At 50.4% G+C, this 64,946-nt stretch overlaps 3 protein-coding genes and 1 pseudogene across 9 annotated transcripts; 2 read left to right on the forward strand and 2 right to left on the reverse strand.

The window, feature by feature from the left end:
* Nucleotides 1-425: 425 nt before the first annotated feature.
* Nucleotides 426-5,936, forward strand: RESP18 (regulated endocrine specific protein 18). The gene is made up of 5 exons (XM_050752460.1): nucleotides 426-678; nucleotides 2,366-2,470; nucleotides 3,478-3,605; nucleotides 4,005-4,094; nucleotides 5,767-5,936. The coding sequence occupies exons 1-5, from the start codon at nucleotides 573-575 to the stop codon at nucleotides 5,815-5,817; spliced, it is 480 nt and encodes a 159-aa protein (XP_050608417.1). The 5' UTR covers nucleotides 426-572; the 3' UTR covers nucleotides 5,818-5,936.
* A 13,220-nt stretch (nucleotides 5,937-19,156) lies between these two features.
* Nucleotides 19,157-39,331, forward strand: PTPRN (protein tyrosine phosphatase receptor type N). Of its 5 annotated transcripts, none has more exons than XM_050752378.1 (23): nucleotides 19,157-19,176; nucleotides 20,919-20,969; nucleotides 21,187-21,300; nucleotides 24,888-24,984; nucleotides 25,885-26,146; nucleotides 26,231-26,585; nucleotides 27,009-27,143; nucleotides 27,758-27,792; nucleotides 28,465-28,739; nucleotides 28,939-29,025; nucleotides 29,315-29,394; nucleotides 29,588-29,652; nucleotides 30,589-30,807; nucleotides 31,259-31,459; nucleotides 31,560-31,707; nucleotides 31,861-31,934; nucleotides 32,172-32,249; nucleotides 32,344-32,463; nucleotides 33,825-33,991; nucleotides 37,439-37,492; nucleotides 38,064-38,128; nucleotides 38,341-38,414; nucleotides 38,657-39,331. In XM_050752378.1, the coding sequence occupies exons 3-23, from the start codon at nucleotides 21,291-21,293 to the stop codon at nucleotides 38,726-38,728; spliced, it is 2,673 nt and encodes an 890-aa protein (XP_050608335.1). In that variant the 5' UTR covers nucleotides 19,157-19,176; nucleotides 20,919-20,969; nucleotides 21,187-21,290; the 3' UTR covers nucleotides 38,729-39,331. The 5 variants fall into 5 exon arrangements, with proteins under 5 accessions (XP_050608335.1, XP_050608332.1, XP_050608333.1 ...); XM_050752375.1 differs by having other exon boundaries at nucleotides 19,176-19,530; XM_050752376.1 differs by having other exon boundaries at nucleotides 19,176-19,530; nucleotides 27,012-27,143.
* Nucleotides 39,332-42,080: 2,749 nt separating this feature from the next.
* DNAJB2 (DnaJ heat shock protein family (Hsp40) member B2) lies at nucleotides 42,081-49,684 on the reverse strand. 2 transcript variants are annotated; one of them, XM_050752446.1, is made up of 10 exons: nucleotides 49,497-49,684; nucleotides 49,119-49,219; nucleotides 48,306-48,415; nucleotides 47,234-47,287; nucleotides 46,944-47,066; nucleotides 46,062-46,154; nucleotides 45,756-45,858; nucleotides 45,502-45,572; nucleotides 44,145-44,348; nucleotides 42,081-42,989 (listed from the first exon to the last, which is right to left on the reverse strand). In XM_050752446.1, exons 2-10 carry the CDS (start codon nucleotides 49,181-49,183, stop codon nucleotides 42,979-42,981), a joined length of 834 nt encoding a protein of 277 aa, XP_050608403.1. In that variant the 5' UTR covers nucleotides 49,184-49,219; nucleotides 49,497-49,684; the 3' UTR covers nucleotides 42,081-42,978. The 2 variants fall into 2 exon arrangements, with proteins under 2 accessions (XP_050608403.1, XP_050608402.1); XM_050752445.1 differs by having other exon boundaries at nucleotides 42,081-44,348.
* Nucleotides 49,685-57,497: 7,813 nt separating this feature from the next.
* On the reverse strand, nucleotides 57,498-60,052 carry LOC126933014 (tubulin alpha-1D chain-like; annotated as a pseudogene). The gene is made up of 3 exons (XR_007718391.1): nucleotides 59,917-60,052; nucleotides 59,301-59,470; nucleotides 57,498-58,471 (listed from the first exon to the last, which is right to left on the reverse strand). The product of XR_007718391.1 is annotated as a tubulin alpha-1D chain-like (transcript).
* Between the last annotated feature and the right edge of the window lie 4,894 nt (nucleotides 60,053-64,946).

Consider the following 64,946-nt stretch of genomic DNA (forward strand, 5'->3'; position numbering starts at 1 on the left):
CAAAAAAAAACAAAACGTATCGTGTACAGTGGTTTGGACCAGGGCGATGGCAGTGGATGTGGAGTAAAGCGAATGGATATGCCATATATATATATATATTGCAGGTCGAACCTATATGATTTCTAAAGGTTTTTAAATGGGTCAGAGTAAAGACAGTATCAAAGATAATAAAATAAACTAAATTCCTTGAGTGCCTACTGTTTCATCGCTGTTCATATTTAATTCTCACAACAAACCTGAGTAGGTACAATTAGCACCCGTATCTTACACGCCATCCGTTTCTCCAGCCTTAGGACTGGGAGTACAGGCGGTGGTTCTTGGGACCCAGCTAATGTCCAAAAGGAGCCGGGTCAGGAATTCCAAGAGGTGAGGGTGGGGAGGCGGTAGGGGAAGGAGCTAGGGAGGCGACCGCAGGGGCAGGGCCCGCTCGCTATTGGCTGAACTGCCGAGGAGGGTTAAACAGATTCCGCGTCGGGGACTGGTGGGAAGCTTCAGCCCCGCTCAGCCCCTCGGCCACGGCCGTTACCTTCACTGAGACTCGGCCGGGGAGTGAGCACGCCGTGCCTGGGAGGATGCAGCACCCACTGTGGCCTGGGGGCTCCGAGGGGCTCCGGCTGCTTGTCTGCTTCCTGCTGCTGAACAGCTGCCCAGGGGGCTGCAGCAACATTAGTGCCCACGGTCAGGAGGAATCCTGGGGGGTGCGGGCAGGGCCCGGAAAGCGATCCTGAGAAGTGGGGGTCTGAACGGGACCTCCAGGCTAGGAAATTTGGAAGTAAAAGAATGTGCTTAAGGACGTGAGAAGAGAAAAAGGTAGAGAGCATCTCGCGGAAAGAGGCGTAGGCGTGGGATAGGCTGGGCGTATGGGGTCTGGACCCACGAGAAGGGCGTTCAGGGGAAAATTGGGGATTTGGAAAAGAGGTCGGAAAGACAAATGGACAGAGAGAGGTAAAACTGGCCTATGTGGCCACAGGAGAAGCAAGAAAGGCCAGAAAAGAGATGACCAGGGCTGCGGGTATCGGGGTCTTGGCTCCAGGGAGAAGGCTGGGCGGGGAGACGAGCTAGGGCTTCCTCGTGCTGTGATCCGATTTCCAATAAGGGGACCGCTAGGCTGAGGGAAAGCAGGATGGAGGGGGAATGGGACCGTCCTTCTCCCCGTCCCCTGCACCAACCCGGGTAGACACCGCGCTGACTCACGCGCCCGACTGCGCAAACTCGAGAATTCCTGCGCAAACTCGAGAATTCCTGCGCAGAGTGCACGGGGAAGAGAGCGCAAACTCCTAGTCTGTCGCCCCTTCTCACTGCCTGATTTTTTGGGCTTAGAGGGCAATGCAGCGGATTCAGGAACAACTGTGAGGGGAGGCCTGGTGGCAATGAGAGGATGAGGGCCGTGGGGAAGGACCGCCAAGCCTTGCGGAGATGCCTCACCCACATTCCGCCCAGCGCCGCCGCCACGCCGACTTCCCCACCTTTCAGCCCCACGGACAGCGCCAGGCGCGCTCGGGGCCCAGGCCGAGCCCGTGCGGGTCACCACTCCGTCCCACCAGTCTGGTAACGCTGCCTCAGAGAACCAGCTCCCCTTCCCGAAACTCTTTTCCTTCTCCTCAGGGTGTTGGGGGTTCCACTCCTTCCTTAAGGAGGCTTTCTCATCCCCAAATGTCTCTACTTAAAACTTTCTTGTCACGCTCACCCCCCAGGAAATTATTAGACATCCACTTGATTGGGTAGGAAAATTCCCTTTTTTAAAGACCTGTCCAGAATGACTCATGGTAACTACACTATAGCAAAAAACAGACTGTCCTCCAGCCCCATCTCACTTATCTGGAAGAAGGAAGGTGTGCATAGCATTAGGGGTTCTCTTCCCCAACCCCTGTCCTTCCCCCATGCACAACTGGGCAAACTGTGGGTTTCAGGAAAAGGATGCAGACCCTCAAACCCTAAACAAATCAATACTTTTTCTTTCTAATGATTCCAGGCCTTCTCCCTAACACTTCCAGGCTTCAATGACTTCCCTAAGATGAAGCTCACCTGTTTCCCCAAACCCCACCTACCCACCTGATTACCTTTCCCGTGTGCTTAGCTTTCTGAGCCCCTGCTCACCTGAACTTCTACCTTTGCCTGTAAGTTTGGTTCTAATCTGTAAGTTGGTACCAAGAGTGAACAAGGCCCAGGGGCTGAAGAATATGGCAAGTGGTGATGGAGGAAGGGAAAAATTAAAGAAGGAAGACTTGAAGCAGGCAAAGGTGCTGGTAGGGGGAACAGAGGTCAGGGGTCCAGGAGCAACAGTACAAGGAACCTGCTTTTCTTCAACTGAGATGTGGAAGGCTTCTGGCCAGATTCCTTGCTGACACCACTATTTTGCCCTTAGATGGTCAGGACCAAGTAGGAGTAGGGCAGCTTTGGCCCCTCCAAGGATTTGCCACCCCAGTCTTCCAGCATTTACAGGTTGTGTTCCAGCAGATTTTGCCCCAAGGTAAGTAAAAGCTGGAGAACAGAGGTTGGGACCTGGTTAGATATGGGGAGGGGGAAGAGGGGCTATCTGACCTGAGGACAGGCTTTCTGTTCCCCAAATATCTCTACTTAAAACTTTCTTGTCACATTTACCCCCATGGGGATGAGACAGGAGTAGGGGTGGGATCTGGATGGGTGGACTATTTGCACTAGAACACCCTGGAAGAGCCCAGTAGAGGCTTCTAGGGAAAAAAACACCTGAAAAAGGCCAGCATCCAACTCCTTGAGACTAGTCGCCCCTCAACCCCGGTACTATATGAGCTTTCCCAAAGCCAGGACTCCTCAAGTTCTCAGCCAGGAAAACACTCACCCACTTCAGCCTCTGAGTAGGAAATTGTATGACCAACAGATGGAAGGAATGAAAGGGAGTGGAGAGTCCATTGGCAACATGTGGCTGACCCTGTTTTAGAGCAGAGTTTCATGAATGTTGGGGAGGAGAGAGTCAGATAGGAAATCTTCCTTGAGTTCATATTACCACTGCTAATGCCTAATATGTGCATAGTGCCTTAGAGCAGTAGTTCTCAAAGTGCACCCCCAGACTGGCAGCATCAACCTCACCAGGAAACTTGTTAGAAATGTGAATTTTTGAACTTCAGCACAGACCTACTGCATCAGAAGCCCTAGGAATGGGAAACAGCAGTCCGTATTTTAACAGACCTTGCAGGAGAGTCTGATGCACACGCTAAAGTTTGATAATCACTGCCTTGGCATTTTCTAAGCACTCTTTACATTCCTAACCTCATTTAATCCTCACAATAGCATCAAATGAACCAGCAAAGAGACTGTCATCATAATCCTAATTTGAATATTATATGCTAGGCACTATGCTAAGCAACTTTAATACATCATCTTGTTTAATTCTTTCTGTAAAATGTAATCTAATGTGTACTTGAGGGAAAGGTTGATCTGATCCCTGGAGTGGATCTGAGTGTCCCAGGTGTCAACTCACCCCATCTTTTCATCCTGCAGGTCTGTTCTGGAAGGATGATATCACCCAGGATGCCATGATCCAAAAGATGGAGCACACCAGCAGACTGCATCCCCAAGATCCATGCCTGAAGGATGGCAAGGCAGTTTTCCCCACTAAAACCGCTGGGGTGAGGTGCGTGAGACCTGTGGTCATTCCAACCATTCTGGTAGACAGACGGAACAGGGAAGGAATGTGTGCTAAAGCTGCGGGTAGAAGTTTCCAGGAGCACTGTGAGGAGAATAATTCAGAGGTCCTGTTTGGAATCAGCAGAGAACAATTTCATGATCCATTAGTGATATCTGCAAAGGGAGGGGAGGTAGGTGTGGCAAGCCTAGGTCCAGTGTGTCATTCCCTGTCTCTTCTAGAAGCAAGCAAGAGGAGAAACTTTGACTCCTATTCCCCACAGTGAGTCTCATGTATCTTCTCAAGAATTGTGAATCCCTGACTTTGTATCCAATTGCTTTTCCTGTGGGGCCCTCTCACCCTTTTCTGCCTCCTTCTCAACTCCTGGTTTCCCTCCTCACAGAGCCCCCTGGCCAAGGTGAACAGGGATCAGTGCTTTACCTCCAAAGTGGTTTCTAAGGTCCTGAAACAAGAGGTGGCCAACCCTGTCAAGGTAAGGGGCTCACTTTTTCTTGGGAGGTTGGACCTGTTTAAATGAGGGAGGCAGATAGGAAGAAGAGAATGGGCATTGGGATGAGGGCAGACAGCTGAAGGAAAGATTTTTCCATTCCTAATCAAAGGTACCCCTAATTTCCTGTATCTCTCAGACTTCCTATAGGCGTTCATATGGGGGGCTGGACATGATGCAGGCGCTGGGAGCCTCTAAGGAAGAAATTATCTATAAGATCATGCATAGGCATTGAGTTTAAAATAGGCATTGAGAGTTTAAAATAGGCATTGAAACTGCAGAGTTTTCAAAATTAAAGGTCTTCCTTTTTGCCATATACGCCTTTGTATACAGCAAGTGATAGCAACACTCCCTTGATGAATGGGAGGTGCAGCTCAGAGACCCTCACATTCAGCCTCCCCATTGCTCTACTCTATGGCCTGGGCAAGTCACCCGGGCAAGGCTCTGAGACATCTCCTTGGGATCTTTGAACTCTTCAGAATCCAGAATGGAAACCGCCCATCTAGTACTACCATCCATCTTTATAGATGAGAAATTGAGGCCCAGGCCATGGGATGTACTCAAGGCCACACCATGGGTTTGTGGCAGAGCTAAGACTGGACCCAGGTCTCCTGATTTCCAGCTCTTTCCCCTGCACAGTCCCTGCCCTTCCTCTCAAGAACTGCAGTGGGATTGGGTCATTCCAAACATCAGACTCCTCCACATTGAAAAAAGAGGGTTTTTTTTTGTTTGTTTGTTTTTGTTTTTGTTTTGTTTTGTTTTGTTTTTTTTGGACTAAGACCTAAATTATAAGAAGGTGGCAACCAGAGGAAGATGTAAAGGAAGGGCATCTTAGGCAGATAGGCAGAGAGCATTGCCACTACAAATGTCCTGAGATACCCATACCATGGCATGTTAAAGAATGGACAGAAAAGTCAGTGGCAGAAGATGAGGGTGGAGAATTAGACCCAGGACTGACCACACAGGGGCTCACAGATCATAGCAAAAGGTTTGGATTTTATTCTAAGTGCAGTGGTAATTTAACTGGGAAATTTTAAGGAAAGGAATGTCACAATGTGATATGATTTTAAAAGGCCTCCCTGGTGATGTTGAGGAATGAACTGTAAGGAGAGCAAGAGTGAAAACTGAGAGATCTGTAAGGAGAGGCTCATCCTGGTCCAGGGAGACCGAGGTGGCTTGGATTTGGGTGGTGGCAGTGAAGCAGGGCACCCCCGGCTGGTTGCACCCTCCATCTAAAGGCAACCTGCACCACAGGGGGTTCCAGCTCCTCATACTCTCCAAGGAAACGGATTCCTACTTCCATATGTGGCAGCTGGGCTTCCTAAGCCTGGATTGGTTGCTAGGGCAACATAATCAGAGCTCAGTGACAGAAATGACAGAGACCTACCTGTGGGGGACTGGTTGCCCTGGTGCTCCCTGGAATAACGCAAACAAGGAGCTGCCATTCTTCTCCAGACCTGAGCTCAAGGGCAAACCATGGAGAGATGGGGCTACATGTGAGATCCAAGGGTACAGGCTCTCAGTCAGTGAGCTGTCACCATGCCGAAGGGTTACTCAAATCAGGCTGTTACTACAGTATTTGTGGAAGGAGGGCAGATGAGGGAGGAGCCATCATCTCACATCCTGACTCTAGATCCCTTGTTTCTTCTCATTTTAGGACTTCTCTGGACCATTTCCTACTGTGGGCTGCAACCTTGTGGCTGATTGAGACCTCATGTGGAGCCTCCCTGCCCCAGCACCCTTCCCATTGACCTTCAGAGGGGCAGTTCTTGGATGACCCAGATCTGAATCATTAAAGTAGACTCTCAAGCAAACACTGTCTGTGGGCGTGTCTTGAGGCAAGATGGGTGGGGGTTGAACTTGGCCAGAGCCTCCAAAGGGAGGGAGGTGGGATGAAAACATGGGGTGGGGATGAGGGGAGCACAACTCTTGACTGATGGAAGGCTGACTTCTGTCTTGTTTTCCTTCCACTGATAATTCCTGGAGTGGGGAAAGTGTGAGTGAGACCACAGCTGGAATGGCAGCCCCCCCACCCCCAGCCACATCCCAGCCACACTGTGTGGTCTAGTTGCCCATCCTTTCACATTATGGGGAGGTGGACTCCATATTCATTTATTTTACCCCTCATGCCAGGCAGGCCTGGCCCCTGCTGTTTTTTGAGGGTCCCCACCTCCAGCATTATAGCCCCTGCCAGGCTTTCCCACCCATCCTGTCTACAAGGACCAACAGATCAGTGCTGAGGTCAGAGTGTACACACATTGGATATTCTGATCGTTCTTGCCAGTTTGCTCCTGGTAGCTTAAAATCTTAAAAGGCAGTTGGTAATCTCACCACCCATGCTCAGCCAACAACCAAACACTAGAATGTCCTATTTGCAGAGCTTTATACATCTTGAAGCACTTCCACACACGTTGGAGGCTCACAGGTGTAACCAAATGGGCAGGTATCAAGGCTGGGTTTCTTGGCCAGGCACAGTGGCTTACACCTGTAATCCATCCCAGCACTTTGGGAGGCCAAGGCGGGTGGATCATTTGAGGTCAGGAGTTCGAGACCAGCCTGGCCAACATAGTGAGACCCCCATCTCTACTAAAAATACAAAAATTAGGCTGGGCACGGTGGCTCACGCCTGTAATCCCACACTTTGGGAGGTGAGACAGGGGGATCACCTGAGTTCAGGAGTTTGAGACCAGTCTGGCCAACATAGTGAAATATCATCTCTACTAAAAATATAAAAATGAGCTGGGCGTAGTGGTGCACACCTGTTATCCCAACTACTTGGGAGGCTGAGGCAGGAGAATCACTTGAACCCAGGAGGTGGAGGTTGCAGTGAGCTGAGATCATGCCCCTGCACTCCAGCCTGGGCAACAGAGCAAGATTCCATCATAAACAAACAAACAAACAAACAAACAAAAATTAGCCAGGCATGGTGGCACACTACTCAGGAGGCTGAGGTAGGAGAATTGCTTGAACCTGGGAAGCAGAGTTGCAGTGAGCAAGATCGCACTACTGCACTCCAGCCTGGGCAACAGGGTGAGACTCCATCTCAAACAAACAAACAACAACAACAACAAAAAGAAAACACTGGGTTTCTCTAACGAATTGGAACTTGGCCACACCACATCTTCCCCATTCAAACAACCCAGAGAAACTACATGACTAGTTCTTAATGATCCAGATTCTCAGTCATGCTACTGTGGTTGCCCTTTCCCTTCTTGTTGTGTTCAAGGACGTAGCTAAAGCCAACGTTAGACCAGTCATACTCATTCGTACCTAGTTCTCATCAAATCAGTTAACCCTTGCCACTCATCCATCTTTCCTTCTTACACCTTTCTTTCTCATTCATTTTCAAACATGTATGTAATCATGTGCTTCACTGTGCCTGGCCTTTATGCTGAGTCACATATTTGGTTCCTGCCCTCAAAGACCTTTAAGAGTAGTCAGGGCAGGGTGTGGTGGCTCATTCCTGTAGTCCCAGCACTTTGGGAGACTGAGGCAGGCAGATCACTTGAGCCCAATAGTTTGAGACCAGACTGGGCAACATGGCAAAACTCCATCTTCACAAAAATTCAAAAATTAGCTGGGCATGGTGGTGTGCAGCTATAGTTCCAGCTACCTGGGAGGCTAAGGTGGGAGGATCACTTGAGCCCAGGAGGTCGAGGCTGCAGTGAGCCATCATTGTGCTACTGCACTCCAGTCTGGGTGACAGAGTGAGGCTCTGTCAAGAAAGAGTCAAGAAATAATCAAGAAATTAAGAGGCTCTGTCAAGAGGCTCTGTCAAGAAATAGTCAAGAAAGTAAGCCACATATAACATAGCATCATTCAGGTATCTACAGGGAGTGAATGCAGTGGACACCCCACCCCATATCTCCTGGCCTGCATCTCCATTTGCCTGCAGCTGCAGGGGAACAGTTCTTGAACCTGTCAACCTTCCCACTTCACGTTGTAGGATTCTACTTCTCATCCTGTAGGCTTTCTGGAATGCCAAGGGACTGCCCACCTGTGCCCCAGGCAGCCCTGAAGCACCTGGGATGTAATGCCCCTAGAGGCAACTCTCAAACAGTTAAGGACCAAATTTAGTGCAAAAATATCCCAGATTCCACCAGCCCTTAGTGGACTATTCTGAGGAATGTTCAATATGATTCTTCAGAGGGTCCCTAGTGAGATTCAGCCTAGTTGCCCACAGTGGTAACCTGTTCAGCAATGCACTTAATATTGTTGGCTTTTCTTCCTTCTATGGCTTACTTTCCCTGTCCCTCATCTGTGATTTCTGGAATCATCTCCCACACGAACTACCTGCACCCAAATTCTTATTTATTTATTTATTTATTTATTCATTCATTCATTCATTCATTCATTTATTTTTGAGGCCCAGATCTCACTCTGTCACCCAGGCTGGAGTACAGTAGTGCAATCATACCTCACAGCAGCCTGTCTCTCAGGATTCTTCCACCTCACTTGAGCCCGAGAGACTAAGGCTGCTATGAAAAATTGGAAGAATCCAATTCTTCCACCTCACTTGAGCCTGACTAGCTGGTACTACAGATGCTCACCACCACGCCTGGCTAATTTTTTTGGTTTTTAGTAGAGACAAGGTCTCACTATCAAACTCCTGAGCTCAAGCAATCCTCCTGCCTTGGCCTCCCAAAGTGCTGGGATTACCAGCGTGAGTCAACATGCCCAGCCCAAGTTCTTGTCTCACTCTGCTCTTAGGTCCACACAGACCAAGCCTACTATGTGCCAGACACTCTTCTAGGCCCTGGGGATACAGTTGTGAAAAAGTCAGAGTATCCACTGCCATGGATTTGGTTATAAATCATTGACTAACTGCCTGGGTATAGGGAAGAATCTAAGCAATTTATCTGGCCCACAGAGCATTCAAGTTCTTGTCTCACCAACCTCTTCAACGCTGCGGTGTTTCCCCCATTCTGCCATCCTATGGGCGCCAGCAATTCAGCCCTATTTGCATTTCCCCAAACATGCGCAGCTGGTTTATGCTTCTGGGCCCTTGTATCAGCAGTTCCCTCTGCATATAAGTACCCCATCCCCAGCACACATTGTCAATCTTATCTGAAAAATCTAAATTATCCTCTGTGGTCCATTCTCTGACCCTCCTAACATCACCCCCATGCCCAGAGCAAAGTTGCAGAGGTTGGAAAGGAAAAACCTATAGGGGACATTAAATAATCTGATAATTCTGGGACATGGCGAATGGGTAGGAAAGATGGGAGTTTTTAGAAAGGAAAGCAGGTTCAGTTCCTATTGCAGAGGACTAGGTTATCTAATTTGGGTAGTATCTGATAGGTAATGAGGAGACACTAAATGTCTTTGAGCAAGAGAACACGATGAAAGTTGTGCTTAAGCATAGTGTCACATTTCTGTTTAAGGATGGATTAGAGAACAGGAGAAAGTGGAAACATTTTAGAAAGACTGTTGCAATGGTGGGGGTGTGCCACACAGGACCTGAATGGGAGTGAAAGAGGACATGTATGAGAGATATTTTGAAGGATGAGTTAATAAGCCTTGGTAACTGTTATGGGTTGAATTCTGTCCACCCCCAAAAAACAATCATATGTTGAAGTCCTAAATCCCAGCACCTCCAAATGTGACGTTATTTGGAAATAGGGTTGTTGCAGATGTAGTTAGTTAAGATCAGGTCATTAGGACAGACTCTAATTCAATGTGATGAGTGTCCTTATAAAAAGGGGAAATACACAGTGGCCAGTGCTCATAGTCCCAGCTACTCAGAAGGCTGAGTCAAGATAATCGCTTAAGCACAGGAGTTTGAGACCATCCTAGGCAATATAGGGAGACCCAATCTCAAAAAAGGCAGGGGCAGGATTTGAAGACAGCCATAGCTACAGCAAAGACGATGTGAAAAGTTAAAGAGAATGGAAACCATCCACAAGGCAAGGAGAGAGGTCTGGAACAGATTTTCCCTCACAGCTCTCAGAGAGAATCAACACTGCCAACAGCTTGGTTTCAGATTTCTAGCTTCCAGAGCTGTAAGACCATAAATGTCTGTTGTTAAAGCCACCCAGTCTATGGTACTTTGTTACAGGAGCCTTAGCAAACTAGTGCAGATGACAGGGCTTTGCTGAGAGAGGAGCCTTACCTGAATTTAGAGATGTTGTGACTGAGGGAATAAAAGTGCCATTCACAGAATAGGAATATCTGGAGAATTGGTTGGAGAAGGAAAATGGATTTACTCTGAAGAGTTAAAGCTGGGAGCTCATTTAAGGACATCATCACAGCTGTGTCCTCCTGTCTCTTTCCTACTTCATTACCTTTTCTTTGGATGTCTGATCATTTTTGTCAACACATGCTGTAGTATCTTCTATATTTATTTTTTCCTGAATTTCTGCTTCTGGTAATGATGCACCAGGTCATTACCTCAGGCCCTTTGGATGTCTGATAATTTTCATCAACACATGTTGTAATATCTCCTATATTTATTTTTTCCTCAATTTCTGCTTCTGGTAATAATGCACTAGGTCATTACCTCAAGCTCATACTCCTCAGGCCTCCGCTGAAGACAACTTGTCTTAGACTGATTCCTCCCAAAGTCAAACTGTGAAATAAGGTCTTGTATAGGGGTTGTTTAGTTTGGGAAGATATCACAAGATCAACATAAAGTATAACAATAAAAAAAGAAAATAAAAAAAGAGTGGGAGAATGAAAACAGTGAAACAGAATGAGTTGTAAGCCACTGGGAATCAGTTCTTCTGGGGACTCTTTAAGCATCATGTACAAGAAATACCCTACAATTGTCTTTCAGAAAGAAAACTATTTATCTTCTAGTTTCCAACTGCCATTGGATCAAGAGTTGGCCTATGGGACGTTAATCTCCTCATACTTCCAGGTTTTTCATGGATGAGAATGACTGAACAGATTCCCAGGAGTGCCTAATACTGTCGTAGCAGAGCATACTCAAACCAAAAACAAGAGATATTTAGTGCAGGTGAGGCAAGTGGTGTCAGATGATGCCTGCATGCTGCTGCTGGCTGCAGCAATGGCTGGAGTTAAAAGATAACTCAGGCCAGGAAAGGTGACTTACACCTGTAATCCCAGCAATTTGGGAGACTGAGGCAGGTGGATCGCTTGAGCTCAGGAGTTTGAGACCAGCCTGGGAAACATAGCAAAATCACATTTCAAAAAAATATATAAAAATTAGCTGGGCATGGTGGTGCATGCCTGGAGTCCTAGCTACTTGGTAGGTTGAAGTAAGAATTACCTGAGCCTGGGAGTCCAAGGCTGCAGTGAGCTGAAATCACAGCACTGCACTCCAGCCTGGGCAACAGGGTGAAATTCTGCCTTAAAAAAAAAAAAAAAAAAAAAAGTGGGTGAAAAATTACCAAAATCTTTTTTAAACCATCAAGGAGCAAGCAAGAGAGTGAGGAGAAACTGACACAGACCAAGATCCAAGAAAGGAACAGAATCCAGAGATAGTAGACCCAATGTTGCAATGGAGAAATTACAGGCTTTTCTGCAATGGAGAATTGCAGAAATTGCTGGAGAAATTTTCCATTCTTAAGAAGTAGATTGGCCGGGCACGGTGGCTCACGCCTGTAATCCCAGCACTTTGGGAGGCCGAGGCGGGTGGATCACGAGGTCAGGAGATCGAGACCATCCTGACTAACATGGTGAAACCCCGTCTCTATTAAAAATGCAAAAAAAATTAACCGGGCGTTGTGGCGGGCACCTGTGGTCCCAGCTACTTGGGAGGCTGAGGCAGGAGAATGGCATGAACCCGGGAGGCGGAGCTTGCAGTGAGCTGAGATCCGGCCACTGCACTCCAGTCTGGGGGACAGAGCAAGACTCCGTCTTAAAAGAAAAAAAGGAAGTAGATGACCAGCCTGGGCAATGCAGTGTGACCTCATATTTACAAAAAATAAAATTATTGGGGCTGGGCGGCACGCACTGGTAGTCTTAGCTACTTGGGAGGCTGAGGCAGGAGCATTGATTGAGCCTGGGAGGTCGAGTCTGCAGTAAGCCAAGGTTGCACCGCTGCACTTCAGCCTGGGTGACAGAGAGAGACCCTCTCTCTCGGAAAAAAAAAAAAAAAAAAAAAAAAAGAAGAAGTAGAGAAAACACTGATTTAGACAGCCTGTGGAGCTAGAGGAGTAGATGTCAGAATCCAGGGCTTGTGAAAGGAAGAATTCTAGTAAACTTCTCCCTGTTTTGGCCTGGGAACAAGAAACAAACTCCAAGCATAAAGATAAAAAAGTAAAATTAGCTGGGCATGGTGGTGCATGCCTGTAATCCCAGCTACTCTGGGAGGCTGAGGCAGAAGAATCACTTGAACCCAGGAGGCGGAGGTTGCAGTGAGCCAAGACTCCGTCTCCAAAAAAAAGAAAAAAAGATACAAAAGTAGTAACCCTTGCTTAGTCTGCAGTATGGCTCTGAAATTGGAGTAAGGTTATATTAGATTGCTAGTGCTTTCAGGCACCTGCAGACATAAATGAAAATCCATCAAAACCTTAAATTATTTCTACAAATAATTTTCCAAATACTACGCTCTGCACAATAGATAACAAAAACAGACTCACAGTGATTTCAATGAAAAACATTGGTTCCAGCATAAAACATCTGTGCTCGCTATATTCAAACACATGAAGACCAAACTATAATTTTTGACAGGAAACCAGAAACCACAGAGAGTAATATAAATATATATATATAAATATATATATTTTATGTATATAAAAATATTTTTATTTTATATTATTATTAAACTCCAGCCTGGGCAACAAAACTGAAACTCCATCTCAAAAACAAAAACAAAAACAAAACAAATACAAAAACAAAAATTAGCTGGGTGTGGTGGCTGACACCTATAGTCCCAGCTACTGAAGAGGCTAAGGCGCGAGAATCGCTTGAACCCGGGAGGTGAAGGTTGCAGTGAGCCAAGATTGAGCCACTGACCTCCAGCCTGGGTGACAGAGTGAGACTTGGTCTAAAAAAAAAAAATATATATATATATATATATATATCTTTAAAAGAACTAAATATGCCAAAATACATGTGGCAAAAACTGATCAAACTTAAAGGAGAAATAGAAAAATTCACTTTTATAGTTGGAGATGTCAACACCACTCTATCAGTAATTAATTGATGAAGCAAGCAGAAAATCTGTAAGGCTATAAATGATCTAAACAGAACTGGTCGACATTTAGAATACACCATCCCAGGGGAAGGAGTTCTACTTGTCTTGACACCATACAGGTGGCTTGAGAAGATGTCCTTTGAAGACCCAGTATAGTTTCTGTGCCCTGCAGCAGCCCAAGTGCTTTAAAGCCGTTTCAAGCTGTATAGTTTGCACACCCATCCCAGTGGAGGGGAAAGGGGATAAGGGTTTCAAGGCAACCTTTTCTGCACTTTGCTGAGAAAAGCAAAGGGCCTTCTATGAAGGACAAAACTTGCAGAACTGGGTGTGTGGGAGAGCAAAAAAAATATTGTAGATTGAAGATCTACATTGAGCATCTTCACAGCCCACAGCCTTCTTTCCAATAGTGTTAACTCTGCATTTTTACAGCATAGCATGTGTGCAGTCTTTGGCTACTACTGGTGTATTATTTGGGGGAGGGAGGGATGGGGAGGGGAGAAAGGGAGATGTATAGCATCATTTTGGTTAACATTTGGGGCCTGATAGGGGAAATGGTGAAGCAATGGAAAAGAACAGACAACTAATGATTTGCTTCTATGTCCAGAATATTTTACCTTAAAAAACAATGTCATTGACACCATAAATAAGGACTGTGAGAGACTGTTTAAAAGCTGTGAATGTCTGAAACCTATTAGCCAAGGTGTTCCCTGCCTAAACTTATTGCTGTTCCTACAAAGGACTAAGTCAGTTCATAAGTTACCAAAGTTCCCATTTTGGAGATGGAAATTGATGAGGAGGGAAAGTCTTTTATTGGAGAGTATACAATACAAGCAGATTATTCTGTCTCAGTGATGCTAATTCCTGAAATTAGAAGACCCTTTCTTTTCCAGTAATGAAGTTATAAGTATCAGCTTGTTCATCCAAGCCACTGGCTGAGGTGTTAGGGAAGAGAAAGAGGGTGGTAGAGGAGATAAGACAGTAGGGAAAGACAAGGGCCCATGCTCTTAGTGGGAAAAACTCTTGGAGCCATTTTTAGTGGGGAGAACTCTTGGAGCCGTTCCCTTTTTTGAGCGTTGAACTCTGAAACCATTGTCAGCAGGGTTCAGTCACTGACAGTGCAAGTTTCACTGAATTGATCCAAGAGTTTAGTGATTTCAAAAGCATTGGTCTCAGGAGAAGATTAAACTTTCATATTGGGCAGTGGTTCACTTTAAAACACAAACACACACACACACAAATTTAAGAAATCCTAAGAAGTAACTGATAGCCAAAATGCTCTGTCTTGAGTCATGAGATCCATCAGTTCTTGATAATTGTCTAGACTTGCATCTAGAGCTACTGTAAAGTCCTTTTAGGTATGTGTTAGATTTCTGTGTAAACTTTGTTTAAATGTAAACTTCATACTACACTGTCAGTTTTTGTCTTAATAAAACTATAAATTTATATTAAAAAAATACACCATCCCAAAACTGCAAAATAACATTCTTTTTCTTCTAGAGACAGGGTCTCACTATGTCACCCAGGCTAGGGTCCAATTGTGTGATCATAGCTCACTATAGCCTTGAACTCCTGGGCTTGAAAGATCCTCCTGCCCCAGCCTCCTGAGTAACTAGGACTATCGGGTATGCCACCATGCCTGGCTACTTTTTAAATTTTTTTTGTAAAGATGGGATCTAGCTATGTTGCCCAGGCTGGTCTTGAATTCCTGGCCTCAAGTGTTCCTCCTGCCTCAGTCTTCCAAATTGCTGATATTATAAGCATGAACCTCTGCTTCCAGCCAAAATATAGTCTTCTCAAGCTCACATAGAATTTTCACCAAGACAGACCACCGTAAAAACACACCTTTACAAATTTAAAAGAATAGAAATTATACAAAATATGTTCTCCAACCACAATGGAATTAAAGTAGAAGTCAATAACAAAAAGATAGCTCAAATATCTGAAATCGTCAAATATCTGAAAAACAACACCCTTCTAAATAACCCATGGGTCAAAGAAGTTTCAAGAGATACTTTGTTTCATTTTATTTTTACTTTTATCTTTTTGAGACAGTCTTGCTCAGTCACCCAGGCTGGAGTGCAGTGGCACAATCTTGGCTCACTGCAACCTTTGTCTTGCCTCCTGGGTTCAAACAATTCTCATGCCTCAGCCACCTGAGTAGCTGGGATTACAGGCATGTGCCACCACGCCCGATTAATTTTTGTGTTTTTAGTAGAGATGGGTTTTTGCCATGTTGGCCAGGCTGGTCTCAAACTCCTGACCTCAAGCAATCTGCCCGCCTCAGCCTCCCAAAGTGCTGGGATTACAGATGTGAGCCACTGTGCCCCACCCCAAGAGAAATTTTAAAATTAAACAAAAATGAAAATACAAATTATCACAATTTGTGGGATGCAGTAAAAACATTGCTTAATGGGAAACGTATAGTGATGAATGCGTATATTAGAAAATCAGAATGATCTAAAATCATTCTGGCACTGGCCTAGTGCAGTGGCTTATACCTGTAATACCAACACTTTGGGAGGCTTAAGTGGGAGAGGATCACTTAAGCCTCCCAGATTGTACCAATTGGCTAAATTAATTGTACCAATTGGCTGGCCTAGCCAATTGGTACAATTAATTTAGAAAACAGTTTTATATTAGCCATTAAAGTTGAACATACACTTGTTAGGGCTCATCAATTTAACTCCCAGGTATACAGTGGTTCTTAAATTTCAGCATGCATTAGAATCACCTGGAGGGATTGTTAAAGTCAGAGAGTCACATTCACAGTTGCTTCTTCAGTAGTTCTGGAACTCAAGAATTTGCATTTCTAAGAAATTTTCAGATAATACTGATACTGCTGGTCCAGAGACCACAGTTCAAGAACTACTAGCTTAGAGAAATGCACACATATGTACACAAGAGACGTGTGTACAGGAATATTCATAATAACAGCCAGGCGCGGTGGCTCACGCCTGTAATCCCAGCACTTTGGGAGGCCAGGGCGGGAGGATCACAAGGTCAGGAGTTAGAGACCAACTTGACCAATATGATGAAACCCTGTCTCTACTGAAAATACAAAAATTAGCAAGGCGTGGTTGTGCGCACCTGTAATCCCAGCTACTCAGGAGGCTGAGGCAGGAGAATCACTTAAACCTGGGAGGCAGAGGTTGCAGTGAGCCGAGATTGTGCCACTGTACTCCAGCCTGGGTGACAGAGCGAGACTTTGTCTTAAAATATATATATAAATTATACATAATAATACCAAACCTGAAACAACCCAAATGTCCATCAGCAGAAAAATGGATACAAGTTTTTTTGTTTTTTTTTTGAGATGGAATCTCACTCTGTCACCCAGGCTGGAGTGCAATGGCGCAGTCTCGGCTCACTGCAACTCCACCTCTCAGGTTCAAACAATTCTTCTGCCTCAGCCTCCCGAGTAGCTGGGATTACAGGCATGAGCCACCACACCTGGCTGAGACTACAGGTACGTGTATCCACGCCCAGCTAATTTTTGTATTTTTTGTAGAGACAAGGTTTTGTCATGTTGCCCAGGCTGTTCTCAATCTCCTGGGCTCAAGTGATCCTTCTGCCTCGGCCTCCCAAAGTCCTGGGATCACAGGCATGAGCCATTGTGCCTGGCCTCTACAAAAAAAAAATTAATTAGCCAGACATGGTGGCTCATGGTGGTGGCTACTCAGGAGTCTGGGGCAGAAGGATTGTTTGAGCCCAGGAGTTGAAGGCTGCAGTGAGCTATGATCTTGCCACTGCACTCCAGACTGGGTGATAGAGTGAGATCCTGACTCTGAATAAGTAAATAAATGTTTAAAAATGTATTAGTCACTGTTAGAGGTCACAACACTACACCGACTTATTATTTTGCAAAAGGGTAAAGAGAAAAAACTAAGAATGTATGTTACCTTTCCAGTTGGAGTTGCATTTTAGTGTAAACTAAACCCAGTTGATGAGAGAAAGCCCTTCTTTACAAAATAAAATAAGTGATAAATGTGAATGGCATGATAGGATTATAAAACTCTCCATTTTGCAACCTCTAATGAAATCATTTAATAAAGGATGGATCACCAATGAATAGTGAAGCCATTAGGTGAAAAGTTGATGAGGAATTATATAGTCTCACAGTGCCAAAGTATCATCCAAGGATTACATGCTGGTCACATTAGAAAAACACAGCTTTACATGCAGAGATCTGGCTGTCTCTACCTTAAATCAGTGATCAATTTAAACATCACTAATAGAACAAGCAGACATCACGTACTTCCTGAAATGATGCAATGAGAGGCATCTTGCTTTAAAAATTCTTTAATTTGATACAATCAAGACTTCATATATAACTTCTAGTTTACAGGAAATACAGGTGATATACAGGTTATGCACTGGAGAAATACAGGGAAATACAACATGAAGAAACAATTAGACAAACCCAGAAGAAGACTTCTAAAGAAAAATTGACCTGGTCTATAAACATGACGATGTCAAAAGTGGGGGAGGGGAAACAGGAGATAGTGTCTATGCTAATTTACAGAGAATTAAGAAACATAACAAAGGCAGTGGTTGTCTTTAATTGACTGTTATTTTGAACAAAACACCTGAAAAGAAAAAACATTTGGGGGAAAAAAATCTGAGACATTTGGATATGAACTGAGCATTAAATGATATTAAGGAATTATTGTAAATTTTTTAGGTATTGTAACGGCACTTAGGTTATGCAGGAAAATGTCCTTATTTCTTGGAGATGCATAATGAAATATTTAGAAGAGAAATGTCATGATGTCTATCATTCATGTTTAAATACTAAAAAGAAGCAAATATGGTAAAACATCAATAACTATTAAGTGTGGATGATGAGTGTGTAGCTATTCATTATGCATTTCTGTCCTTTTTTAATTTTATTTTATTTTACTGGAAAGCAAGAGAGGAAGGAGATCAAACTTGAACTTAAGAAGCTCACTCTCCTACTTATTGGATGACTAGAGTGGAAGCAAAAGAGCAGTTAGCTGATTGTTGCAGTGGTCGTGGTGAAAGGGTACAGTGTTTTAGTTCATGTAGTGAGGATGGACAGAAGTGGACTGATGGGAGATGTATTTTGCAGGCAAAAACCATGAAATGATTGATTGAGTTGGCACAGGGGGAGAGAAAGGAGAGTCAAAGCTGATGATGAGGCTAGGCCCGGTGGCTCACACCTGTAATCCCAGCATTTTGGGAGGCGGAGGCCGTTGGATCACCTGAGGTCAAGAGTTCAAGACCATCCTGGCCAACAAGGTGAAACCCCATCTCTACTAAAAATGCAAAAATTAGCCAGGCAAAGTGCCCTGTGCCTGTAATCCCAGCTACTAGGGAGGCTGAGGCAGGAGTACGGCTTGAACCCAGAAGGTGGAGGTTGCAGTGAGCCAAGATCACACCAGTGCACTCCAGCCTGGCCAAAGAGCAAGACTCCATCTCAATAAAAAATAAATAAAAGCTAATGATGAAAGCTAATATGTATGGAGCATGGAGTATGTACCAGTCCAGTCATCTTTCTAAGTGATCCACATTAGTGTAACTAACGAAATCTTCACAATCTTCGTGTGAGGCAGATACTAACTATCAGTACCTCCACTTTGCAGATCAGGAAACTTGGACGCAGACAATTTAAACAAGGTGCCCAAGGTCATACTCTTAGTAGATGCCCTGCTAGAACTGGAATCTAGGCACGCCTAACCACTTCTTCTTAAGGAAGAGACCAATACCATCAATGACAATGAGTAAGAGTACTTATTCTACCCGCTTTTCTGCTTCTCGTCTTCGGGTTTATCATTCTGGACCCACCTATCTTTCCTGGCCCCCCACTCAACTTGACCCTCTTCGCCCACCCTGGGGCGGGGAGACAGAGGTGGTCCTAGAAGAGGGCCACAGGTCAAAAAGGGGTGGGGCCAAGTGGGAATTCTAGCGAAGCGCCTACTATTTGACGGAGGAGGGATGGGCTGGGTAGGTCCCCCGCTCCGACAGGGCTCTTACGCCATATGTGACGCAAATTAGCTTACGAGTCGGGGGTGGAGGTGTCGTCAGCACCCGCCTGCTGTTGGCCGCGTTGCAGCGAGAGGGGCATGTAGACCCCGCCTCGTAGGGAGGTGGGGAGCGGCAGGCCCCGCCTCGGCCCCTCCGGCAGGCTCCCGCCAGCGTCGCTGCGGCTCCGGCCCGGTAGCGAGCGCCCGGAGCTCGGAAGGATGCGGCGCCCGCGGCGGCCTGGGAGTCTCGGGGGATCCGGGGGTCTCCGGCTGCTCCTCTGCCTCCTGCTGCTGAGCAGCCGCCCGGGGGGCTGCAGCGCCGTTAGTGCCCACGGTCAGGAGGAAACTTGGGCTGGCGGGTGGTGGGGGGCGGGGAGCAGCTTGGGGCCTGGAGCGAAACTCGATGGGGGTGGGGGTGAAATGTCATGAAGCTCGGGTAGAATATGGGTTGGGGGAGGCATGCGAGATGAGGAAGGTGAGAGGGCGTCTGGGAGGAAAGGGGCGTAGGCCTGGAGGTGGGGCTGGGAATACGGGGGCGGGACCTAAGAGAATTGGGCTCAGGGGAAAATTGCAGGTTGGGGAGAAGGACGCGGGGTGCATGTGGGCAGAGGGACTTAGAGACCGGCTGCGAGACCACAGGAGAAGCCAGTTGCTCCGAGGCACCTGGGAGGCGGTGACAGGCGCTGAGGAATGGGAAGAGGAGGGGGCGGGGACGTGGCGGGGAGGATGAGGGAACGGTGATCTCTGGGCAGTGGAAACCTGGGCCGCAGGCATAGAGTCCCAGCTGCGCCAAGAGAGAGACCAGGGTTTCTCCGTAAGCCTAGAAAGGCTGATTGCAGCGATTTGATCTCCTGTAACGGGGGACAGCACGGGGAGGGGGCAGAAGAGGATGAAGAGGGGAGGGTCCTCTCCTGTCCCCCTCCCCACAGCCAGGCCTGGTGCTGACTCACATCTGTGCGGACAGAGACAGTCAGCGCTGACTCACGGGCGGGGGGTGGGGGTAGGAGGACGGCGCGTGGGGGAAGGGGCGCAGCCTCGCCGCCTGGCGCCCTCTTTCCCCACCCGGGCTTGGAGGCCCGAGAGGCAGAGTACTTCCTGTGACGCTGTGGGTTGGCAGAATAGAACAGAGGGCTCAGGTCTAGTGGACAGTCCTCGCTCTGTGACCCCTTCCTCTCTGGTAACCGCCTCCAGGCGAGCCCTTGGCGGCGCCAGACTTAGAGCTTCAGCACCGCGGACAGCGCCAGCGGCTCGGGACAGCGCGGGAAGAGCTGCCTAAGAGGCACCCTCCCCAGCCCCACCCATACCCTCTTTCCCCCGACTGGGGGAAGTGTGCTAGGGTTTCCACCTCTTCTGAGTTCCAGGCCATTATAGGATGCTTTTGGATATTTGGGAAGGAAATTCCCCTTTCAGAATTTGGCCAAAACCTCTCCTACAGTAATTCTATGAGTCTCTCTCCCTGCACCTGGAAGGTTTCTTCCCCATCACTCAGTTAAGCAAACAGGCTTTTAAGGATACAGACTCACAAATTCTTAAAATCCAAAACTAGATCCCATGATTCCTTTTAAGAATTTCAGGCCTGATTCCTACTCTCCTCCCAGCTTAAGGCCTTCTTTAGAATGAAAGAATAAATTGCATCTGCTTCTCCCTTTCCCAGCCTGTCCACCTATCTGCCCATTCTCTGTGTGTGGGTGTCTGAGCCTCTGCTCACCTGTTCCTCTACAGGCTGTCTATTTGACCGCAGGCTCTGCTCTCACCTGGAAGTCTGTATTCAGGGTGAGTGAGGCCCAAGCATAGAACTCACAAGATGGGGGTGGGGTGGGGAGAGGGGTAATAAAAAACTAGAAGGGGAGAGAAGGCCCAGAAAGGAAGAGGGCTACTGGACTTGAGAAGAAGGAAGACTTGCCTGGAAGAGGAGAGGTAGGGGAGGAGGTGAAGAGAGTACTGTTCATTTGCAACCTGGACTTTGCTGACACCACTTTTGTGCCCTCAGATGGCTTGTTTGGGCAGTGCCAGGTGGGAGTGGGGCAGGCCCGGCCCCTTTTGCAAGTCACCTCCCCAGTTCTCCAACGCTTACAAGGTGTGCTCCGACAACTCATGTCTCAAGGTAAGGTCTGGGTGCACTGGAGGAGAGAGATTGGAACTTGGTTAGTTATGGGTGGGGAAGAATATTGTTCTACAAGGAATATTCTTATCACCCCCACTGCTGGAGCCTCATCTTCCCAGATCTTGCTGGAGTGAGAGGTGGAACCCTAGAGATGGGCTATTCACATTTGGACTCTCTGGAGAAGCCCAAAGGAGGCTTCTAGAAGAAGTCACTGGAAAAGGCCAGCTTCCATCTCCTTAGGACCAGTTCCTCTCCCTGGCAGAGCCAAGAACTCTGGAATCCTCAGCCAGGATAATATTCCACTCACCCATTCTTCATTCAACAAGTATTTATTGAGTACTGACTGTGTAGCAGGCATAGTTTTAGGTATTTGGGATGTGTCAGGGAATAAAACAAAGATCTCTGCTAACTGGAGTTTATGTTTGGGGGATAAGGGGAGGGAACACACTATAAAAGTTAGAAAATACATAGTGTCTTAGAAGATGATAAATAGCATGGAATATTACAGCAGGATAAAGGGATCAAAATGGTGAGGTAGAAAGCTACAGTATTAAATCAGGAAATCAGGTGGTCAAGGTGGACATTATTGAGACTATGAAATCTGAACAGACTTTTTAAGGAGGTAGGGGAGTTTGTCAGAAGGTTATCTAGTGGAAGAGTATTTCAGGCAGACCAAATAGCTAGGACAAAAGCACAATTCTGAAGAACACCATGCAGGCCAGGGGACTGTAGAGGAGTGATGGAGAGGAAGAGTAGAAGGTCCAGTCAGGTAGGTAATGGGAGAAGGAATGTGGATCACTTTAGGGCCTCATAGGGGAATGTATGGACATTGGCTTTACTCTGAGTAAAGAAGGAAACCATTACAAGATTTGGAGCATAGGGGCGCATGATCTGATTTACACTTTACAAGCATCACTTTTGCCGCTGTAGTGAGACTAGAATAGATGGAGTCAAGAGTTGGTGAGGGGGACCACTAAAAACAGCCACAATAAGTTGTTCTGTCTATGGAGTGCCATTCTTTTGTTTCTTCACTTCTCTAATAAACTGCTTTCACTTTACTAAAACAAACAAACAAAAACTACAATAACTCAGATAAGAGATGAATATGGATTAGGTCAGGGTGATTGCAGGGAAGGAATGAAGGATGACAGAATTCTACATTTATTTTTAAGGTAGTCAGCATTATTTCGTGAAATATTGGATATGGTTATAAAGAGAGGAGTCAAAGATTTTTTTGGGTTTTTTTTGTTTTTTGGGTTGTTGTTGTTGTTGTTGTTTGAGATAGAGTCTTGCTATGTCACCCAGGCTGGAGTGCAGTGATGCGATCTTGGCTCACTGCAACCTCCACTTCCCAGGTTCAAGTGATTCTCCTGCCTCAGCCTCCCAAGTAGCTGACATTACAGGTGCGCACCATGATGCCTGGCTAATTTTTGTATTTTTAGTAGAGACAGGGCTTCACCATGTTGTCCAGGCTGGTCTTGAGCTCCTAACCTGAAATGATCCATCCGCGTGGGCCTCCCAAAGTACTGGGATTACAGGCATGAGCCACCATGCCCAGCCAGGAGTCAAAGGTTTTATTTACTGAATAAGTGAATAAGTGGAGATGTCACTAATTATAATGTGGAAACTTGCAAATGGATCAACTTTGTGGGGGTGTTCAGCTTTGAATATGTTGAGTTTAAGATGTCTACTCAAGTGAAGTGGGAAGTTGAGTACATGAGACTGGATTCTGAGAGACAGAAGTCTCAACTGTAGATATAAATTTGGAATTCTTTGGCATATAAATGGTAATTAAACCCATGGGGTGGATGAGATAACCAAAAGATTGAGTGTCTATGAAGAAGACCAAGGATCAAGTCCTAGATAATTCTTACATTAAAAAGACCAGGCCAGGTGTGGTGGCTCACACCTGTAATCCCAACACTTTAGGAGGATGGGGCAGGCAGATCACGAAGTCAGGAGTTCAAGACCAGCCTGACCAACATGGTGAAACCCTGTCTCTACTAAAAATACAAAAATTAGCCAGGCGTGGTGGCAAGTGCCTGTAATCCCAGCTACTCAGGAGGCTGGGGCAGGAGAATCACTTGAACCTGGGAGGCAGAGGTTGTGGTGAGCTGAGATTGCACCACTGCACTCCAGCCTAGGTGACAGAGTGAGACTCTCCATCTCAAAAAAAAAAAGAAAAAAAAAAAAAATGAGGACCAGGAGAAAAAGAGGAACCATCAACTTCCTCTCAGGGAGACTGAGAAGGGGAAGCCAGTGGAGTAGAATTAAAAACAACAGTGTTCATTGTTCCAGAAGCCAAGAGAAAGTGTACCAAGGAGGAGGAGTGACCAACAGTGTCAAATGATGATTACGGGATAAGTAAAATAAGATATGAGAATTGACCACCAGATTTGGACATGCAGACGTCACTGGCGATCCTGATGAGAGCAGCTTTGGTAGAATAGTTGGGAATAAAATCCTGAATAAAGTGGATTAAGAGGGAATGGAAAGAGAGGAATTGGATACAGTCAGTACAGACAACTTTTTCTAGAAGTCTTGCTGCAAAGAAATGGAGTGATCCCTGGAGAAGAACGTGGGATCAAGCAGTATTTTTCTTAAGATGGAAGAAACTGCATACTGTTTGCATGGGAATAATGTGAATAATTCAGTAGAGAACAAAGGAAATTATGTAGGAAAGAGGAGAGAATGGCAAGGAGAATATTCCTGAGTAGGTGAAAGGGGACGAAATCTAGAGCTCAGAGGAACTGGCTTTAAATAGGAACATAGACAGCTCATCTAATGTGAATAAGCAAGGAGGCAGGTGTGGATGTTGGTAGATACCAGAATACGAGTTAAGAGCAGCACAGATTTTAAATCCAGAACCAGAGAAGAAAAAATGAGAGTGAAAAGTGGAAAATTATTCCTTCAGAATAACTCCTGACAGCAGAGATTTTTGGGGAAAGAGTCAAACAGGAGAGCTGTCTATGAATAAGATGATGATGATAACGATGATGGTGATGATAATGACAACACTGAAGATGATTATACGTGTTTAAAAAATGTGGATTGTGCTTTAGAGTTTTCTAAGCACTTTGATTTCCCTGATCACCCTTGATCTCACAACAGCTTCCTGAAATATGTATCATTTCCACTTTACAGAGAAAGTTGAGGTTCAGGGTCAACACAAAGAATAACAACAATAGTAATAATAATTATGGTAATAGCATTTGTTAAAAGTTCACTACATGACAGGCACTATTCTAACTGTTTGATATTTATATGTGTTATTTTAATGATAATAACAATCCTAGGAGGTGTAAATCCCCGTTTTATAGATGAGGGAATTGAGGCTTGGAGAGGTTCAGCAACTTGCCCAAGGTTACATCAGTAGCAAAGGCAGGATTCAAACCCAGGCGGTCTGGCTCCAATAGCTGTACCTGAGGGTGGGAAGAGGACAGCTCAGATCACCCACTGAGTTTGTCCCTCTACTCTGACAAACCCCCTGAGCTGCAGGGCAGAGGGTACAGTTCTGATCCCCAGTGGTCCCCATTACTGGATCCCTAGACTCCTGAACCAACTTACGCTATACTTTTTCCTGACAGGATTGTCCTGGCATGATGACCTCACCCAGTATGTGATCTCTCAGGAGATGGAGCGCATTCCCAGGCTTCGCCCCCCAGAGCCCCGTCCAAGGGACAGGTAGGCAGCCTTTCTCGACAGCTCTAGCAATGGTGAGGCTGGTGAGTCTGTGGTTGTCCTAATGGATGCGGGGGAGGGGAAGGAAGTGGGCACCAAGGCCAGCATGCTGGGACACAGGTAAAGAGGTGCAGGAACGGTCACTCTCTGACATGCTCACATGGTCAACAGGAGCTGAGCTCATCTCTAGGGATCCAGAAAAACAGGGGCATTTTTTAAATGTTTTGAAAAACTTTTACATTGGATACTTTAAAAGAAGCATCAACGTAGTCATCATGGGAGAAATTAGAATTTTGTTGGACTGAAGTTGTTCAATATTCCATTTCATTATTACGTGAATTTCTATATGACAGGAGCTGTCATCATCTTTTTGTGGTTAGGGCCTCTAAAGACATCATCCAGACTCTGCAAAGCAGAGAAAGTAAATGAGGTTTACGGAGCTCAGATGGTGAATACCAGGATGAAGACGGCATAGTGATGGGGGGTGGAGGAGCAGTCCCGAATATTTGGACATACACTTGGAGAGCCAGGTGTGGGGACATGGCACACGGGGCAACGGGGACAGCTGCAGCCACAGTTCATCTAGAGAAATTCCTGGCTGCCTTCCCCTGCTCCTGTTTGCCCCTTCTCCATCCCCAGCCTCATGATTACCCAGCCTTTGCAGCTGTTTCAGAGACCCAGCCATGCTCACCAGGAAGGCAGATACCTCTGCCCTCAGCTTGGCCCTCTGGTCCCTCCCCATGCCCACCCAGCCCATCTCTCTTCCCCTGAGGTCACCCAGTTTCTAAAGAGGTCAGGCCTGCTCTTAACTGCTGAGCCTGCCTGGACCCGACTAGTTCTGCCTTGCAGGCTCTCTATGCCCTTCCCCCGGCTCCAACACATACACTTTGCTTTCCTCTACAGGTCTGGCTTGGCACCCAGGAGACCTGGTCCTGCTGGGGAGCTGCTTTTACAGGACATCCCCACTGGCTCTGCCCCTGCTTCCCAGCATCGACTTCCACAACCACCAGTGGGCAGAGGTGGAGCTGGGGCCAGCTCCTCTCTGTCCCCTCTGCAGGCTGAGCTGCTCCCCCCTCTCTTGGAACACCTGCTGCTGCCCCCACAGCCTCCCCACCCTGCCCTGAGTTACGAACCTGCCTTGCTGCAGCCCTACCTGTTCCACCAGGTAAGCCCTTGACTCTGGTCCCACCCTGACCACAGTCTCTCAGCCCGGACTTCTGCTCTTACCCAGATTTCTGGTTTTTCACAGTTTGGCTCCCGTGATGGCTCCCGTGTCTCAGAGGGCTCCCCAGGGATGGTCAGTGTCGGGCCCCTGCCCAAGGCTGAAGCCCCTGCCCTCTTCAGCAGAACTGCCTCCAAGGGCATATTTGGGGACCACCCTGGCCACTCCTATGGGGACCTTCCAGGGCCTTCACCTTCCCAGCTTTTTCAGGACTCTGGGCTCCTCTATCTGGCCCAGGAGTTACCAGCACCCAGCAGGGCCAGGGTGCCAAGGCTGCCAGAACAAGGGGGCAGCAGCCAGGCAGAGGACTCCCCAGAAGGCTATGAGGAGGAAGGACTAGGGGGTCATGGAGAGAAGCCTGCTTCCCCCGCAGTGCAACCAGGTAACAAGGTCCTCAGCATCCACCTCCCTGTGAGGGCTGCTTTGGGGGAACCATGGTTGGGCCCTTCCTTGACAATCCATGCATTTGTTAACTTGTCCTTAAATTCATTCATACACTTAAGGAACGTCTACTGACAAGCTGTTCTATGCCAGGCACTAGGAAAGTGGTGGGGACACTGTGGAGAGTGGAATTGACGTGACTCTTTGCAGTGGAGAGTCAAAATGTCCTGAAGTTTGATCTGGGTCCCAGAAAGACCTTTCCCGCAAAGTGTGGACAAGGGCTGGGAAAGGGAGGGTACCCCTTGGTGTCCTGGTGTTTGGGAAGAGTCTCTTAATATGCTAGTCCCCTCCCATCCTCACTCACTCATCAGCATCCCACAAGTTCATCGCGCAATCAGCCCTGAGCTCTGTGTCTGACTTCCAGCAGATGCGGCTCTGCAGAGGCTGGCTGCTGTGCTGGCGGGCTATGGGGTAGAGCTGCGTCAGCTGACCCCTGAGCAGCTCTCCACACTCCTGACCCTGCTGCAGCTATTGCCCAAGGGTGCAGGAAGAAATCTGGGTAAGTGTCCAGGCAGAGGGAGGGACCACCATCTCCCAGCTCCATGGAGGCCGCTTGCCCTGCCTCAAGACCACTTGGAGTAGCCTGGAGGGGAAAAGTCAGGCTTTAGGTGAGAGAGTTCCTTTGAGACACAGGGTCATTGCCAGCAAGGCAGGGAGCAAGGGGGTAGGGTGGTGAGCTTAGGAGTTAGATCAGGAAAGACTAGAGGGTGGAAGTAATGGAAAAAGCAGCCAACAGAGAGTGTGAGCAGGAAAAAGGAGGCATCGGGAAGGATGAGTTGGTGACAACGAAGGCTTAAAAACGGGCATAGCCAGTGCTAAGGAGAAGCCAGTAATTGATGTGTAGAGAAATAATTGAACAAAGAGTAGCTTTGAGAGAGATGGCCAATGGCAGAGGCAGAGGGAGGAGTTAATAAAACAATAAATTGGGAGGAGGAAGCAAAGAGGAATGAGGCCAGGCTTAGGATGAGACAGTAACAGGGTCATGGTCACTGACTGAGATGAAGACCACAGCAAATGTGCCAAGTTCAGGGTCTCTGGCCCTTTCTCCCACTTGTGTTGTGTAGACCTTGGCCACGGCCATTTTTCCAGACTCTTGTTTTTCCTGTCTTGCAGGAGGGGCTGTAAATGTTGGAGCTGATATCAAGAAAGTAAGTCCCCAGCACCTCCTTGACTGATAATCACTCCATGGCAGCACGCCCCCTCACCAAACCTAAATCTCAAATTCAGGACCCAGAATCTGTATCCTCCCACCCCTCATTTTGGGGGGAAACCAAGGCCCAGAGACCACAAGTTATTGCCTAAGGTCTCCCAACAAGTTGATGGCAGAACTGGGGCTAGAAAACCAAATTCTTAATTCATTCCTCTTTTCACTGCCATCGTTTCAGATCATACTAGGGGAGGAGGGAAGTTTCGAGCAGGGAGCCCTTCCTGAGCTTCTGTAGCTGGAGGAGCTCTGCTTCTTTCTGTTTCATGTGTTGGATTTCTAAGACTTTGTGGCTAAACAAAAGTCTAGAAACCACTGCCTGACTGTTGGTCTTTTGCCCTCACCCGAGCTTCTCTTGCTGCAGGGGTTTTCTGTCTCCAGGCCCACTCTGTGGATTAGCACAGACCATTTTCAATCATTCAATCCTTTATCCATTCATGCATCCACTTACTCGTCTCAGATGCTCTGGTGTCCTCTCTGTACCCAGCACCGCAGTGGTCCCTGGGGGTAGAAAGCGAAAAGCAGGTCCTGAGCTCCACTGTGGAGAGCTCCGAGTCCAGGGTACCCCTTCCCCTAGCACTGTCCAGAGGCCACACCTCCACCCTCTTCTAAACAGACAATGGAGGGGCCAGTGGAGGGCAGAGACACAGCAGAGCCTCCAGCCCGTACACCCCCCATGCCTGGACACCCCACTGCCAGCCCCACCTCCAGTGAAGTTCAGCAGGTACCAAGCCCTGTCTCCTCTGAGCCTCCGGAAGCTGCCAGACCCGCTGCCACATCTGTCCTGCTAGAGAAGAAAAGCCCACTGGGCCAAAGCCAGCCCACAGTGGCAGGACAGCCCTCAGCCCGACCAGCAGCGGAGGAATATGGCTACATCGTCACTGACCAGAAGTAAGGGCTGCGTCCTGGGAAGCCTTCCCGTCTGCTGGGAGTTGGGCTGGCCTGCCTGGCCAGAAGCAGAGAGCAAAACGTGCAGATGTGCAGGGACGGGGAACTGGCGGGCTGCTCTGCACCCCTGGAGTGGCCTGCTTTAAGAAAATGACTGAGAGGGTTGCCCCACTTTCCTTCTTCTGCCTTCTCCCATCTCCAGGCCCCTGAGCCTGGCTGCAGGAGTGAAGCTGCTGGAGATCCTGGCTGAGCATGTGCACATGTCCTCAGGCAGCTTCATCAACATCAGGTGGGGTTGGCACCTTGCTGGGGCAGTGGCCGAGATCTAGAAAGCAGCTTGAGCAAGGAGGTGGCTGGAGGGGCTTGGGGAAGAAGGGCAGACAAGCTCTGAGCTCAGGGATGCTCCCAGTTGTGTTGAAGGTCCAGCTACACCCAGCCTGTTGCTGGCCCCATCCAGCATCTTCCTTGCCTCAGACGCCCCTGTACGGCATGCCGGATCTGCTCCAGCCCCATGCTCTAATGGGGAGAGGGCTTCGGTCTGGGGTGGAGAAGGCAGTAACATAGCTCCTATCTGGCAGTGTGGTGGGACCAGCCCTCACCTTCCGCATCCGGCACAATGAGCAGAACCTGTCTTTGGCTGATGTGACCCAACAAGCAGGTAAATATCTCTGCGACCTCAATCCCAGGCTTGGCCCCAGCCCCATTCCTAAGTGGATATATCCAGGCCTGTGACTGATGCCCCCTTGAAATGTTCCCACCCCACATGGGCCCTGCCTGCCGCTTGGCAGAGCAAGACAGAGGATGGAGACCACATGGGACTGGAGCGAGCCTGACCTTTGTCCTCCCTGCAGGGCTGGTGAAGTCTGAACTGGAAGCACAGACAGGGCTCCAAATCTTGCAGACAGGAGTGGGACAGGTATGCGCTAACTGGAGAATCAAAGGCCCCCGAGGGCTGATATTGTCCACAAGAGCTGGAGGCAAGCCAGAGGGGGGAACTGGAGCTGAAACCTCAGGTGTCCGTAGGCCCGGCTGGGTGGGCGCGGCCTTCGCTCAAGCAGCCCCTCCCCCTGCCGTTCTCTTTCTTACCAGCAGATGGCGCAGGTGTCCCTTCCCTGCAGAACCAGCCGTGTGCAGTAAAAAGACCTGAGAACTAGTTGAGCCGCCCTTAGCCTGCTGGAGCAAAGTCTCCAAATTCCAAGGGAACACCTTGCACAGAAATGACATTATATTCAAAATATGTTTTGTTTGTTTGTCTGAGACAGAGTTTCACTCTTGTCGTCCAGGTTGGAGTGCAATGGCTGTATCTCGGCTCACTGCAACCTCCGCCTCCTAGGTTCAAGAGATTCTCCTGCCTCAGCCTTCCAAGTAGCTGGGATTACAGGCACCCGCCACTAAGCCCGGCTAAATTTTTTCTTGTATTTTTAGTAGAGATGGGGTTTCACCATGTTGGCCAGGCTAGTCTCGAACTCCCGACCTCAGGTGATCTGCCCACCTTGACCCCCCCAAAAAATGCTGAGATTACAGGCGGGAGCCACCACACCTGGCCTATACTCAAAATATCTTTGTCCTCTGCGTCCAACATGGATGCCTCACATTCTACAATTCAATTCCTAGGGTTCTCCGTCCGTTTTTAAATGCAAACACTCCTGGTGGGGGCCTCTGGCACTGCACTGTAGTTGAGTTGATCCGATGGGGATTGAGAGCCCATCTGGCTGTACCACCATACCCCTGCTCTCCCAGCTTTGCCCCAGGAGATGTCCTAACAGGGGCTGTGACAGGGGAGCAGGGTGAGGAGCAGCTCTGAAATCTCCCCGTGCCACTGCCTCCCTTGATTCTAGCCTTGTTCCCACAGAGGGAGGAGGCAGCTGCAGTCCTTCCCCGAATCGCGCACAGCACCTCTCCCATGCGCTCAGTGCTGTTCACTCTGGTGGCCCTGGCAGGTGTGGCTGGGCTGCTGGTGGCTTTGGCTGTGGCTCTGTGTGTGCGGCAGCATGCGCGGCAGCGGGACAAGGAGCGCCTGGCAGCCCTGGGGCCTGAGGGGGCCCATGGTGACACTACCTTTGAGTACCAGGTGTGCAGCCCCAGAAGCTGGTTGAGCAGAAGAAATGCAAGGGGGTTGGGAGTCTGGGTCTTGCGTGGAGTAAGGGTAGGAACTGAGTGGGGAGTGAGCCCTCATCCCCGGGAAGGTCCGGTGGGGGCTGGAGAAGCCCCGGTGGGAGGGAGTATGGCATGGGCCTTTATGAACACATGGGAATTGGGAGCATACGGTGCCTGAGGTTCTTCTTGGTGCTGTGCTTCTGGGGTTCTGGGATTCCACTCTGTCACGTCTGAGGTTAACATAAGCACCACCCAAGCAGAACAACCCTGAAAAGGATCAGGGCCAGGCAGAAGACCCTCCCCCAGAGGAGCTGAGTTTCACTGAAAATCAGTCAAGGACAAGCCTAGGAGCCCAGAGCCGAACCCAGGGCCCTGCTGAAAAGTTTCAGGGGACTCTTGGACCTCACCTGATTCTTCCTCCACAGGACCTGTGCCGCCAGCACATGGCCGCAAAGTCCTTGTTCAACCGGGCGGAGGGTCCGCCGGAGCCTTCGCGGGTGAGCAGTGTGTCCTCCCAGTTCAGCGACGCAGCCCAGGCCAGCCCCAGCTCCCACAGCAGCACTCCGTCCTGGTGCGAGGAGCCTGCCCAAGCCAACATGGACATCTCCACGGGACACATGATTCTGGTCAGGACAGGGCCTGAGCTCAGAGTGGGTGAAGGAATGGGATGGAGAGAGAGGCCAGGCTGGCTGTGTGGGCCAGAGCCAGACCGTGGTGCCCCCACAGGCATACATGGAGGATCACCTGAGGAACCGGGACCGCCTGGCCAAGGAGTGGCAGGCCCTCTGTGCCTACCAAGCAGAGCCAAACACCTGTGCCACCGCGCAGGGGGAGGGCAACATCAAAAAGAACCGGCATCCTGACTTCCTGCCCTGTGAGTGAACCCTACTGGTCAACCTGGCCCAGCCCTCTCTCTGCTGTGAGGTCTGGAGGGTTTGGGGTGAGGGGTTGGGCTTCTGGCTGAGGCTGAGTGGCAGAGGTCCCGCGACGCCAATGACCAGAGGGCCATCTGTGGTGGGGTGTACAGATGACCATGCCCGCATAAAACTGAAAGTGGAGAGCAGCCCTTCTCGGAGCGATTACATCAACGCCAGCCCCATTGTGAGTGGCCCTGACTCCAGCCCCCACCTCTGCCCCATCATTATCCTGGCCCTAGGCACTCCATTTCCCCATGGTCACCTCCCACCCCACCAACCCCCTGGAGTGGTGGGGCCTGATATCCTAGCAAGGAAAGGGGGAATTGCCAGCCTTCTTAGACCCTGACCCACTTGCTTTGACCACGCCTGTCCATAGTGGCATTTCCCACACTGGCTCATGGTGTATCTTCCCTGCCTCCAGATTGAGCATGACCCTCGGATGCCAGCCTACATAGCCACGCAGGGCCCACTGTCCCATACCATCGCAGACTTCTGGCAGGTGGGCTCTTAAAGGGAGGGCTTCTCTGGGGTCCTTGTGGCCAGCCAGGTCCCAGGGAGGTTAGAGTGGAGCTCACCTGGGTCTCTGTCCCTAGATGGTGTGGGAGAGCGGCTGCACCGTCATCGTCATGCTGACCCCGCTGGTGGAGGATGGTGTCAAGCAGTGTGACCGCTACTGGCCAGATGAGGGTGCCTCCCTCTATCATGTATATGAGGTCAGCAGGGCCCCACAGCAAGGGGACAATGGATGTGGGGAGAGTAGATGATGGCCTTTTCGTAACTTTTTCTTCACCAAATGAGCACTCAACAGTCTTTTTAAAAAGCCTTTTATTGGCCCTGCTCATGATTCATACATATATGAATATATATAAACACATATATGCATATACATATATTCACATATGTACATTGTGTGTGTGTGTGTGTATCCTGTCTAGAGTCAAAAAACATTCATAGAGACTTATGATAAAGGCACAGAAATAAAACTATAAAACCACCAAAACCAAGGTAAGAAGCTAATAGCTAAGTGTATATTAGACAGGGAAGATAAGTTTACCCAAATACTGAGATTAAGACGTACGTTAATTGAGCCTAATTTAGCTCTGAGTTTCCTGGTGGCCAAAGCAAAGAAAGAAATACCCGTTGTATATGTTACTAATGTAAAAGAGAAACAAACTTTTTCATTCGAAGAGAGACTAGGTGGAGGGGTGGAGAAAGAGGGGGAACTGGGCAGAGGCCAAGCAGGGGAAAGAGAAAGATTTCAGACAAATGGGAGAATGTGAGCCCCCACTAAGACAAAAGACCTTAAGAACATAACAGAAGCTTCTCATCACCAGATGAGCCTGAATAGTAATTTTTTCCCCACCAAATAAGCACATGACGGTTTTTTTTTTTTTTTTTTTTTTGAGACGGAGTCTCGCTGTGTCGCCCAGGCTAGAGTGCAGTGGCCGGATCTCAGCTCACTGCAAGCTCCGCCTCCCGGGTTTACGCCATTCTCCTGCCTCAGCCTCCCGAGTAGCTGGGACTACAGGCGCCCGCCACCTCGCCCGGCTAAGTTTTTTTTTTGTATTTTTTAGTAGAGACGGGGTTTCACCGTGTCAGCCAGGATGGTCTCGATCTCCTGACCTCGTGATCCGCCCGTCTCGGCCTCCCAAAGTGCTGGGATTACAGGCTTGAGCCACCGCGCCCGGCCTGACGGTTTTTTAAAAAGCCTTTCATTGGTCCTGCTGGTAGTTAATGAAAAAAATCCAATAAGAGTATTACAGAATTTCATACAAGTTTATGGCACGTGTAGCACCGACACTCCGGTAGACCCTGCGAGGGAGAGGGAGGAGAAACTCCGACCTCGAGAGGCTCACAACAATAGTTGTGTCTGGGTGGAAAAGCTACCAATGGTCCTGAGCAGTAGATAAGTGACAGGTAGCCAGGGTTCCTGGGACCGCTGGAACTTATCATTTGAACCGTCCTGGGAGGCCGGGGGGTGGTTGGAGAGACCGAGAAGGTCTCGAGGAGCGCGCGCGCAAACGCTGGGACTGGGGCAGCCCGCGGCGCTCAGGTCTGGGCCCCTGCCGGGCAGGTGAACCTGGTGTCGGAGCACATCTGGTGCGAGGACTTTCTGGTGCGGAGCTTCTACCTGAAGAACGTGCAGACCCTGGAGACGCGCACGCTCACGCAGTTCCACTTCCTCAGCTGGCCGGCAGAGGGCACACCGGCCTCCACGCGGCCCCTGCTGGACTTCCGCAGGTGAGCGCGGGCGCCCCCGCCTGGAGGGGCCGCCTGGGCGGGGGCGGAGCCGAGGTCCGCCCGCCAGCTCGGCCTGGAGCCCCGGGTCGGGCCTGGAGCCTCGGCCTCTGACTTTTGGCCGCCCCCTCCAGACCCCACGCTCCCACCCCTAAAACCAGGCCTGAGGCTCCGGCTGTGCCCGTCCCCGCGGCTCCACCACCCGCGTGGGCCAGCTCCGCGCCGGCCGCTGCTGCTCCGCTCCCTCTCTCTCACGCTCCCGGGACTGGCTCCTTCTCCTCCACCTGCTTCCTCCAGAGGGCCTTTCGCTTTCTGGTTCCCCTCCCTCTCCGGGGTCCCTGCTTCCTGTCTCCTTCCTGGTCCCTCCTGCCCCGCTGTCTCCAGGCCCTGCACTGCGCTGCCTCGCTGCCCCCTCCGTCTCTCACTCCTGCCTGCCCGTCTCCCACCATCCCTCCTCTTCATCCCTCGTTCATCCCTCTCCGTCTCTCCGCCTCTCTTTTTTTTATTTATGTGGCTTTCATTCTTTTTACTTTCCTCTTTCTTCCTCTTCTCTCTCCCCATCTCTGTCTCACTCTGTCTCTGCCTCACCCTTTCCTTCTCTCTCCATTTCTCCCTCTCTGCCCCCTCCCCTGTTTTTCTCCACCTCCCTCCCCTGTCTGCCAGTTTCTCTCTGCCACTCTGTCCGTCTCTCCCTCTCCCTCCCCCTGCGTGTCTTTCCTCTCTCTGTCCTTCCCTCTCCCTTCTTCCCTCTTTCTCTCTCTCCCTCACAGCTGCCAGTGTCATTTTTGTGATCTGCAGCTAGTATTCTCACTCCAGTTGCATAGTCACAAAAGTGATCATTGGCAGGTGTGGCTGCTGCATGGACAGACAGGACATGTGGCCCGGGGACCACCCCGAGCTGGGAGCAAGGGGGACAGGGAAGAGGCAAAGATTGTCAAAAGGAGTGTGGGAGGATCTCTGGATTCTGGGGCGCTCAGTGGAGCAGGTGGGGACTAGACAGGGGCTACCTGAGGGGCTTACCCTTTTCCAACACTGACACCAAGACAGGTCAGCCCTCCAGCGTCCCCTGCCTTTCCCAGCCCCAGACAGGTACTTGGGAAGCCTGCCACCAAGGGCAGGGGCCCACCCGCACTGCACCCTTCTCCTGGTTCTCTGTCCCTTGCCAAGCTGGTCTAATGTCTCTAGGTACTGGACAGAGGAGCAGAGCTGGGGGTGGGGACGTGGGTATAGTTTCTGAGCCTCTGGACAGCAGTTTCTAACTGGGGTCCCTGAGGCCTGAGACACAGGCATCTTGAAAGCAGTGCCAGGGTATCAGAGCTATTTCCTTTTTTCCACATTTAAAAAATCGTGATAGAACTAGTGCATGGATCTGTTTTAAAGCTGCACGGATAAGCTAAAAGATTGCTTTAGGCTGGAATTATGTAAACTCAGTTGGCATTAGACATCCAGAACAAATAAATTGTTGCTTAATAAATGTAGTTCGGGGCCAGGCGCGGTGGTTCACGCCTGTAATCCCAGCACTTTGGGAGGCCGAGGTGGGTGGACTTGAGGTCAGGAGTTCAAGACCAGACTGGCCAACATGGTGAAACCCCATTCTGCTAAAAATACAAAAATTAGCCAGGCATGGTGGCAAGCACCTGTATTCCCAGCTACTCAGGAGGCTGAGGCAGGAGAATCTCTTAAACCTGGCAGGCAGAGGTTGCAGTGAACCGAGACCGTGCCACCACACTCCCACTTGGGCAACAGAGCCAGACTCCCTCTCAAAAAAAAAAAAAAAAAAAAAAAAAAAAAAAAACAGAAAAAATAAATGCAGTTCAGTCAAGCCCCCTGAGAAGGAAAACAAATTAATAAAAGAGACCCTAAGAAAGTGACCCTGAGCAAGCTCCTTGGCCTTCCTCCGTGCCCCTACCTGTGAGATGAGGATGATGACACATGCTTTAGAGCAGAGGTCCCCCACCTTTTTGGCACCAGGGACCAGTTTTGTGGAAGACAATTTTTCCATGGCTGGGAGAGGGGGGTGGTTTGGGGATGAAACTGTTCCCCCTCGGATCATCAGGCATTAGATTTTCATAAGGAGCTGGCAACCTAGATCCCTCACATGTGCCGTTCACCATGGGGTTCGTACTCCTATGACAATCTACTGCAATGGCTGATCTAATAGGAGGCGGAGCTCAGGCGGTAATACTCACTTGCCCACCACTCGCCTCCTGCTATGCGGCTCGGTTCCCAGCAGGCCACAGACTGACACCGGTCCATGGACCAGGGATTGGGGACCCCTGCTTTAGAGGGTTGTTGCAAGATTTGATGAAGTATGTAAAATCTAGCATAAGTGCCTGATACATAGCAAGGGCTCAATTAACTCTAGATGCTGCCTATTATCATTATTAAATGAACAAAAACAACTATTGTGACTACTTTTCTACCCCAGCCCTCTGACATAACAGCCAACGAGCTAGAAAACCATGTGGACTCCTATAAAGCCATTCTAAGTCACCTGGTCCCATAGCTGAAGGACTGCGAAGTTCCAAACTTCAATCTGAGAACCCCTAAGAAGATCTTCCCTAGTTCTGGCTTGCAGGGATATCAGGAGTATGCAGGTGACTCCCAAAGCAGAAAGGTCATAAAGGACAAGGGCAGGTTAGATGGGTTCACTGAGAGATGGAGAAGCCCCCTACTCCTCACTGAGACGTGGTCAGGAGCAGCAGAGAAAGGTCTGAGGTCCAAGTGGACCCCAAGCCTGAATGTAATGTGGCCACAGAATGCCTGTGCTGAAGTGAGACTGCTCCAGGGAGATAGACAGTAGCACAATGTCCCGAGTTGAGGGGTTGGGGTTGTCTTCCCTTGGCCCGGGGAATGCTATGCCCAGGGCAGCCTGATGTCACAACTGTTAAGGACCACTGGAGCCTGAGTCCGGAGGAGAACAGCCTGGGTGGTCATAGAGGATGGCAGAGGGGCAGAGCAACGATGTAGCAAGACGGACACCCTTGAAGTCACCAGAAAGCCTATTCCCTTGGACTTGGGCAGAGGCGGCTCTTAATATGATGATGTATTATCATTAATAGTTGCTACTATGTATTGAGCACCTATTGTGTGCCAGACCTGGCACTTAGCTCTTTACATGGGTTATCTCATGTGATCATTGTAAGAACCCTAAGGAGGTTATTCTTCCTATCCTCCATTTTACAGGTAAGAAAACTGAGGCTCAAAGAGGTTAAATCAGTTGTTCCAGGCACATAGCTTGGGCACCTAGCTTGTAAGGCGAGCCCAGTGCCACCCACACCAGCTCTGGTTCTTTGCCTCCAGCCCTGGCTCCTTTCTCCGACCATCTTCCCCCTCTGCCCCCGGCAGGTGGGGAGAAAAGGAAGAAAGAGAGGCCCATGGCATGTGTTTCGGCTTCCCTTTCCCTCTCTGCTGGTGCCCACTGGCCCTCACACCCATTTCTTGTTGCAGGAAGGTGAACAAGTGCTACCGGGGTCGCTCCTGCCCCATCATCGTGCACTGCAGGTGGGTGGAGAGGAGGTCCCTCTCTCTGGTCCAACTCCCTGTGTGCGTCTCCTGTGCACATTGCCTGCCTGTCCCCTTGGTGCTAGCAAACCAGGCATGGGCCAAATCCAGCACACCACCTGTTTTTAGTGGCCAAGACCTAAGAATGGCATTCACATTTTTAAATGGGTGAAGAAAAAAGAAGAAAAGTATGTGACACAAACTGTATGTGGCCCACAAAGTTGAAAAATACTGACCATTGGCTCCCATACACAAAAAGTTTGCTGAAGGCTAGAGAGGCCCATCCAGTTCCCTCCTGTTGCCTACGCTTCAGGGCTGAGCCATGGCTCTCCTCTTTGGTTGTCCTATTGCCCAAGTGACACCCACAAGTCACAGACTCCCCTCTCAAGGCCCAAGTCCCAGCGTGCAGGTGCTATGAGCTTTCCTTCATCCTCAGCTCACTCACTCCTTCTCCAAGCCAACCCAAAGGGGTCACCCAGTGTCCTCCCCTCCCCCAGGCCTTCAGGCCTCCTCCATCCCTCCTCCTTTCTGCTGCATTGCAAGCTAAACCTGTCACTAACTCCTGTTTCAGTGATGGTGCAGGGAGGACCGGCACCTACATCCTCATCGACATGGTCCTGAACCGCATGGCAAAAGGTAGGGAGCTTCCCCATGGCGCCCACAGCCCCCAGGCCCTTTTTAGAGGCTCCCCAGCACACAGGGTTGGGAGCTCAGAAGGAGCAGGTTGTCAACCTCTAGGCTCTGCCCAGCCCTCCAAAGCTCTTCGCCTCCAGGAGGCCCCAGGTTTTCTGGGTCCTGTCCTCCTCTGGACACCCCCTGAGCAGTCCCATCCCCACCCCCATCTCCAGGAGTGAAGGAGATTGACATCGCTGCCACCCTGGAGCATGTCCGTGACCAGCGGCCTGGCCTTGTCCGCTCTAAGGTGACCTTGCCTTCCTGCCCCAACCCCAGCTGCCACCCTTCCCTAGCACCCACTTCCTGGCCACCCCAGGGAAAGCGGCAGCTGCCAACCTCTCCCACCTGCCTCTGTCCCTCCTCCAGGAGGACTCCCCTCCTCCCAGGGGACCTGCCCAGGGCCCCACACCCCCACCAAAAACTCCCCACTTTGAGGGCAGAGCAGAGGTCAGGCCTCTCCGTGACCATCCTGCCACTGCCCTTCCCCAGGACCAGTTTGAATTTGCCCTGACAGCCGTGGCGGAGGAGGTGAATGCCATCCTCAAGGCCCTGCCCCAGTGAGACCCTGGGGCCCCTTGGCAGGCAGCCCAGCCTCTGTCCCTCTTTGCCTGTGTGCGCATCTCTGTGTACCCACTCCTCACTGCCCCACCGGCCACCTCTTGGGCATGCTCAGCCCTTCTAGAAGAGTCAGGAAGGGGAAGCCAGAAGGGGCACGCCTGCCCAGCCTCACGCATGCCAGAGCCCGGGGCATCCCAGAGCCTGGGGCATCCCACGGGGGTGCTGCAGCCAGGAGAAGAAAGGACGTGGGCAGCAATTCTACCCAGAGCCTTCTCCTGCCTACATTCCCTGGCCTGGCTCTCCTGTGGCTCTCCTGTGTTTCCGGGAGCTCCCCCAACATCTATGTGTGCCCCTCTATGCTCCAATGTGGAAGAACAGGGTGGAGGGTCGCCACACCTGGCTCCCCTTGCTTCTCAGCCCCAGGCCTGCCTCCTTGACTCACACTTGGGCGCTCCGCCCTCCCTGGCCTCATGCCCAGCCTCCTCCCACCACCCTCCCACCATGTGCTGCTCAACCTCTCTCCTTCTGGCGCAAGAGAACATTTCTAGAAAAATCTACTTTTGTACCAGTGTGAATAAAGTTAGTGTGTTGTCTGTGCAGCTGCAACCCAGACTCCTACACATTTCTGTCCGCTGGGCATCTGGACTCCAAACCCAGCCTAACCCCGGAGCCGGTCCCTGCTGATCTCTCAGAAGGTGCAGAGAGCACAGCGGGAGAACACCAGCTGCCAGTAAGGCCCTCCTAGGCGGGAACGCTAGGTTAGAAAGAGGCTTCCTACGTGGCCAGCAGTCTCCAAGGTGCTTTACATGATGAGTCTCATTTTACAGATGGAAAGACTGAGGCACAGAATTTGCTTGTGGTAACACATAACACAACTTGTAAGATTGTAAGGTGGCTGGGCGCAATGTCACACACCTGTAATCCCACCACTTTGGGAGGCTGAGGCAGGCAGATCACCTGATGTCAGGAGTTGGAGACCAGCCTGGCCAACATGGAGAAACCCCATCTCTACTAAAAATACAAAATTAGCTGGGCATGGTGGCTCGCGCCTGTAATCCCAGCACTTTGAGTGGCCGAGGCAGGCATATCACCTAAGATCAGGAGTTCGAGACCAGCCTGGCCAACATGGCAAAACGCTGTCTCTATTAAAAATACAAAAAAAAAAAAAAGGCCATGTGTGGTGGTGGGCACCTGTAATCCCAGCTACTTGGGAGGCTGAGGCAGGAGAATCGCTTGAACCCGGGAGGTGGAGTTTGCAGTGAGCTGAGAGCGTGCCGCTGCACTCCAGCCTGGGTGACAGAGCAAGACTCTGACTCAAAAAAAAAAAAAAAAAAAAAAGAATAAATATAGATAGATAGATAGATAGATAGATAGATAGATAGATAGATAGATAGTAAGGTGGAGTTAAGAGTTTGCACCTGGCTGACTAACCTCCTCTCTACTACCTCTCCTCTCAGTTCTTTGTTTTGGGGGTTTTTTTGGAGACAGAGTCTTGCTCTGTCACCCAGGCTGGAGTGCAGTGGTGCGATCTCGGCTCACTGCAGCCTCTGCCTCCTGGGCGCCAGCGATTTCCCTGCCTCAGCTGCCCGAGTAGCTGGGATTACAGGCATGCACCACCATGCCCGGCTAATTTTTTGTATTTTTAGGAGAGACGGGGTTTCACCATGTTGCCCAGGCTGGTCTGGAACTCCTGAGCTTCAGAAAATTTGCCCGCCATGGCCTCCCAAAGTGCTGGGATTACAGGCGGGAGCCACCGCGCCCCGCCTCCACTCAGTTCTTGGCAGCTGCTTTGTGCCTTTCTGCTGCCAGATTGAGGTAAGGCCTGAACAAGGTGATATTAGCAAAGTGCCTGCCACACCTTAGGCAAAACTATAGCAAAACTCTGACAGTGAGTTCAGGCTGGGCCTGTGAGATGCTAGGACAGGCGTTCCCCTGGGGATAAAGGACACACTGTCTCACCGCAGCTCCCAGAACCCTCCACCCTGTATGGCCCCAGAAGGTATACTCACCTACATGTCATGAGGTATCCTTGGACAGAAGTGGTGGACATGAAATAAGGCAAAAAGAGCCTTAGGCCTGGCGTTACTTGGGAGTTAGGGCCACTTACCTATGCTGAGACTCAGTCTCCTTAAATAAAAAACAGGGCAAACACCATCTGCCCTGGAGCCGGAGTGAAGGGACCCGCCAGCTGACCACAGGCCGTCCCGCTGTCTCACCCACACTCTGCTGAGGTTCAGCACCAGTGATAGCCATCTCAAGGGCTAGACAGATGTAGATGAAACAGCCATTTGCAAACTTCCACCCGACTCAGGATGGAAGTCTGAAATTCCTCTTTCAGGGTAGGCTGCTTCTTAGCTTTGAGAAAAATATAGTAGAGGCCCTTTGGTGATTGATGCTGAGGCAAGAGCCCGTCCTAGAATGGAAGAGAGGCCTGGGGAGCCACCCGGCCCTCCCTGACAACGGAAAGGTGCTTGTCCCAGCACGGTGGCTGGAGATGAAAGGGAAGGGGTACCTGGCTTTTTCTTCTGTGGGCCCTGGGCGGGCTGGACTCGTGCCACTCCACATGCCACTGGCTCACACCTTGGGCTGAGCCAATGAAACCTGCCCAGGGGCTTAGTCTGTGGGCCTCGCGGGGGTACAGTTTAAAGGTTTCACTGTGTGTTCTCAGCTTTCTGTGCTTTTAGTCTTTTTTTCCTTTCTTTTTTTTTTGAGACAGTCTCACTCTGTTGCCCAGGCTGGAGTGCAATGGCTTGATCTTGGCTCACTGCAGCCTTTCCCTCCCAGGTTCAAGCGATTCTCCTGCCTCAGCAGCCGAGTAGCTGGGATTATAGGCATATAGGCAGGCACCACCACATGTGGCTTTTTTTTTTTTTTTTTTTTTTTTTTTTTATTTTTTTAAGTAGAGACGGGGTTTTGCCATGTTGGCCAGGCTGGTCTCAAATTTCTGCCCTCAAGTGATCTGCCCGCCTCAGCCTCCCAAAGTCCTAAGATTATAAGCATGAGCCATCGTACCCGGCCTCAGTTAAGTCTTAACTGAGTATGGTCCTAGCTGTGCTGTGAAGTGCTAAGGGGTGAGGCCCCTCATAAGGGCAGCATCAGCTGCTAGAGAAAGCTGGTTGTGGGCCCCCAAGAGGTGACAGGAAAGAATGGAGCATTGCCTGGTGTTCCATAACATACTTGGGGAAGGCAGCCTGGTCAAAGAGGGCACTTCTGCCTTCAACTGGCAAGGCCTGCACCTCTAGCTGTAGGGGCATAAAGGGAGGTGTGAGGCCTGAAGTGTCACCCACTGTCCCTTAGAGGCCCTCCTGGGCCACTCCAGAAAGTAGGAACACAAGAACACAACATGCCACCGAGCTCTCAAAACTCAGTTTTATTGACTTCCAGCATTTCCCCCTGGATCTGAGCTCAGCCCAGCTGGTTTTGGTTTGTCTCTGAGGCTCAGTGTTAACGGCGGCTAGCTCCACCACTCCCCTCCCTGGCCACCGGGATCCCCAGGCAGGGAGGAGGAGAGGCGGCTCATCTGTGATGTTGGAAAGAACGGGCAGCAGGGTCAGAGGCCAAAGAAAGCCATACAAGCAGCAGCATGCCTGGAGCTGCCATCACATGCCAAGCCCCGCCACACACACGCCCCTGCGGGTGGCCTTGCCCTCAAAGCTCTCTGCCACCCACACTCCTCAGCTTTCTGGGGCCACACTCTGCTCAGGCGGACATGCTACTCGCCCTGGCTTGTTCCTGGGACCCCAGGCTGCCCATGGGAAAGGAACCTCTCCCAGGTGCTGCACGGCTCTGCCCTGCCCACTCTAACCCTGGGGCTAGCAAGATGTGTCAGGGGAACCAATGCTCAGATCATTCCTCCTTCATCTACAACCCTGCCAGCCCTCCAGGGATAAATCAAAAGACAAAATCTCCCCATCTCACAGCGAGTGACAAGCCGACCTGGGCTACTACATGTCCCAAGATGCACAGCTCAGTAACCACGCACCACCTCCCCCAAGCGGGATCTATCAGAAATGAGGCCGGGCGCACCGCACTCTGGGATTTGTAGTTCCCAGGAGCCAGCACGAAACACCCAAGGAAGAGAGTGCACAGGCTAAGACTACTGCCGCCTCCCACCCGGCCCCCACCCACTACCCAGGCCCCAGCTCTACACTCAGCATGGGTGAGGGGGAGAAATGGAGGGTCCCCTCCCAGCACATGGGGGAGGGCGCTGTCCTGTTGGAACTGTGCAGCGATTCTGGATCCCGGCATCCAGCTCAGAACACATCTGGGGAGAGAGCGGGGGCGGGGTGACAGGAGAGAGCATCAGCGGCAAGCTGTGGAGGATGGGGCTCAGCATGCAGACCTGGGCTGGCCGCATGGCCTCTCCCTGAGCCCTGATGTATGGTAGGGAAGCAGTATGGGTGCAGTTCCCACCTAGGCCTCCCTCCTGGTTCCCCCTGGTCCTATCCCACCTCTTCAGAGTGAGCCAGCCTCACCTCTGCCTAGTCCTGAGGGTGAGGGCAGGCTGAGGCAACGGGAAGAAGGGAGGAGGAGTGGGCTCCAGTTCTGAATCCGGACAGCTGAGAGGCTCCCGCCCCACCCAGCTAGCCTCCCCAGAAGACCTCACAGCCCTACCGGCCCCAGCATCTTCCTCGCCACATTGAGGCCTTCTCGGGGAAGGAAGGAAGAAGGGAGTCCTAGCCAGACGGCAGTGAAAGCAAGCGATGCGGCCCGCAGGGAGTTGCAGAGAGAATGGGAGGGAGGAGAAGCAACACCAGAAGAGAAGCAACAGAGACAGTCAGAGCACAACATGGCACAGAAACCAGGGTTGGGGGTCTGCAGCTTGACCAGGAGAGCAGGAGGCTCCACTCCGCCTGCGCTGCTCCCCAGTGGAGCTGCCGGCTCCGGCTCAGACAACCCTAGGCCAAGTCCTCCTTCCTTGACACCATCAGCAACACAGGTGGCAGAGGACCTGGGCACAAAAGGCCCAGCCCAAACCACTAATGCCCCTTGGAGCTTCCCATCCAATAAATGCAACCTGGCTCCTCGGGCCCTTCCACTGTCCTGACACCCCCCACCCTGGGTTTCACCAGGGACCTATCAGTCCTGGGCTGAGCACAGCAAATCCCAAGTCCACAGTGGGGTGCGGGGGGCCTGGGAGGGAAACTCGTGGAGGGAGCATGGAGTTGCAAAGCAGTTCCTACAACTCAGGATACTCCCCTCTGCTCTTCCCACAGTGAGCCAGACCCCCAGTCAAGACCTGGATCAGGTCAGGTTGGGCCTGGTGGTCAGAGGATGAGGCAGCGAGAGGCCTTCTCCTCTGGGGATGGGCTGCGTTTGGTTGCTTCACCCCTCGCACCCTCCTGGGTCCCTCCCAAGCCTGGATCTTGGTGCTGGGCCTTGGGCCGCCCCTGCCGTCGGTGCTGTGCCTCCCGCCCACCTGCGGGTTTCTTCCCAGCTGCCTCCATCTCTGACAGGCTGTAGGCCATGGCCAGCTGCAGGTCCTCATCCTCAGAGAGGTCGCTGTCCAAGGGACATGAGGCAGGGGTCTGCTGGACCTGAGTGCCCCCAGACCTGGAAGTGACTGACGGCTGCTGCTCGCGACGGCTAAGCTCCAAGCCCAGTGCCAGGTCATCTGGGACACCTGCAAGAGTCACAGCCACCATGAGGCCCCAACCTGAGCCGGGGTATTACTGCCAGGTTGCCTCACACAGTAACGACCTTGACCACTTAAGAGTCTCTCATTTGGAATTGGCACACATGCATTTTGGCACCTAGGGTTGTGATTTTGAGCACAGGGAAGTATTCAGCTCTACCAGGTAGGAGCTCCTACCCTTGGGCAAGTCACTCAATATCCCTACCCCTCCCTTTTCTCATCTAGAAAGTGGGAATGATGGCCGGGCACAGTGGCTCATGCCTGTAATCCCAACACTTTGGGAGGCTGAGGTAGAAGGATCACTTGAGCCCAAAAGTTCGAGACTAGCCTGGGCAACATAGTGAGACCCCAACTCTACAAAATATTTAAAAATTAGCTGGGCATGGTAACACACGCCTGTAGTCCCAGCTACACGAGGGGCTGAAGTGGGAGGACTGCTTGAGCTGAGGAGGTCGAGGCTGTAGTGAGCCATAATCGTGCTGGGCTGGGCACCAAAGCAAGACCCTGTCTCAAAAAAAAAGAAAAAAAGAAAAAGAAAATGGAAATGATAGTGCCTTCATACTCAAATTGTTCCACTGATTAAATACGTCAGCCCATGTAAAGGGCTTGGTGCACAGTGCTCGGAGTCAGCAGGCAGGAAAGGTGAGCTATGGTGACGGTCCTGCACAGCAAGGTGTTGCAGAGACAGTTCTGCTCCGGGAATCATGCGTCCTGAGTTTGACTCCTGGCCCTTCCCCTTACTTGGAAGAAAAGAGTCTTGAGCCTGGGCTACTTGGAAGTTAGGGTCATTTAACTATGCTGCAGCTCAGGCTCCCCACACTAAAACTGAGTGGATACCATCTGCCCTGTGTACTCCCCCAGATGCTTGAAGAATACAGAGGATATCGTATATCTGGAAGTGCTTTAAAAATAGTAAAGTGCTTTGCAAATGTAAGGCACCCCACTCACAGTGACGGCGATGGCTTCGTGAGACTCCTCCGCCCCCTTCCCAGCATTGCCATCTCTGATCCTACCAGTCTGGCCTGTTGCCACTCCCTCCCAAGCCCCAAGCGAGTTCAGAGAGCAGCAGTTTGGGGAGGAGGCTGCTGAGGTTGGGGCTGGGGCTTCCCGCCAGGGGCTGGGTGGTGGAGCCACTCCTCACCATTGATTGTGACTGACTTCAGCTGCCCATCCTCCTCCACTTCCACCCGCTCCTGCCCGTTCTCCATGATTCTGTGAGAGATAGCACAGTTCAGGCAACGAGCAGTGATGGACTCCTGCAGGTGCTGGTCACAGTTCTGGCCACCGCAGTAGAGAGTGCAGACTGGGGCCTGCCCTCAAGGAGCCAATTTTCTATTTGAATACAGCTACCCAGCAGACCTCTTACACCTCTATGGCCCCAGAAGGAGCTCTTACCTGCGTGTGGTGATGCGGCGTCCTTGGACAAAGGTGGTGGACGTAGAAACAGAGCGAAAAGCACCAGCCCCGGGACTGAAGGAGAAAGATGAGGAGGAGAAATCTGGCATTGGGACAAGGGAGGAGGAGGAGAGGTGGTTAGAAGAAGACTGCGCTGCCTATCGTGGTCACCGAGGCGCCAGGCCTCCTCGCAGGGCTGCTGGAGGCAGGGCTCCCAACACAGGAGACAGGCTTGGAAAAGCAACAAGCTCAGTCCAAGGGTTCCAGGAATCGGAGCTTGCAAAAGTGGGAAGGGGCAAAACTTACCAGAGTGCCCAGGGAAGGAGGAAGAGAAGGTAAAGAAAGGGCCTGAGTGTCGGGAACCCCGGTTCTGAAGCTCTGAGAAGGGGCCCAGGTCATCTGCAACAAGTAAACAGATTAGCAATCCTCTGGTAATGACATTTCCCCCCAAAAGTGTGTGAGCCCTGCTGTTAAGTCTGGAAGTATAAATGCTAAGCAACTGGGTAGGGTTTTTCTTTTCCGCTTTTTAGTTGGGCTTATTTATAATTAAATTCCTTTTTAATGTTGAATTCGAAGACGCTCACTAGTTAATTCTGTCCACAATAAAGAATAAAGGAAGGAAGGAGGGGGCAGAGGGATGGAGGACAGATGGCTCTTTCAGTACAGGCAAATCATCATGACGCGATGACAGGCAGACACAGCTAGGAGTCCAGCTCTGCCATGTGCTATGTGACTCTGAGCTATTGGCTGTGCCTTGGTTTTCTCATCTGCAAATGGAGATAAAATTGCCCACCTCTCAGGGTTCACTAGAGAATTAGGGAATGTAAAATATTTGGCACATATCAATCATTAAAAAATACCAGTATCTGTTTTATAGGTAATAATAATAATATTGTTAACAAGATGCTTTGAGTCTTGCCTTCACAGCTCTTACTGTAGAGGTCTAACAGCGTATTATTGTCGTTGTCATTTAATAAAGTGAGTCTGTGAAGTGTCACTGTTGGATCACGGGGGTTCTGGCACATGTATGGTTCTGTCCCAGCTCTCACTGGACCCAGCTCCACAAAATCTTCTGTCCATGGCATTCCCATCCCCTCTCAGCCTTCTACCTCAGGGCCTCCCAAATGATGGAAGGACAGGCCTGGAAGGGGAATTTGAGCCATTCAGAGGCTTCCGGCGTCCACTCACCAAAGAGCTCTGCAAAAGGGTCTCCACTCCCGAAGAATTCCCGGAAAACCTCCTCGGGGCTTCGGAAGGTGAAGGTGAAGCCAGGCCCACCACTGCCAGCTTCTGCCCGAGATGGGCCAGTTCCTGGAAAGGCAGGATAAGGAGAGAGCTTAGGGCATGCATCCTGCCCTGAGCTGGGGACCTCACCTAAGGCATGGCCAGGAGTCTGAGAAAGCCTCCACTGCAAGAATCTGCCCTGCCCCTCTCCTCCCTGCCCCACCTCCATTCCTGGACCTCGTCACTCCACCTACCTGTCCCCGTCAGCCCTTCCCGGCCATAGCGGTCGTAAATCTCCCGCTTGTGCTCTGCAAAAAGAGACCAGATGATTTCACCCTCCCTCTGGGATGGCCTCCCCTTCCAGGCTAGGACGCTCAAAGGATTGTCCAGAGACTGACACTCTGACACTTGGCAGGGGAAGGCAGGCACAGAAGGGGACCCATGGCACCCCTGCCATAGGTTTAGGCAGCAACTCAGCCTTTCACACAGCCGACCTCTTCTCATCTGGAAAATGGCTGTCATCACAGCACTTAACGCACAGGGTTGTAGCAAAGATCAAATGAGACCATCCACGTAAACTGCCTACCAGTGCCTGACACATAGGAAGTGTTCAATAAATGTTAGCTAATGATTACTACATTATTATTCACCAGGGCTTAGCCTAAATGTCACCTCCTAAGAGAGGCCTTCTACAACCACCAGAACAAAAGCAGGTGCACGTTATTCCCTAACACTCCACCTGCCCTGTTTCTTCCCTCTAGAATACTCTTCACAAGTTGTAACTGTCTGTGTGTGTGCCTGGTGAGTGTTGGTATTCCCTGCCCCTCTGGGCAAGGACAGTGCCTGCTTGTCCTCCAGTTTCCCCAGAACCCAGAGAGTGCCGGACACTGTCAGCATTCAGTGAATTACATTTTGAATGAATCAATAAAAAGGCCGACCTGGATTCATATTCCAGCTCTGCATGGCCTTGAGCAAGTTACTTCACCTCTCTCAGCCTCAGTTTCCTTGCCTGTAATATGGGGGTGATAGAACCTGCCTCATAGGACGGCTGTGAGAACTCATGGAGATGACACCCACCAATGCCTGGCATGCAGGAGGCTCAGCTCACATGAGTTACCTGCCCTGCTTCCTTCTCCTTGCAGGTCTCATGCCAGTCACTCCTACCAGACTCTGGGGAGCAGATACTGAGCTGTCCCTGTGGGAGGGGGAGCTTAAATGTCAGGCACAGAGGAAACTAGGGTGGCAGAGACATTGCTTTAAGAAAATGTGAGCTGGGGCATGAAGTAGGGAGTGATGTGCTGGGTCCTGCCTGATTCGGGCCCTTACTGTCAGACAGCACTTCATATGCCTCCGCCACCTCCTTAAATTTCTTCTCGGCAAATTCTTTATTATCTGGGTTTTTGTCTGGGTGCCACTGGAGAGCCTTGCGCCGATACCTGCAGAAAGTGGGTGCAGAGGAGCGGGTTGGGGGACAAATGCAGGCACTTCCCACCCAGGAACAGAACGACCCGTTTTCCCATTAGCCCATCACTGTCCTTTCACCGCCGTGTCCCAGTCCACCCCAGCTGCTAAGGCTGCCTCTGTGTGATGTTTTCATCAAGTTCCACCCTCTCTCATTTGCCACCAGTGCTGGGACCACGTGTACAAGCGGATACAATGCCAAGGTGAGAAGGCCTATCCCTAGCCCCTCCCTAGGGCTCGCTGGACTGGGGCTGCAAAGCTTGGGGCACATGTGGCCTCGAAGAGTACAGGGACACCGGCCCCTCCTCCTCACAGAGCCTCGGCATCTTTGCACTGCAGCCTGAGAATGCCCAAATCTAGAGGGAAGAGGGAACGGGGAAGGGGGAGGGGAAGGGAGGGGAGGGGAGAGGAGAAGAAGGAGGGGAAGATCCACTGGAGAACAACTCGTAACACAGTGCAGCTCCCAGCGGAACTAACTACTTCACTCTCTGGACGTTCTGCTTGTACTCTACCAGGGGTCTCTTTCCTCCCTGCAGGTGTCACTCGGAGGAAGCCCCCCACCCCAGGGCTTTCTAAGGACCTGGTTCCCTCAGACACCTACAGGTGTCACTCTGAAGTGCCCCATGGTGGTGGCGGGTGGAGGGTGAGAGGTTTTCTGTTGCACACGGAGGCACTTACGCCTTCTTGATGTCATCAGCAGACGCACTTCGCGGCACGTCTAGGATCTCGTAGTAGGATGCCATGGCAACTGGTCAATCGTCAAGCGGGCCTCCTTGGGGCTGCAGGAGAGAAGGAGTCAGGCGGAAAAAACCAAGAGCCCCTCCCTGTGGCTGCAGCAGTCTCCCCCCGGGTGGCGGGAGGCGCTCCCAGTTGGAAGCGGAGCCCACTAGGCTCTGCTTGCGGCCGGTGACTAGGCTCCCTCCCGCAGCCTTATCTGCCCCCGAAGGCCGGGGCCAAGAGCTATCTTGACTCCCAGGCCCAGGAGCCCTATCGGGGCCCCCCAACTCCAGCAGTCCGACCCAGGGCCCCCAGCCTGACCCGGGCCCCCGGCTGCACCTCCTCCGCCGGGAGTCCCGGCCTCTTGCGGCGCCCCGCCCCTGCCCCCCGCCGGGAACCGTCTGGCACCCGCAGCCCGGCTCGCGGCTGCTGCGTAGGACGCGCCCGGCCCAGCTGTGCGCGCAGGCATGCGTCAGCGGCGCGGAAACTACTAGAGACCGGGAGAAGGCCCGCTCCGCCAGTCCCCTGGCGGGGGTGGGGGCCTGCAGGGGCTGTCGGGAGAAGAGGGCGGAGCCAGCTATTTTGGGCACGCACCAGGAAGACGTCAGCCCCAGCTGGGACCTGGGAGACTGCTGCCCCGCCTCCATCCAGGCGAGACTTTGCTCGCACGGAAGCTGGGGCAGCCCACAAACAAGCCGCCCGGCCCCCAGGTCCCTCTGTCACTTTCTTATAAACATGAGCGATGATCCATGCTTACTCACCCACCTCGAGGACTCGTACTCCTCCCTCCCTCCCCCGACCACAATTCTAACTCCTCCCCCTTCTTCAGCTCCCAGCTCCAGCCCCAGGTCCCCCAGCAGGCTGCCCTGGCTTTCCTGAGTAGGTCAGAACTGCCTTTTACAGCATCTCGTGGCATTTCCTTCATCAGTCTTCTTAGAGCCACAAATTAGCATTTATTGGTTTGATTATTTTTTATTACCATTCACCTCACCCACTAGAATGTCGATTTCACGGGGCAGGAATTGTGTGTTTTTTCTCACTGGTCTATTAGAGCAGCTGTCGGGGTTCAAAACTACCCGTAGGATGAATAAATAATGAACATCTGCAAACCTCTTGTTGACAGTTTGGACACATTTGGGGGAGGTGAGGTAAAGGGGACAGTAGAACGGAATTCCCCAGGTTCAAGTCTTCCCAAACTGATCCTGACTAGGCCTATTCCACTGCAAAATGTTCCCTGGGTTCAGGCCTCATGGGAGGGTTAGGAAACCTTCCAGAATTGTCTCCTGCTCTTGATCCCATCCAGGCCAATCCACAGGCGTTAGCTGAGCATTTTTCTGCATTCAAGATGCTGCAGGCCGTATAAAGAAGAATGTGGCCCAAGTACTGCCTTTGCAGAGCTTGAACTTGATAAGATACCAGCCCATCAGTGTGGCCCGCTGGGAAACCCAAGGCTTTGGAAACAGTACAACCTGGCATTACTGTGAGACTTGGGAAAATCTCTGAGCACTCTTTTTTTCTCACTAAATATAGGTAGTGCCTAGGGTTGTTTGAAAGTCAAATGAGACATGGTACATATTAGGTGTTACTGCGGTCCTCGCTGGCATCGTGATTGGCTCAAGCAATAATGGTTACGTGAGTCCAGAAAAGTGCTTTAGGCTGGGGGACCCAGAAACACTTCGCCAACGAGAAGGGCTTGAGCCGGACGTAAGAGAAGAAGGTGGTGTGAGTGTCCTGTTTTCCTGGCCGCCCACCATCAGAACCTCCTGCCTACATTTGGGGAATTCCCATCGCACGGGCCCTAATGGGAAGCATGCCACCATTTGCCACAAAGCCCCAATGCTTGCTCTCCCTGACTCGGCTCTAGGGTTGCAGGCAGAAGACATCAGCTCCGCCAATCGGATGCTTCAACTGGGACTTTGAATCTGGAGCAAGTCACGGAGAAGCAGGGCTGGTTGAGGAATTCATTTCTGCGGCGGCGGTGGAGGCGATGGGGCCAACAGCGGCCTCTAGTGTCTGGAGGAGGAAATGTCAGTGCTAGTGCCGCAGGTGAGGGAGGAGAGTAGGGGGATCACTACGGAGGGTGGAGGGGACAGGAGTCTCCTACACAGGCTGTCCTGTGCCCAACCTTGAGTGTGGTGCTGGCTGCCCAGCTTCCCTGGGTGCCTGTCTGATTGCTGACCCTTGTTTGCTGGCCTTTGCATTGATTCCAGTGCCATCCGATATCTCTGTAATTGTTGGGGGCAGCGAACTTGAAACAATTTGCCAGTTAGCTTCTGCTCTTTACAAGAGTCCTGACTGACACAAAGACTAAGAGTTAGCCTTGGTATAAGAGGAAAGAGTGATTGGGTTAAGTCACTCCAGATTTTCCAGATCTCTGCCTTTTTCTTCTTACTCTGCCGTCCCAACAGACATTTGTCTAGCACCTACCGTGTATGTCTTGTTATATTAAGAATAAGAATATAGCAGGGCGCGGTGGCTCACGCCTGTAATCCCAGCACTTTGCGAGGCCGAGGTGGGTGGATCACCTGAGGTCGGGAATTCAAGACCAGCCTGACCAACATGGAGAAACCCTGTCTCTACTAAAAATACAAAATTAACCAGGGTGGTGGTGCATGCCTGTAATCCCAGCTACTCGGGAGGCTGAGGCAGGAGAATCACTTGAACCCGGGAGGCAGAGGTTGCGGTGAGTCAAGATGGTGCCATTGCACTCCAGCCTGGGCAACAAGAGAGAAACTCCGTCTCAAAATAAATAAATAAATAAAATAAGAATATAAAGAAGCTTAAATTCCAGTCTCTGTGCTCAAGGGGATAGGACATAGACAAATGACAACCGAGGGAAATTATATGGAACACATCTAGCAGACAAAGGTTTAATTTCCTTTGTCCACAAAGAAATCCCAACTAATAAAAGACAATGCCATTTTTAAATGGACAAAGGGACAGGCAGCTCACAGGAGAGGAAATACTGGCTTTTAAACATATGAAAAGATGCTCAATCTCGTTCACAGAAAAAAACGTAAACCAAAGCTACAACAGGCCAGGCATGGTGGCTCATGCCTGTAATCCCAGCATTTTGGGAGACCAAGGCGGGTGGATCACCTGAGGTCAGGAGTTTGAGACCAGCCTGGCCAATATGGTGAAAACCTGTCTCTACTAAAAATACAAAAAGTAGGCCAGGCGCGGTGGCTCAAGCCTGTAATCCCAGCACTTTGGGAGGCCGAGACGGGCGAATCACGAGGTCAGAAGATCGAGACCATCCTGGCTGACACGGTGAAACCCCGTCTCTACTAAAAAATACAAAAAACTAGCCGGGCGAGGTGGCGGCGCCTGTAGTCCCAGCTACTCGGGAGGCTGAGGCAGGAGAATGGCGAGAACCCGGGAGGCGGAGCTTGCAGTGAGCTGAGATCCGGCCACTGCACTTCAGCCTGGGCGGCAGAGCGAGACTCCGTCTCAAAAAAAAAAACAAACAAACAAAAATACAAAAAGTAGCCCGGTGTGGCGGTGTATGCCTGTAATCCCAGCTACTCGAGAGGCTGAGACAGGAAAATCACTTGAATCCAGGAGGCGGAGGTTGCAGTGAGCCAAGATCATGCCATTGCACTCCAGCCTGGGCGACAAGAGTGAAACTCCATCTAAATAATAATAAATTTTAAAAGAATAATAATAATAAAGCTACAGCAAAATACTTTGGGGTTTTGGGGGGGTTGGTTTTCTTTGTTTTGTTTTTTGAGGTGGAGTCTTGCTCTGCCACCCAGACTCGAATGCAATGGCACTATCTTGGCTCACTGCAACCTCCCAGGTTCAAGCAGTTCTCCTGCCTCAGCCTCCCAAGTAGCTGGGAGTACAGGCATGTGCCCGTAATTTTTGTGTTTTTTGTAGAGACGGATTTTCACCATGTTGGCCAGGCTGGTCTCGAACTCCTGGCCTCAGATGATCCACCTGCCTCGGCTTCCCGAAGTGCTGGGATTATAGGCCAGAGCCACCACACCTGAGCACATGGCCCCAACAAAATACTTTGTTTCTCTTATTGGATGATTGACAAAGACCAAAAAGTTGAATACATTGTATGGGCAAGGCTGAGGGCACAGGCCTTCTTATAGATTGGTAGTGGGAGGGTGGGTAATTTGGTGTGACTTTTTTTTTGAGACAGAATTTCGCTCTTGTTGCCCAGGCTGGAGTGCAATGGTGCAATCTTGGCTCACTGAAACCTCTGCTGCCTGGGTTCAAGCAATTATCCTGCTTAGCCTCCCGAGTAGCTGGGATTGCAGGCGTGAGCCGCCGTGTCCGACCTGGTGTGACTTCTAAAGAGAGCAAGATTTAAAATGCATAATCTTTGACCCAGAAATCTCAATTCTAAGAATGTATGGTTATACATGAAAAAAAAAAATACAAGTGTTGCAGCATTCTTTTTAATAGCAAAAGATTGGAAACAATCTAAATATCCATTAATAGCAGACTGGTAAAACAAGTGTTGGTATGATATATGATGGAATATTATATTGTGACCAAATAGAATGAGGCATAGCTAACGGTATTCATATGGACCATCTTCCAGATTTATTATTAAGTGAAAAAACAAGGTGTAGAACAAAGTGTATACTGAATGTGCATACAAGCATGGTAGTACAGATGGAGCATCCCTACTCCAAAAACCCAAAATCTGAAATGTTCAAAAATCCAAAACTTTTTGAGTACCTGACATGATGCCACAAGTGGAAAATTCCATACCTGACCTCATATACACAAACTGTTTCATGCACAAAATTATTTAAAACATAGTCCGGGCTCAATGGCTCAGGCCTGTAATTCCAGCACTTTGGGAGGCCAAGGCGGGAGGATTACCTGAGGTCAGGAGTTTGAGACCAGCCTGGCCAACATGATGAAACTCTGTCTCTACTAAAAATACAAAAATTAGCTGGGCATGGTGGCAGCCGCGTGTAATCCCAGCTACCCGGGAGGCTGAGACAGGAGAATCACTTGAACTTGGAAGGCAGAGGTGCAGTAAGCCAAGATCACACTATTGCACTCCAGCCTGGACAACAAGAGCGAAACTCCATCTCAAAAAACAAAACAAAACAAATATTTAAAACATTATACAACATTCTCTTCACGCAATGTGTATCAGGTGTATATGAAACGTAAGTAAATTTCATATTTAGACTTGGGTTTCAGTCCCAAGATATTTGGGATATTTCATTATGTATGCACAAATATTTCAAAATCTGAAAAAATCTGAAATCCTAAACACTTCTGTTCCCAAACATTTCAGATAAGGGATATTCAACCTATACATATGTAGACATCTCTGGAAGGAAACACTAACAAAAACATTAACAGTGGTGGCTGCCAAGAGCGGAACAAGATGAAAGAGACTTATTTTTCTTGTTCCTAAATCTCTCTGATACTTTTCGAATTCTGAAGCATATGCACCTAATAACTGTTCAAATTCATACTGATTGTTAAAAATTGAGTTGGGGGAAATAAGACATTGACAAGAAGCCAAGTGCTATCATACAAGGAAGCCCATGCCAAGCGCCAAATGAAAAATAGAGACAGAGGTAGATGCTGAAAGAATCCAGAAGAGAGAGCTCCCTGGGGCTGGGTAGGTTCTGGATGGCTGTGACCTAAGCTGGAAGGAATGGCAACATTGAGACAAGCAGGGGGAGGTGGCGTTCCAGAAGGAGGGAATGGTGACAACACAGCTTTGAAGCCAGGCATGTTCCTGACACATCAGAGACCAGGGAATAAATTTGTTGGGTAGAATCTGAGCTTGGGAGCCTGTCTCTTTTGTCTGCCTGCAGAAGGCAATTGTACTTTGGCTTTAGAAGTGTCAGGGATGAAAGCATTTCCCCTGCACTGAGGGAGTCCCCAGGAGCCAAGCTGGGTGGTGCTCCCAGCTGCCCCAGGAGGTCTGGGTTGCCACCTCTCCACACCCACGCCCAGTCCAACCCAGGCCTGCCAGGGCCTGCCAGCAGAGTATTACTAGCAGGAAGACGTCAGGGAGATAGCTATATAACCACCCAGGGTGGGCTGGCTGGTTCAGCAGACAGGAAGGGAGATGAGCTGCCTCTCTGGATCCGTAGCCATCTTGGCAGGTGAAGAGCTCACCTCCCTCCCCACCCCCAATCCTGGCCTCTCCCAGGCCCTCACCACCTCCTAGGAGATGTTGGGGGATGTTTTCCAAAGGGCACTGATAGCCCCAAAACCTGGCCCCAAAGAAGCCTCTACCCCCATTCAGACCCAGAAGCTGGGACTCTCCCCTCTACATCAATGCTCTCCTTCCCAGAGCCTGGGCAGGGCAGTGTGAAGCGTCACCCGCTCCCTGCCCCTGAGGCACCTGAGTCACTGTCTGGGCACTGGGGACCTGGCAGGCTCAGAAGAGGTGGCGTCTGGAGGGGTGCCTAGAATCACTGTGGGCAGGAAGTGGGGGCACCTAAGAAAAAGGTGGGGGAGCAACATGTGATTTGGCACAGGCTAACCTGGGTTTGAATCCCGACTCCTCCATTTATCACCTTGGGCGAGTCTTTGAGTCTCAGTCTCCACATCTATAAAATAGGCATTCATTGAACAAGTTCATCCAACAAATATTAATCATCTAATATGCCAGGCAACTGGGGTAATGAGAACAATGAAAAACAGTCCAAGGCCTGTCTGAGAGCTTCTGTTCCAGTGGGTGTAATAACTGTACTAACCTCAGAATTAAACAAGATTGTATGGATACAGGACGTAGCACATAGTAGATGCTCACTAAATGATGGCTATTTCTTGGGGTATGAAGGGCTCCCAGAGTAACACCTCTTCCCTTCCCAAGTTTGAAAGCAGTTGATAGAAAGACACATAAGTCAAATATATGGAGATTTAAAAGCCAGCCCTTTTAGCAAGGCATAGTGGCTCATGTTTGTAATCTCAACATTTTGGGAGGCCAAGGTGGGAGAATTGCTTGAGCCCAGGAGTTCGAGACCAGCCAGGACAACATTGTGAGATCCTGTCCTTACAAAAATTGTATTGTATTGTACTGTATTGTATTGTATTGTATTGTATTGTATTGTATTGTATTGTATTGTATTGTATTGTTGTATTGTATTGTATTTATTTTTTGAGATGGAGTCTGGCTCTGTCGCCTAGGCTGGAGTGCAGTGGCACTACCTCAGCTCACTGCGACCTCTGCCTCCTGGGCTCAAACGATTCTCTTGCCTCACTCAGCCTTAGGATTTAAAGTTTGCCATCTGTTTGGAAGTGGAGGTGGGAAGCTGTGCATGCATAATGCCACAGGACTGATAAAAGGTCAACTGTTTTTATCAAAAAGTGGTGAGTGTCAGGGCCGGGCACAGTGGCTCACCCCTTAATCCCAGCACTCTGGGAGGCCGAGGCTGGTGGATCACCCGAGGTCAGGAGTTGGAGACCGGTCTGACCAACATGGTGAAACCCTGTTTCTACTAAAAACATAAAATTAGCCTGTAATCTCAGCTACTTGGGAGGCTGAGGCAGGAGAATTGCTTGAACCTGGGAGGCAGGGGTTGCAGTGAGCCGAGATCGTGCCATTGGACTCCAGCCTAGACAACAAGAGCAAAACTCCATCTGAAAAAAAAAAAGAAAGTGGTGAGTGTTGACAGAGATTACTGGGAGGTAATCTCTACCCTTACAGTCCTACCTTTACAAGCCATTCTCCCTTTGTGGCTGCCACTGCACCATTCTTCTGCCTCAACCAACTCCAGTATCAGGGCTCTCTATTACCCCAAACTCCTGCCTGGAGAAGACAAGCCTCCAGATCTCAGGAGGGGCTAGCGGGCACTAGATTACTTTAAGGATCACTTCGGATCCTCCTGGCCTCACTGGGCTCTTGTTGCAGCTCCATGTGGGGTCCCACCGACTTCACATATGTTCAACTTAACAGCACCTCCTCCTCGCCCAGGGTTTCCTGATGACTCTACAGCCGAAGTGTGTGTAATCCACCAGTGCAGGGGAGTTAATGCTGGATGGGGCGAAGGTTTAACCAGTGGAAGAACAGAGCCAGTGCATAAACCCCACCCCCAGCCCTCACCTGCCCACTCACCCAAGGATGGTTCTGAGATGCCATTTATTCAGCTGCATTTTCTCTAGGGTGAATTCTTCCTCCTTCTGTGCCTTACTTCCCTTGGCCCCCATTCTGTTCGCTGTAATTGCACTCTGTAATGAAATCTAAAATCAGATCTGCTTTCTGGGGAATAGAGGCTAAGACACCAGTGTTCCTACCTCTCATGGAGAAGAAGCCCTCCCCACATGGTTTTTCCCAAGAGAAAAAGACATTCGTGAGACAATAAGGCCACAGCACTTTATGTAGGACAGACAGGCAATATTCCCCTAGTACTCATCCCCCACTTCTTTTCCTCCCCCCCACTAAGCTATCCATGCCCACCTCCTTGTAATCCTTCTCCAGGGCAGTCATATCCTCATGGGCCTCAGAGAACTCACCTTCCTCTATACCCTCACCCACATACCAGTGCACAAACACCCTCTTGGCATACATCAGGTCGAACTTGTGGTCCAGGCGGGCCCAGGCCTCGGTAATGGCTGTTGTGTTGCTCAGCATGCACATGGCACGTTGCACCTTACCGGGTCACCCACAGGCACCACAGTGGGAGGCTGGTAGTTGATACCAACCTTGAAGCCTGTGGGGCACCAGTCCACAAACTGAATGCTGCTCTTGGTCTTGATGGTGGCAATGGCAGCGTTGACATCCTTGGGCACCATGTCTCCATGGTACGGTAGGCAGCAGGCCATGTACTTGCCGAGTCGGGGATCACACTTCACCGTCCAGGCTCAAAACAGGCATTGGTGATCTCTGCCACCGACAGCTGCTCGTGGTATGCCTTTTCTGCAGAGATGACTGGTGCATAGGTGGCCAGGGGGAAGTGGATGTGAGGGTAGGGCACCAGGTTGATCTAGGACTCCATCAGGTCCACATTGAGGGCCCTGTCAAAGCGCAGAGAAGCTGTGATGGAGGAAACTATTTGGCTAATGAGGCGATTGAGGTTGGTGTAGGTTGGGCGCTCGATGTCTAGGTTGCGGCGGCAGATGTCATAAATTGCTTCGTTGTCCACCATGAAGGCACAGTCTGAGTGCTCCAGGGTGGTGTGGGTGGTCAGGATAGAGTTGTAGGGCTCGACCACGGCTGTAGACACCTGGGGGGCTGGGTAGATGGAGAATTCCAGCTTGGATTTCTTGCCATAGTCAACAGAGAGCCGTTCCATCAGGAGTGAGGTGAAGCCAGAGCCAGTGCCCCCGCCAAAGCTGTGGAATACCAGGAAGTCCTGAAGTCCTGTGCACTGGTCAGCCTAGATAGGGAGGGGAGGGGAAATGTGGGGCATGGAGCACAGCTGATGGACAGGAAAGAACCAACTGTGCTGTTTTAAATTCCCAAAAGTTTCACGAACTCCTTGGAAGACTTTTCCAAGAGCACAAAAGAGATGCTCATAGAGAGGGCCCAGGGCCCACCCTTTCTCCTCCCTGTCCCTCTTCCTCTGAAATCTCCTGAGGTCCTTAACACAGAGCTCTGTTGTATGCTGGAAAAGAGGGGTATGATGGTGGGTGGAGTTGGCTGTCTAGGCTGACCAGTGCGCAGGACTCCAGGGCTTCCTCATCTTGTTGTCATAACTTGCCAACTCCACCCACCATCATATCCATGCCCCACTGATTTAACTTTGGATGTTTCTAGAGGGCTTCTCTACTAAGAACAACAATCCAGGAACCTCATCCCCATCCTTTGTAAAAGTCAAGGCCAATCATAGAGGCTTTGGGCTGACATTCTTTGAATCTCTGCCTTTCACAGGGACTTCCGCCCACATCCTTGTAACACAAGGTGGTATCCTGGGAATGCTTATGGACCCCCACAACTTGGCCAGGCAGCCCATCAACATGTTTGCCTTAATGGACACCCTGCCTAGCACCAGGCCAGCCACTTCAGAGATGCAGGGGACCCCAGCTCCAGGCTGGAAGCTACAGTTGGCCCCCCTGATCAGAGTGCAGGACCTCTCCTCATTGGTCCTGATCCTGTGTGTTTCTCCCAGAGGCTGAAGCTGTCCTTCCCCAATCTGGTGTCCAGACTACCTCACAACAGGAATTCAGATTCACTCCCCCTGCCCCAGCCCTCAGCCCTTTCCTCACCAGCTTCTGAATCCGGTCCAGTACCAGGTCGATGAGCTCCTTCCCAGTGGTGTAGTGGCCTCGGGCATAGTTATTGGCAGCATCTTCCTTGCTTGTGATGAGCTGCTCTGGATAAAAGATCTGGCAGTATGTACCCGTTCAAACTTCATCGCAATGGGCAGAGTTTTGGGCTCTACCTCCCTTTGCGATACAGCTGCTGGAGCCCCAGGGTACCCGAAGGGAGTGGGGTCACCAGCTCCCAGGTTCTGCATTCAGGCTGCATTCAGGCTGCTGCTATTACCTGTTTGGATCCGGAGTCTCGCTCTGTCACCCAGGCTGCATTGCAGTGCTGCATTCAGCAAGCTCCTGCTATTACCTGTTTACAGGATGTGTTTTTTGTATTTTTTAGTAGAGACTGCTTGATCTCCTGATGTGTTTTTGGGATTACAATAAGGAAAGGGATGTGCAGTGGCCTACAGACTCAGGAGCTGAGTAACAGTGATTCTGTACATCTGGAGTTCTAATTGGCTGCAGCACCTGGGAAGCTACACCACAAATGCCATGCTCTGCAGTTATGGAGTAGGACTTGCTGAGGTACCCAGGGACAAGGTCATGGCTGGGACTGATCATCACTCACCGATCACAGCAGGCTCCAGATCCACAAACGCTGCCTGGGGCACATGTTTCCCAGCCCCAGTTTCACTAAAAAAGGTGTTGAAGGAGTCATCCCCTCCCCTGATGGTCTTGTCACTGGGCATCTGCCCATCAGGCTGAATCCCATGTTCCAGGCAGTAGAGCTCCCAGCAGGCATTGCCAACTGCACACCAGCCTGCCCTACATGGACTGAGATGCACTCACACTGAGTGGGCAAAGGGCAGAGAATGGCCTTCACAGAGGGAAACATCATGCCTGGACATGGTTCCTGCCTGCCTTCCTTGAGTGGCTCTTTGACTGAGGGCCAAGGTTCCTGGACTCTACTCTGCTTGCCTCACCTCCTGCGTCTAAGCATTTACTGGTGGCATTGAGGAGCAACAGGCATTGGCTGTAGGGGCTGGGCCAAAATCCTTGGGGGAAGCAGAAGATGTGGGCAGTTCTGAGATTATAGACTCTTGCTCAGTGCCTGTCTCAGTGAGGAACGCTGAAGTGATCAAATGAATCTAGAAGTGCAAGATAATCAACCCCCAGTGTCCAGAAAGAAATTAGGAGTCATTGGTGAGGGAAGCAAGGGAAAATAGTACAAAGATAAAGTACACGAGACATTAGCTCCAAATTTGGAATAATGGTGCTCTCTGGCAGGGGAAGCAGATAGATGCAATTGGAGACAGATTCTATTTCTCAAGCTTGACAGCTGCTGTTCATCACATTATTCTTTTCTTTTTCTCTTGAGACAGAATCTCACTTTGTCACCCAGAGTACAGTGATGTGATCATAGTTCACTGTAGCAGGCTTGGACTCCTGGGCTCAAGGGATCCTCCTGTCTCAGCCTCCCGAGTAGCTGGGACTACAGGCATGCACCACCATGCCTGGCTAAGTTTTAAATTTTTCTGTAGAGACAGGTCTCGCCATCTTTCCCAGGGGGGTCTTAAACTCCTGGGGTCAAGCAGTCTACCTGCCTTGGCTTCCCAAAGTGCTGGGATTATAGGTGTGAGCCACCGCTTCCAGCCTATCATGTTATTAGTTATACCTTTTTGCATTCCTGAAATATTTCTTAATTGTTTAATGAGGATGCCTTCTCCAAAAATGTAACACTTCACTGACTATTTTTATATAACACAAGGGCCTGACTTTTCATGATTTTTAGATGACTGAGATTAATCCAGAAATAATCTGTATTCCAGCCCCATTACTTCTCTACTTGTCTTGAGCAAAAGTCTTAACCTCTTGGTCAGTGTTCTCCTTTTGAAATGTGGACAATAATAAGAGCCCCCTCCTAGAAAAACTATGAGAATTAAATGAAAGAATGCATGAAAAGTGGCTGGCCCACTGCCTAACACACACCAGGGTGTGCCGTGCATGTTGGGTTCCCCTTCCAATTTCCTACCCTCAATCCCTGATGTCATAGTAAGAGAAGGTAATGAATTGAGGCTAGGCGCAGTGGCTCATGCCTGTAATTCCAGCACTTTGGGAGGCCGAGGCAGGTGGATCACTTGAGGTCAGGAGTTCGAGACCATCCTGGTCAACATGGTGAAACCCCCTCTCCACTAAAAATACAAAAATGGTGCATTCTTATAATCCCAGCTACTTGGGAGGCTGAGGCGGGAGAATTGCTTGAACCCAGAAGGCGGAGGTTGCAGTGAGCCGAGATTGCACCACTACACTCCAGCCGGGGCCACAGAGTGAGGCCCTGTTGCAAAAAAAAAAAAAAGATAATGAGTTGAGCTAAGACCTCAAGGATGGGAGAAATCCCAGGACCAATCCTGGGGCTGCCTTAGCTCACCAATCACCTGCCTGGTGCTGCATCTCTGAGCCTGACCAGCCAGTTCTGTCCACAGACCCAGACATCGTCCGGGCCCCCAGAACTACTAGCCCATTGCAAGGTGTCTCTGGCCCCTCCAGGAATGATGTCTCACACTGGAGGCAGCAGGTTTGGGGCAAAGAACTCGGCCTCTGGCCAGGTGCAGTGGCTCACACCTGTAATCCCAACACTTTAGGAGGCCGAGATGGGCAGATCACAAGGTCAGGAGATTGAGACCATCCTGGCCAACATGGTGAAACCCTGTCTCTATTACAAATACAAAAATTAGCCGGGTGTGATGGCATGCGCCTCTAGTCCCAGCTACTTGGGTGGCTGAGGCAGAAGAATCGCTTGAACCTGGGAGGCAGAGGTTGCAGTGAGCCAAGATTGCGCCACTGTACTCCAGAAGGAGACTCCATCTCAAAAAAAAAAAAAAAGAACTCAGTCTCTGGAGTCACACAAACCTGGCCTCAAACCCCCATCTCTCTGCGACCCAGTACTAGCCATTTCACCTCAGCTTCCCTAGCACCTTTTTCATGACTGTAGAAAGAGAAGAAGCTCATAGCCAGCGGCCTGTGTTGTTACATTGCTTAGTTCTACTTATTAAGCACTAATAAGATGCCAGGTGAAGGTGGCACTTTATACACATTATCTCATTTAATCTTTACCACATTCACCTTAGGTAGGTAGTTTTATTACCCCCAATTTATAGATGAGGAAACTGACCCTCAGAGAAGTCAAGTAGCTTGCTCAAGGTCATGAGCAAAACCGAGAATATTAAGAGCAGGGACGGCCTGGCACCAACCATGCTCTTAACTGTTCTTCTATCCTGCCTGGTAGGGAGGTGGGTAAAAGATATCAAATGAGCCCCAGGCACAGCCAGCTCTTGACAGATGGGAGCACCACCCTTTCCCTCCTCCTTCTTCTCCCCACTGATCTGTAACTGACATGAGAGGTCAGACAAAGGCACAGCAGATGGGCAGGGTGGAGTGAGGAACCAGAGGGGAGAAGCTTCCAGGGAGGTTGTGTCCCCATGGTGGGAAGGTGGGACCAGAGCCCAGCAGTGAACCTGTGGCAAGGCCCAGGGTCTGGAGATTCTCAGCCAGCAGAGGAAATCGCCTACACTTTCTGCTCAAGTCCTGCTTCTCCCACACTCCCCATGCCTAAATTCAGACCCCCTCAGCAGCCCTGCTCCTCAGCCTAGGCTCAGCCCCACATCCTGGTTACCATCGAACTTTCCTTCCCTACCCCCTGCAATGTCCCCTACACCTGCACACTTGGGGGCCACAGCCACATCTGGAAGTCTCTTTCCCTCTCCCTACCTCACCACATACTGTAGCCCCATCAACATCTGGACTCCCAAGGTACCGTCACGCCAGATATCTTGGGCCCACTGGGACCCTCACTTGCATGCTTTCTGCCTGCCTCACCCTCCCAAAGCGCTGGGATTACAGGCATGAGCCACTGCACCTGGCCTATTACTGTTCTTAACCTGTTACTATGCCTAATTTATAAAAGCCCCTTCTACTCACCATGCTGCCTGGACAGGGGCTGGCTGGGGTCCTGTCTCTCTGTCTGCTGCAGGATAGTGAGCAGGGATGGATCTATGAGAGGCCTGCAGCAGCCAGCCTCCTCTTTATACTCTCTGGGTGGCTTTCAGCGGGTGTATGTTGTTAGAAACTGCCTGGGAGGGCAGGGCCTGTTGACTTGGTCACAGAGCACCAGGCAAGGACTGGGCCTGCGCCCAAACAGGGGATCCAGCTGAGGTGGGCAGAGGAGGGGCCAGGGCTAGTAACTCCACACAGGTATCCAGGCCCCTGGGTACATGGTACCTGTTGTCAGTCACGCAATCCCATTTCCTGGTGGCATAGCCTGCACTTCACAGGTGGAAGACGATTTAGAAATCAAGGCCCTGAGCTCCAGCACCTCCCCCACCCATTAAACCCCCTGCACTCCCCTGCCCTAGGGTTGGTGACGACTGTAAGTCAAGTGTGGGTGGGACTAAGAAGATCTCTACAATGATCCAGAAATGATGAGTCCTCAGCCAAGAGATCAAGCCTCAGGACATCCTGCTTGAAAACTCAGAATATCATAGAACGAGCAACCTAGTGCTTGGTTTTAATCCCACCTCTAATAGCTACTAGCACTTAACTTCTTTTTTTTCTCTGTTTCTCATCTGGAGAATGGGGAGAGGTAGTATTATGAGGTCTAAACAAGGTAACCTTTCTTAAGTGCTTAGTCCAGAACGGCTGTTGCTCTCCAAGGGCAAAGCAAGAGCAGGGCCTCAAGGCACTTCCTAAACATCTCCTCCTAGCCCATGGCAAGTCGCTGCTGCTCTAGCCTGGCCTTATGTCCCCAGAAAAGGAGTCTCCTGATCATCTTAGGCAAAATTCTGAAATAAAAAGGCTAGTCTCTAGCATTTGTATCCTGCTTTATGCATTTTTTTTTTCTTTTGAGAAGGAGTCTTGCTCTGTCACCCAGGCTGGAGTGCAGTGGTGCAATCTCAGCTCACTGCAACCTCCACCTCCCGGGTCCAAGTGATTCTCCTGCCTCAGCCTCCTGAGTAGTTGGCTTTACAGATGCCTGCCACCTGGCCCGGCCAATTTTTATATTTTTAGTAGAGACACGGTTTCACTATGTTGGCCAGGCTGGTCTCAAACTCCTGGCCTCAGGTGATCCACCTGCCTCGGCCTCCCAAAGTGCTGGGATTACAGGCATGAGCCACTGCACCTAGTCTTCTTTATGCTTCTTAAGGCACCTTCTCCCCACACCTCCTTTGAATCCCTCGACAACTCTGTGAGGTAGGCAAGGCAGGGCCTTCCTTTCCCAGGATGAAGAAAAGGAAATTGAAGTCCCTAGTGTCCTGCCTGAGGTCACGTGGGGATTAATTAGTGCTGGAATTAAGATTCATCTGGGACTCGGGTTCTGCTTCCCCTCTTTCCACAGCAGCCCCTCCTTGGTCTTTATCTCCTTCCTCCCAGTCTTCAGTTCTGTGGCCAGCCAGGGTCACTCCCTTCTGTACCTGTCAACTCTCTTGCCTCCTGCTAGCTTCAGCATCTTTGTTTGACTAAACCAGAACCCTGGTTAAATTTATTTTGTCCCCAGCTCTGTGTCTGCACTCACCCAGTTAAACAGTGGCCATAGAAAAATCCAGAACCATGCCGACTGATGTTTTGAATGCATGGCCACTAGCCTCAAATGGACCCTCATGT

The sequence above is a fragment of the Macaca thibetana genome, chromosome 12 (genome assembly GCF_024542745.1).
Source record: "Macaca thibetana thibetana isolate TM-01 chromosome 12, ASM2454274v1, whole genome shotgun sequence".
NCBI classification, from domain to species: domain Eukaryota; kingdom Metazoa; phylum Chordata; class Mammalia; order Primates; family Cercopithecidae; genus Macaca; species Macaca thibetana.

Excerpts from the sequence above, each read along its gene's own strand:
- RESP18 (XM_050752460.1), top strand. The coding sequence starts at position 573 with ATGCAGCACCCACTGTGGCCTGGGGGCTCCGAGGGGCTCCGGCTGCTT. Across the intron at positions 3,606-4,004 it reads TCCCCACTAAAACCGCTGGG|AGCCCCCTGGCCAAGGTGAA; the intron begins GTGAGGTGCGTG and ends CCCTCCTCACAG. Across the intron at positions 4,095-5,766 it reads AGGTGGCCAACCCTGTCAAG|GACTTCTCTGGACCATTTCC; the intron begins GTAAGGGGCTCA and ends TTCTCATTTTAG.
- PTPRN (XM_050752375.1), top strand. The coding sequence starts at position 19,416 with ATGCGGCGCCCGCGGCGGCCTGGGAGTCTCGGGGGATCCGGGGGTCTC. Across the intron at positions 20,970-21,186 it reads CCTGGAAGTCTGTATTCAGG|ATGGCTTGTTTGGGCAGTGC; the intron begins GTGAGTGAGGCC and ends TTGTGCCCTCAG. Across the intron at positions 26,147-26,230 it reads AGCCCTACCTGTTCCACCAG|TTTGGCTCCCGTGATGGCTC; the intron begins GTAAGCCCTTGA and ends GGTTTTTCACAG.
- DNAJB2 (XM_050752445.1), bottom strand. The coding sequence starts at position 49,183 with ATGGCATCCTACTACGAGATCCTAGACGTGCCGCGAAGTGCGTCTGCT. Across the intron at positions 48,416-49,118 it reads GCTGATGACATCAAGAAGGC|GTATCGGCGCAAGGCTCTCC; the intron begins GTAAGTGCCTCC and ends CACTTTCTGCAG. Across the intron at positions 45,573-45,755 it reads CGCCGCATCACCACACGCAG|AATCATGGAGAACGGGCAGG; the intron begins GTAAGAGCTCCT and ends TATCTCTCACAG.